Source organism: Capsicum annuum, chromosome 12 (assembly GCF_002878395.1).
Source record: "Capsicum annuum cultivar UCD-10X-F1 chromosome 12, UCD10Xv1.1, whole genome shotgun sequence".
In the NCBI taxonomy this organism is placed as follows: Eukaryota; Viridiplantae; Streptophyta; class Magnoliopsida; order Solanales; family Solanaceae; genus Capsicum; species Capsicum annuum.
The window spans coordinates 7,526,824-7,598,912 of NC_061122.1; the positions used below are offsets into that span (position 1 = coordinate 7,526,824).

Sequence of the window (72,089 nt, forward strand, 5' to 3'; positions counted from 1 at the left end):
ATTCAATGGACTTTGAATTATCGTGACAAAATTTTGAAACAGAAAGAAGCTTGTGTTTAATAGATGGGGCACAAAGAGTGTGAGTTAGCTTAAAAACATTGTTTGATGTATTTAATTGAGTAGAACCAGTGTGGGAGATGGGAACCAATGTGGTATGGTTGTAGGTTGTGTGGCTCTGTTATGATGTGATGGGTGGCTCCGGAGTCGAATATCCAGGGATAGGTGGTATCAATAAATCCAGCAACATAGTTGGCTTTGGCTTCTAAGTGATTATGAGACTTCGAAGGACAGACATTAGCGGTGTGGCCAATCCTATTACATAGTTGACATCGAGTGAAAGTTTTTTATTGGAGTTGGACTGCCACTGTGGTTAAGTGTTAGGACGTGAATTCTGGTGCCACTGTTGAGAATAATTATTCTGCCGGCGATTGGTAAAGTTATTGGTATTGGATTTGGTGGGAGTAGCGACCGCGACAGTTATAGGACTGGAAAGTTTCTTAACATCTTCATAATGAAGAGAGAGATCATAGTCAAGTAGCTTTTCAAACAATTCCTCATATGAGACAGTTTTATCACGTGCAATGAATGGCAGTAGAGATTTCACGAAATTAAGGACCTAGACCGCTAAGTATCTTGACGATGAGCTCGGGATTGGACATAGGAGAACCGAGAGTGGCTAACTAATCCAAAAGGGACCGAATAGTGTAAAGATATTCGGTGATGGAGCGAGATTCCTTAGTGATGCAAGCAAGTTGATCACATAGGTCGAAGACACTGGTTTGTCATCTGTTTGCATAAGTGGTGTGCACAACGTCCCAAGCCGATTTGGCAGAGTTGGCTGCAGCAATTGTGGGTTCAACAGATGCCATGAGGGCATTCTGGATGAGTTGGTCCTGACGGAACCAAGTTAAAAAATAGGATTGGGAGATACGTTATTGCCAATGGTGAGGGTGCAAGTAGAGCCAGGAGTGCTCCCGTCGAGATGGCTAAATAGATTGTAACCATACATAAGCATGGAGAATTAAGCTCTCTAGGTGGCCAAGTTGTGTCCACCACTGAGTTTGATGGGTAATTGGGATGCAGGGTTGGAATTGAATGATAATGTTAGCACCCGTTATGTTATCAGCTTTAACAACTCTGGGATTGTTACCATTATTATTGGTCATTATTGCTGATCTGCGTAACGAAGAGAGAAGGGAAAAAAATAGGACCGTTCTCATTAAAAAGTATAGAGCGCTGATACCATATAAACGTAGAGTAAATGCTGGACAAAATTATTATTGAAGAACACAGAAAGCATTTTAAATATAGTTACAGAGAGAATAAGAAGACTCCTACACAAACACTACTAACGTAATATAACTAAACACTGAGTTGAATGCAGTATCCTAAACAAAGTAGAATTGCTGAAATAATAATACTAACTAAACTAAACAATGAACTAAAAACTGAACTAACTAAACAGGGGTTAATCATTTTGTGCCAGTAAGTCGTTTATCGCCTTCGGTGAAAACATCAAATCCGAGCTTAGATTCTAACTATTCTTTGGAGTTAAGTATGAGCTTATGCTTCTTAGAAAACCTAGTGTCGTCTCGCTAGTCTCAACACCGACTATTTTCAGCAGAATTTATACTTTTTTCACAAAATTCTCATTTTTCACAAAAAAAACTAACTCACAAATTCACAGCTCCATGAGAAATTAAAAAAAACTAATGCACAAATTCACATTTCCAAAAAAAATCATAAAAAGTAACTCACAAATTCATATTTCCATGAGAAATTCAAAAAATCTAACTCACAAATTCACATTTCCACAAAAAAAATAAAAAAATCTAACTCACAATTTCACAAAAAAAAACCGACAATTCACATATTCACAAAAAATTCAAAAGAAAAACATACTCAAGTAAAATTTAAGGTGTGGAAGTAGTACAGAGGAAAAGAGTAAGAAGCCAGGCGAGTCGTTTATCACCTTCGGTGAAGACATCGAATCCGAACTTAGATTCGAGCTATTCTTCGGAGTTGAGTATGAGTTTCTGGTTGTTAGGAAACATAGTGTTGTCTCACCTGTCTCAAAACCAACTATTTTCATCGGAATTCACACTTTTTTGACAAAACTCACATTTATCACAAAAAATTAAAAATACCACACAAAATTTACATTTTCACAAACAAAAAAAGTAAAATTCACATCAAAAACACAATTTCACAACCAAAAAAAATCAAAATTCACATTTTCACAACAAAATAAAAAAGAAAAAGAAAATTTCAGAATTCACATTTCTCACAGAAAAAAAACATAACACACAAAATTCACATTTTTCACAAAAAAAAAAATTAACTCACAAATTCACATTTCCACAAAAAAAAAAAAAAAAAGAACTCAAAATTCACATTTTCACAAAAAAAAAAAATAACACATAAATTCACATTTCCACAGAAAAAAAAAGGAACTCAAAATTCACATTTTTACAAAAAAAAAAATGAGAAGGAGGAGGAGTACAGAGGAAAAGTAAGCAGCCAGCCGAGTCGTTTATCACCTTCGGTGAAGACATCAAATCCGAGCTTAGATTCGGACTATTCTTCGGAGTTAAGTATGAGCTTCTGCTTCTTAGAAAACCTAGTGCTGTCTCGCCAATCTCAACACCGACTATTTTTAACGGAATTTATATTTTTTTCACAAAATTCACATTTTTCACATAAAAACTAACTCACAAATTCACATTTCCACAAAAAAAATTTTAAAAAAAAAAAACTAACTCACAGATTCACATTTCCACAAGAAATTTAAAAAAAAAAATCACAATTCCACAAAAAAACTCGACAATTCACATATTCACAAAAAATTCAAAAAAAAAATATAGTGAAGTGAAATTTGAGGAGTAGAAGTAGTACAGAGGAAAGTGTAAGAAGCCAGTGAAGACATCAAATCCGAGATTAGATTCGAGTTGTTCTTCTGAGTTAAGTATGAGTTTCTGCTTCTTAGAAAGCCTAGTGTTGTCTCGCCGGTCCCAGCGCCAGCTATTTTCAGTGGTGTTCATACTTTTTCTCAATGATTACTCCGGCGAATTTAGATCGGAAATTTGGAGGTCTGAAAGAGAGAAACAAAATCTTTCGGCTTTTGAGGTTGTAGGGGTGTTTTAGGAGGTACTCTTTCCCGCACTTTTTTTTCTATTATTTTTTTTTTCCTTTCCCATATGAAGTCCAAAAACCAAATTGAATCCCAATAAATCCAAATTCTCGTCAAGTAGGGTCTCATTCGGGGATAACGCTCCTTACCAAGGATTTTTCCATCCCTAAGACTCGAACCCGAGAATTCTGGTTAAGGTAGAGCAGCTCCATCCACTACATTCTTTGGTGTGACTACTTTATTTTATTTTATTTTTTGATTTCCCATCAGATGTTCGAAAACCATATTGGAGCCCAACTAATCCAAATTCGCACCAAGTAGGTCCTTATTCAGGGGTAGCGCTCCTTACCAAGGAATTTTTCATACGCAAGGCTCAATCCAAGACCTTTGGTTAAGACAGGAGCACCTCCATCCAATGCACCACATTCTTTGGTGGTACTACTTTATTTTACTGTTATTATTCCGTCCGTTTAACAGAAATATATGTTTTTATTTGAAACGATATAAAATTTAGGAAAATTTAAAATTTTAAAATTAAAGTTATATTAAATGTATCAAATATGTCCTTTATTTTTGTGGTCTTGAATATGCCACATAAAAATTAAAACTAAAATGTTATCAAAAGAGAAAGGTTCAATCTTTTTGAAATAAAATAAAAAGCAGAGTAGGTCACTCATTTTTAAACGAAAAAAGTAGTAATTATTATTTACTTCGTCCAACAATATTTATATATTGGCCAAAACCATCGACACCACCTAAACTAGGCATAATCTCACTTTGGCACCTCAAGTGGATTCTAAAGTGTACTTTGCACTCTCTTTATTCTCTTATGGATAACTTTGATGAAAATATTGGTTTATTTATGTTTATTATTATTATGAGTTGCTAGATATACCTCTTGGGATTATGTTTGAATAGGGTACAAGTGTGTGGATTGTGATGGATTTGTGTAGATTTTAGTTTGTTGATGATAGTTTTATTATTGCTTGATTAAATAGGTTGGGATTTGTAGGTGAAAGCCCCAATCACCCCAAATGGGTTTGATGGGTGAAAACCCCAAGCTCTTGAGAGCTCAATGCCATCTTCGAAAGAAGGATTTTGGGTGAAGTTTAGGAATCCATATCATCCTCGAAATAAGGATGTGAAGACCAAAGCAATGGTAGACAATTATGTGTCTAGTTTGAGAATCTATCACTATCTTAGACATAAGGGTGGTTGTGAAGTTAACCATGACTTGGGTTTCATCCTAGAAATAAGGATTCCCAATTGAGGTATTGGGTGGTTTTGCTTGACACTTTTGTTAGGTGCTCGAAAGAGCCAATGAGTGAAATCTTTGTGGTTTTGTCGAAAAACTAGCCTCAAGGACGTTAGACCTAGCCTACCGTATCATCATAATTAGAATTTGCATCAAATTGTCATGTTCCCATGCACATCTTGCCCCTAGGAAAGCATAGTCCCAAGATCTGTTTTAATTGATTACACTCTAATTGCTCTTAGTCTCGAATTAGTCCCTTAGAAGCCTAAGAATTACATTCGCATTCGACACGATTAACCCCCCCCATTATCTTTTTGTATCATTTGTTTAAATGTAACTATAATTTTGAATTAGTTTAATCATCACTCACATTGTTCCTCGTGGATTCGACCCCGACTCCAAAATTAGGTAAATATATTGACAACGACCAGTGAGTTCCCATCCTTAGGTTCACTCGGTGCTGAATCCTACTTCCATCTGAATAGACATTGAACATGATTAACTGAATTTGACTAAACTGAATTCATGAAGTTCTGTTGACTGACGGATTACAACTGAGATTACTGAATCACTGAGTTTTCTTGAGTCACATGACTGACTGAGTTCTATGGATCATGGCTTGACTGAGGATATCGTGAAAACATGACACTAGCTCTAGGTACACAGCTATATTTTTCGGGTACAAGTACCCGAGGACTCGATAGAAGGAAACTGACAAGGCATGACTTTCTTGAATACATGACCAATCATCTACAATCCATAATACGATAATTTGGGGATTTCATGAAGTACATGGTTATCATAATCTTGTACATGGATAGCATACATATATCAACATATCATAAGTTCATGGCCAAAGGCATCGATAGGCACTCAAACTTGTTGCCAAAATTCACTTAGACCTCTCAACTATGGCTCTTACCTATCAGGACCCTAACCCCCCCCCCCTGAATTTTATTCCAATTAGGCCTTTTTTTCCTAATCAGCAACAGGCATAGAGTGTGTATGATACACTCGCCTGACGTGGCAAAAATGGCCAATACTAAAAAAACACATAGCAACGAAATTTTTTTTAAAATTTATAAGTTAAAAATCCAATTAAATAATGACATTTGTCATGTGGGTCCAAAAATTATGAAAAAGAAAATTATTTTAAAATTAAAATTAAAAACTCCCCAGCCCCCACCCCCAGAAGATTGTCTTCTTTATCGCCCAGTAAAAAAACTAGAAAAAAAAGTAAGGATCCCCAACCCCCTATGCCAGCCCCTGCCCCCACCCCCAGAAGACTATCGTCTTCTTCATCTCCACCCCAAGTAAAAAACTAGTTTCCCCACCCCGCCCCCCTCTTCCATTCTTTTCTTCATTTTTAATAGCAAAGCTATTAAATATTCAAGTTACAACCAAATTTGGAATTACAACCATCTCAAATTTGTAAATCAACAATCAAATTACAACTATCCAAAATTTGGAATTCAACAATCAAATTACAACCATGTCATCTTCTTAATTGGTATTGAATTCAACAATCAAATTACAACCAAATTTGGAATCACAACCATCTCAAATTTGTAATTCAATAATAAAATTACAACCATCTCAAACTCGTTTCGAAACTTGTACTAGTTAGAGAGTTATCTCGTGAAGAAGACATCACATAACTCCATTAACGAACATTCGAGCTTTGAGTTTGAATTTGCAGACTGTGAGGTTTCTAAATTATTTTGGTTGAGTGTTGTTTCAAAAGCATGGGTACACTTTAAGGAGCTTACAAATCAGATTTGAAGCTATTTGTTCGAGATTAGAAGTGGTTTTGGCATGATTTTAGTGGTAGATGAACAAATTTAAATTTAAAAAAAAATAAAGAAAATTGGGAGAAAGATGAGGCCAGGGGTAACGGATGGGGGGGGGGGTTGTGGGGAGGTTTTTTTTTAAAAAAATTTTGTTTTATTAATAAAAAAAAAAAATTGGGGCCCTCTAATGCTTTTTGTTTTATTAAAAATTTTTTGGGGCCTTTAGTGTTTTATAAAAAAAAATTATTATTAAAAAAATTTTGGGGTTCTCAGTACCACTTGGCATCTTTCTATTCGTGAATTAGTAAAAAAAAAAATACAACTCACGCGCCTCTCATAATTACACTGCACGCGCAGTGCCACATGGGCAAAAAATGCCCAATTGGATCAAAATTTGGGGGTTTAGGGGCTTGATAGGTACAGGCCTTAGTTGAGGGGCCTAAGTGAATTTTCAAAACAAGTTTGAGTGTCTATCGATGCCTTTGGCCTATTTCATCAATCTAGTTTCATAAGCACCCCATCAACAATCATAACACACAACAATATCATAGAAGTCATTGTGTTCGTAAGGTTACAGCATGCATTTGTCAATTAGGTCATAATTTAGCTATAATGCATGATTTCTAGTCTCTTAGGACTTTTATCAAACACCTTACATGCACAACTTAGGCATAGGTGTAATCATCAAATTATACATCATGAACAACTAAGTTTACATTTTTCCAACTCACGTGATATCATTGATTCATAAAAATACATAAAGATTCCAACTTGGGAATCATTCAACATCAACAACATGATCATCAACATCCAACAATATATACATCAAAATTTATAATTTAAAATTGGGTTCTTGAGCTTTAAGGACAAAAGGAATCCATAAATCAACACAATGCATACCTTAGTTCATGATTTCACGAAGTTTCACGGAGAGAATTTCTTGTAATTGGATCTTCAATGAAAACCTAGCTTGTGTTCTTGAGAGGGTTTTGAGAAAAAAAGTATATTTTGCTTTAATTGGGGTTAAATCCCATGTTAGAGAGTATACATATGGTGGGAAAATGACCAAATTAACCCTAAGATGCGGAGGTTGGATTCTGAAAAATTGGGCAGCATGCTATGGAGCGTGCGTCGTATGCTCCATTCCTCTGGACTGGAGCATGCGTCACATACTCTATCGCATGCTAGGACCAGTGGAATGGACCGTGAGACGCATGCTAATCGCATGATGTTACTAGATGAAATCCAAACATGCCCTAAACGGATTTCAAAAATTCTGAAACTCACTCGGAATGTACTATTGTCTTGCTCCATCATAACTCAACTTGAAAATCAAAAAACGAAGGTCGGTAAGGTTGTAAAATAAATCCCCAAAGTTCGAAGGCTAAAAATGATACTAAATGTTGAATACTTAGCTAAAATTTTCAAAGTGTTGGAGCTTTTGAAAAGCTTAAGGAGCTTAACGAGTTGATTTCGACTTGTGATTTCGCGGGGTCTTACAATATCTCCCCCTTGGGAACATTTGTCCTCGAATGGAACTGACTGAGAGGGGACAAAAGACCACTGAGCATGAACTAAACATGAATGGATGAAACATGATTTCATGACTGATAAGATGAATCTACACATTTATGATGCATGAATAACTGGTTCATGAAAACATGACTAAGTATTCTGATTAACTGAGTTTCTCACAATGAGAATGCATATCTGATGCATGACTATATGACTGAACTGACACAAGAATGCATGACTGAATATACAATGGTACTTGATACCAAGTTTATAATAGAATTCTGAACATAAAACTGAATGAGCTTAAGGAAGACTGCTACCTTGAGCTGAGTCTAAATTAATGAAGAAGAGGTGAGGATACTTGGTTCGCATATCTACTCTGCTTCCCAAGTATCTCCCTCAATGAACTGATTCCACCAAAGAATCAGTCTACAAGTCTGATAGTCAAGAATTTCGACCGAAATGTCTTCATAAGAGAGACTGTTCTGAAGATCTATGCTCTGAATAGGGACTATAACTGTTAGGTCACCTATCTGCTTCTTGATCAAAGAGACATGGAAGACTGGATGAACTGAGGCTAGATCTGAAGGCAACTCGAGCTCATAAGTTACTTTCCCAAAGCGACTAAGAATCTTGAAGGGGCCGACATATCGGGGATTAAGCTTTCCCTTCTTGCCAAATCTCTTCACTCACTTCATAGGAGAGATCTTTAGATAAACATAATCACTAATCTTGAACTCGATATCCTTTCTACATACATCTGCATACGACTTCTGACGGCTCTGAGCAGCCCGAAGTCTCTCCCTAATCAACTGAACCTTTTCTAAGGCATCGAATACTAAATAAGGCCCTATGACTGTGGCCTCACTAACTTCGAACCAACCAACTGGAGATCTGCATATCCTACCATAGAGAGCTTCGAATAGAGCTATCTTAATAATGGAATAATAGTTGTTGTTGTATGCAAACTCAATCAAAGGATGGTGGTCATCCCAACTTCCCTTGAAATCAATGGCACACACTTGCAACATATCTTCTAAAGTCTGAATGGTCCTTTCTGCTTGACCATATGTTTGAGGATGAAAGGTTGTAATGAGATGATAATGGGTACTAAGACCCTTTTGGAATGCTTTCCAGAAGTGAGAGGTGAACTGGGTACCTTTATCTGAGATAATTGATAAAGAAACACGGTGCAATTTGACCAACTCCCTGATATAGAGTTTGGCATAATCCTCAGTTTAATAAGAGGTATGGACTGGAAGGAAATAAGCTGATTTGGTCATTCTGTCTATAATGACCCAAACTGAATCATGCTAATGACGAGTTCGAGGCAAACCCATCATGAAGTCCATGTTCACTTCTTCCCACTTCCAAGTAGGAATAGAGAACTCCTTCATAGGACCACTAGGCTTCTGATGCTCTATCTTAACCTACTGATACGTAGAGCACTTAGCCACAAACTCTGTAGTATCTCTCTTCATCCCACTCCACCAATAGATCTCCCACAAGTTGCAGTACATCTTAGTAGCCTATAGATGGTGTATACCCGCCGGGCTATAATGGTTTTACCCACTGGGGTAGAGACTGAAAAGTGCTCTGCTAGAATTTTGGGACTGACTCCAAAATCGCCTGCTATAAAGGGAATAACAAAAGACAAGGAAGCACCTGGATCTAGCAAAGTGTAAAAATACACATGAAAGATCTGTAACGTACCAGTAACTATATCAAGAGAATTTTCCTGATCTTTCCTGGACTAAAGAGCATTGAAACGGTTTGGGCATTACCCACTAGTAGCACTGGAGGTGGCACCCTACTAATTTGGGCGACCAGACTGAGTTGTGGAAAAGTTCTACTGACCTTGCAGACCTGACTACGGACAGTCTCTAACTCTGTGGCCTGGCTTTCCACAATCAAAACAGACATCGCTACCAGATCTGCAAACACCCTTTTGGTTCTTACCACAAGTCTGACAAAGGGGATTAGTTCGGGCACTGCTAACACTGCCCTAAGACTGAGAGACTGGCGCCCTATCTCAGAACTTAGGAGCTAGAGCACTAGCTGAAGAAGGATCTGGAACTGATGACTTAGGATGAAACTAAGAACGGTTTTCTCCCTCTAATTTAGGCTGAGCAAAGTTGAAACTACCTATCCTTGCTCTCTTATTCTGCTTCTCCCTCATCTTAATTTTCTATTCCTCTATTTACTGAGCATGATTCATAATCCTGGCTAAAGTCATGTCACTATTTAGCATGGCGGATCTGCACTCATTAACCACGATATCATTCACCCCTGAAATGAACTTACTCATCTTGGCCCTGCTGTCTGCAACCGCATGAGGGGCATATCTGGCTAATTGAGTAAAATTAAGAGAATACTCTTTCACCGTCATATTACCTTGCCTGAGTTTAATGAATTCTAAAACCTTAGCTTCCCTAATATCTTGGGGAAAGAATCTATCTAAGAATGTCACGACAAAATTCTCTCACTGAACTGCCCCTGCATCATCTGACCTCTCTGCTAACCACTGCTTGAACCAAGTATGAGCAACATCCTGCAACTGGTATGCAGCTAGCTCAGCACTCTAACAAGAAGTAACCCCTATGATATCCGTGACCTTCTAAACTTGGTCAAGGAACTCCTGAGGATCCTCTTCTAACTTGGACCCAAAAAAGGTTAGAGGATTCATTCAGGTGAAGTCCCAAATCCTAGATGCAGCTGAATTAGCCACTGGGTTGGTTGGAACGACAGCTGGCCGTTCATTCTGAGCAGTAACTGACTGGATAAGAGTAGTGAATACAGCTTTGAACTCCGCATGAAAAACATGATCACCCAAAGGATCTTCGGGCTGAGGGGCTGACTGATTTCCAGTTCTCTTCTTAGGCGGCATATTCTATAAATGGAAGAGAAAAGGATTAGACTGAGAGATTAACTTGAGATTATGCTCACTAGCATGACATGAATATTGAAAGAAGGGAAACTGTTCCTAAAACATCTTATAGCCTCCTTCACATAAATGTGGTGTGCTACACACTCATGTACAAGACTACTAGATGTAGCTTTCAGACTTCCTAGGATACTGTAGAACCTTAGGCTCTGATACAATGTTTGTAACGCCTCAAATCTGATACACGGAATGTCACACGGTGCTAATAATCCCGAAGGACCACTAGCTAACTCATGAATGATATCTATACCTGAACACTGCATAATATAACATCATAATGAGGAATAAATGCTGAAAGGTCATAAGGTTCACACTGAATCATAAATGAAATAATAATGTCAGAATAATGTGGTATATTAATATCAAAACAAAACTGAATACAACTAAAGTATGAATCAAATCTAAAAATACTATGGTCGTCTGAAAGCCTCTAAACTGTCTGAATAAGGAGTTGAAGAAACATATCTCTAACTAACTCCGTCTAGTAAAACTGAACTGAAATAAATGATAACATAAAGTAATAATCATGTCCTCGAAGGATAAGGATTCACTGCTAACTCTGGCTGCAGAAATTGGAAAGCTACTGATGCTCTGGAGCTCGTGCTTCTGAACCTATGGTATAGAATAAAACACCATAGCGCAAATGCGTCAGTATGATTGAATGTACTGGTATGCATGTGAGATAGGCTAATGCATGGGTTTCATATGCATGAACAATACTGACTAATTAGCTAACATGAACGTGAGAATGCATGCATGAATACGACCGTGATAACATGATAACTGAATCTGAATACTGATAACATGAGTACTGATGACTGGTATAACATGGATGACTGTAACTGACAGTCCTGATTCTGATGGAACTAGCTGAGTTCCATACTATACTGAGTTGACTGTATCTAACAGTCCTAAATTCTGTAGAACTATTTGAGTTCTATTATTAAAATTGATACTGGGACTGTTGGAGGTAGTCATCTAACTGACATGCCCCAAATGAGCTATTAAAGAAGGGTTAGGGTCCAATCTATTCCCTGATTGGAAGAATGTCAATACCATGCCACTGGTAAGGACAAGCTGTGAGTACCCTGATCTGGCAGGTACTCTAATGAGAATGGTGGGACCCTAATATGATAGGTTAAGCCACCTTATCTACCCTCAATTAGTAGGGATGATGTCTCGACCTACGTTGTCTACGTAGTTTTGGAACGCCAGGATTACTTCTAAGAATCACACCCTAATCTAACAAGTGAGTTCTCATCCTTAGGTTCACTCGATGCTGAATCCTACTCCCATCTGAATAGACACTGAACATGATTAACTGAATTTGACTAAACTGAATTCATGAAGTTTCGTTGACTGACGGATTACTACTGAGATTACTGAATGACTGAGTTTTCCTGAATCACATAACTGACTGAGTTCTACGAATCATTGCTTGACTGAGGATATCGTGAAAACATGACACTGGCTCTAGGAACACAGCTATATTTTTTGGGAACAAGTACCCCCAGGACTCGATAGAAGGAAACTGACAAAGCATGACTTTCTTGAATATATGACCAATCATCAATAATCCAAAATGCAATAAGTTGAGGATTTCATGAAGTACATGGTTATCATTATCTTGTACATGGATAGTGATACGCCCAAATTACACCTCTTTTACAAGCATGTAAGAGGTCACTGTCAAATATAGAAACCAACTAGGTTGGGATCAAATCCCACAGAGAATAAGGTGTCAATACAAGTTATTTATGATGTAACTAAATAATCGTTAGTAATTTACTGTAAATGGGGGGTTTGGAGAATAGAAAAAATGGTATTGAATACTTTAAACTAAAACTTTCTATTATAAGGTTTTAGATATGATATGATGGGAAACCAGGGTTATCGTTACCAAGATGTTCAAACAGATTAGGTTTTAAATCAGTTTAGATTTCTAATGAACTTTTCAATTGCAAGACGATTAGAATCCTATTATTTACCCATTCGTATCCCGACCTCAGTAGGTAGTGCACCCGTTAATTCTCTCGAACTTAAAGGATGTGTTTTCTATTCAACTATGTTCTCATGTAGGCAAATCCGATTAAGACATTTGCTATTAAACTAAAGACTAATGTCTTTTGAGTCCATGTAACCCTTTCTTTTCTTAACATAAACTTTTCTCCCGAATAAGTGATGTTTGCGAGCTCTTCCTTCAATTGCAATCAAGGGAATCGTTATGGTTCTCGACAAGCACCTTGCTCTTGGACAAGTGATTGCTTCATTGAAGTAACCTAACACCACCTTCCTCCCGGACAAGTGATGTTCTAGTACTGACTCTTCTAGTTTGTAACCATGGGCTTACCTTTCAAGTTGCAACTAAGAGAAATTGTTACATTGCTCGACAAGCACTTTCCTTCCGGACAAGGGATTGCTTTATTGAAGTAACTTAACAACACCTTTCTCTCGGACAACTGATGTTCTAGTAATGACTCTACTAAGTTGACGCCAAGAAAGATCATTAAAGTACATAAAGGTTTATACAATATCAATTACTTATGGAATCTAAGTAGACTCACAACCCATACTAGTTATCTATATCAAGGCTCCCATAAACCCAGCTATGGGAGATTAGCCACACATCTCCATGGAAGAAGCAAAAGATATCATTATGTTGTTCATAAATAATTTAAGATCTACTTACAACAATGACAAGAATGTGTTCTTGAGTCTTCAATACAAATGAAATGATTAAATGCCAAAGCTAAAGCTTACTCCCCACAATATGCTAAGTTACAAAAGAAGTAGAAAAACAAGATACAAAAGAAGGGTAGAGAGCTAGATCTAGAAATGTAGATCACAGATCTAGCCCCCAAAAGAAAAGTTGTAGGCGGGAATGAAAGAAAAACACTAAGCTAAGAAGGAGGCTAAGAAAGTGTGGAAGATAATAATGAATAATGTAAGAATGTCTAAAATAAACCCTACCACATAGTATTTATAAGACTCTTGAAATCAGGGTTTCATATTTCAAAATTGAAATTCATTGCTTCAAGTGCAATGGTGCACATCGACGGTCTGTCGCATGTCCGACGGCCCATCGCACACGACCGTCGCTTGATTCCAGTGTTGATAGATTCTGCTCAGCCGCGACGGTGTCTTTCGATGGACCGTCGTAAGTCCGACGGTCCATTGCATGCCATCGTCACATGATTCCAGTGGCCTGGTCTTCAGCTCCTGTGCAATGGTGGGTCCCGACGGTCCGACGAGGTTACGACAATCCGTCGAACGCACCGTCGTATGTCATTTTCTTCTGGTTTTTCCCATTTTCTTAAGTAATTCATCCCACTTGGCTTTTGTCCTGAAAACACTTAAATACAATATCAAATACAACATTAGTTTCTCGAAAATATGCATTTTTCTTACGAAAAAAGCCTAAGATATTCCATCGGAAGCCGGAATATCAACACCCTCAACTTAAGACAATTTCGTCCTCAAGCAACTCACACCATTTTTGCACATACGAACAACAAATTGACAGGAACAGTCATGTCAACACAGCTATAGAATTATTCAACCGCCCATTGGGATAAATGCTTTGACACATAAAGATCTATAACTGGCATCAACTACTACTCAGCATATTTATGGCCATAGATACAATACCCAAAGAAATCAACAGTCTAAGGATAACTTGTGTGCTCTCATAGCCAAATAAATCCACCTCTCATTATATATAATTAATTTGTGGATAAACCTAAGACTCTCATTCTCAGAACAGAAGTTGCAAACATAATGCGCACCCATAAGCTTGCCCATATCATCTAATGTTTCTTTATAACTAACTCGCCAAGATCAAGTAGGACTTTTTAGGATTACAAATAAGGTTTTGGGCTTGGTGAAGATTGCTATTTGGGACGACATGGCTAGACTCACTCTCTTTTACCCTTCTAGGTAGCTACTCACCAACACTAAAGCTTTATTTATTTATGTCATTTCAACATCATCCCAGTAGCCCAACTAATTTATTTTTTAAATTATGCAAGTACCAGCATCAGCCACCCTCAACTTATACTGTTGCAGTCAGTTGAGTTGCACATTATCTACTTAGACATCTAACTAGACCAGGGTCGTATGCTTACTCACAATTTGACTTGGATCAAATGAGGTGAGTCCCCAGTGGCCTCACCGGTAACAACGTTGAACCCCATGGTGGTGGGAGTACTCACAATCTCATCCTCCGTGGTTGGAGGTCTATCAACTCGAACAAGGTGTGAAATAGGGTTTGAATTTGGCCCCCTAACTGGGGTCGCACTAGTAGACATTCCAGTGGATGCATCCCGGTGCCTTTTATCCTCTGGTTCAGTTGTCTTTTTTGACTTTTTAGTTGCCCAGTCCATTTGAAATTATTCCAGTTCCTGAGGTGTCATTTCCGCCATTCTGTGTTTTTGCTCCTCTCTCTTAGCAGATTTCCTGGTTGCCCTTTCAGTTTGCTCATCCATCTCCACTGCCTTCTTACCTTTGTCCTTGATTGGACACCCAAACAAATCAACCAAGCCTTTGTCATCATCGCTAAGAATCTGAACTGGATCAAGGGTGGACTGCTATGGCTGCTGCTGTATCCTATCAACATCTTCCCAGAGTCGCCAAACTTCCTCAATCAATTAGGCAAAATCCGGAATGGACATAGCATCAATGTTTTTGTTTATCCGCTCCTCCATATTGTCCTACCGAAGTTGGATATTTTGAAATGGGCGTAATACATCCGCAATAATTTTCTCCATAAAAGGATTGAAATCTTTGCCCCAAAGTACAATCTGTTTCTCCACCTTTCGGACAGTCTTTACAGTCTTTGAAAAGTTTTCAGGGTTCAGTCTGTAATCAATAGGTAGGGGTGGGACAGATGCAGAGTTGAGGATCCCACCCAAAGGCATGGAAGCTGAACCTGTAGAAGTGGTAGGAGGTGCATAAATAGTTATAGGCATGGGCATACCTTTAGAAAAATCGTATGGCTCGAGCATTGGAGTGGACTGAGTCTGCTAAAGTGGCTGCCTGTTTTTCCTCAAATTGAACCGCGAGTCGTCCTTTGTCTTTTCAATGTCCTGCTTGTGCAGTGCAGGAACTTCATTATCTACTCCACTAATCAAAGAAACATTTGCCCTCTTACACAGCTAGGTGATGAGGCATGGAAATGGTAAGGCAGTCATAGTCCTGTGCGTCCGGAAGAACATCTCATCAGAGATAATATGGCCAAAATCCACTATAAAACCCTCGATTAAAGCAGCAACGATCACAGCCCGAGTGAGCTCTAATCTATCATCACCTCTTGTAGGTGTCAACCTCAGTGACACGATCGCCCCCCAGAACTTTGCCCTGAAGCTTAAGCATTTCTTTGATATGTGTGTAGGGGGGTCATAAAACCATATAGGCTCGCCTTCGTCAGTCAGGATCCTGGCTAACCATGGATTTTGTGTGGTCTATGTAGAAAGCCGATACTCTAACTCAGGAACTAGCTCGGGAATCTAATATTTAGGCCCAAATAAGAACCTGTTCAGAGTTCGTGATAAAATATCGATATCGACTCCGCGCACGGGAACTGTTGTGAGCTTGCTTCTGTCAGCAGCTACTTTACCTTTCGGCAGATCCTTGTTTAGCATGCCAAATAATCGGCGAAGAATTCCTGAACAAAGTTAGGTTGGTACGAACCTAGTGGCCTACTCATCCATTGTAAGTGATACTCGTTGAACCTGCGCTCGATTTCAGGATATTCATAAAAGGTTGTAGTAATAATCTGGTGCTCCTCGAAAATCGCCCTTTTGATTTGTGACCTGTCTGTTGGTTCCAGCCCTTCGTTGAAAATCTTACTAGCACCCGACACTTGCCATCTGATTGCTTCCCTGAACTGCTGATCCTTTTGTCAAATGACATTGGGATCCTCTTTTTCATGAACCTCCATTTGAAAAAGGTTAGAAGTTTCAACCCCCACTTCAAGCGAAATAGAAATAGAGGTGTTGCTGCTACTACTCTGAACCACCTCTTCAGCAGAGGAGGATGAAGAAACTACCAGTTGACGATTCTACCTGGTGTTACGAGCCGGTGGATTAGAACTTTGTGCTTGCCCGACACATTGGCTTCAGCCTCTGCCTCTGGATGGTGGAACTCTAGGAGCCATAGTACCTACAAATGTTGCATTTATCAATGTACAAGTTTAAGATAGAAAAACAAAAAAATTTAGACTAGCGACGGTCCGTTAACCTAAACCGTTGGGTCATTCCAGTAAGATCATTTATGAGAAACCTGTGATGGTTGAGTGTGATGGTCCTTTGGGCATGCGATGTTCCGTCGACTCCGACCGTCAGGTTTATTCCAGTGAGTTAATTTCTGGGTCAAGTGCGACAGTGACAAGTGACGATTCATCGAGACACCGACGGTCCATCGCTAGTGCCGTCGCATGCAATATCATAGAAGTCATTGTGTTCACAAGGTTAAAGCATGCATTTGTCAATTAGGTCATAATTTAGCTATAATGCATGATTTCTAGTCTCTTAGGCATTTTATCAGACACCGTACATGCACAACTTAGGAATAGGTGTAATCATCAAATTATACATCAAGAACAACCAAGTTTACATGTTTCCAACTCACATGATATCATAGATTCATAAAAACACATAAAGATTTCAACTTGGGAATCATTCAACATCAACTACATGATCATCAACATCCAACAATATAGACATCAAAATTTATAATTTAAAATAGGGTTCTTGAGCTTTATGGACGAAAGGAATCCATAAATCAACACAACGCATATCTTAGTTCGTGATTTCACAAAGTTTCATACAGAGAATTTCTTGTAATTGGATCTTCTATGAAAAACCTAGCTTGTGTTCTTGAGAGGCTTTTGAGAAAAGGAGTATATTTTGCTTCAATTGGGGCTAACCTGTTATAGAGTATATATATGGTGGCAAAATGACCAAATTAACCCTCAAGACACAGAGTTGAATACTGAAAAACTGGGCAGCACGCTATGGAGCATGCGTCTCATGCTATGAAGCATGCATCGCATGCTCTATCGCATGCTAGGACCAATGGAATTGACCATACGACGCATTCTAATCGCATGATGCTGCTGGTTTAAAATCTAAACATGCCCTAAACGGATTCTGAAAATTTCAAAACTCACCCGAAATATACTATTGTCTTGCCCCATCATAACGCAACTTGAAAATTGAAAAATGGAGGTCGGGAAGGTCGTCAAATAAATCTCCGAAGTTTGAAGGCTAAAAATGAGACTAAGTGTTTAATACTTAGCTAAAATTTTTCAAGTGTTCGAGATTTTGAAAAGCTTAAGGAGCTTAAAGAGTTGATTTCAACTTGCAATTTTGTGGGGTCTTACAAAAGCCAAGTATATTTCATATATTGATCAACAAAAATACAATAATAAAATTCTTGTCAAGATATAAGAATGGTAATGGACCCCATAAATCACTAAAGATTATTTCAAGCGGGAGTTATAGGACTGGAAAGTTTCTTAACATCTTCATGATGAAGTAAGAGTTTATGGTCAAGTAGATTTTCAAACAATTCCTCATATGAGACAGTCGTATCACGTGCACGAATGGCAGCAGAGATTTCATGAAATTAAGGACCTAAACCACTAAGTATCTTGATTATGAGCTCAGGATTAGACACAGGAGAACTGACAGTGGCTAACTCATCCGAAAGGGACCGAATAGTGTGAAGATATTCATTGATGGAGCAAGATTCCTTAGTGACGCAAGCAAGTTGATCACATAGGCTGAAGACACGGGTTTGTGATCTGTTTGCATAAATGGTACGCACAGTGTCCCAAGCTGATTTGGTAAAGTTGGTTGCAGCAATTGTGGGTTCAACAGATGCCATGAGGGCATTCTGGATGAGTTGGTCCTGGCGGAACCAAGTTAAAAAAATAGGATTGGGAGATACGTTATTGTCAATGGTGAGTTGTGGCCACCGCTGAGTTTGATGGGTAATTGGGACGCATGGTTGAATTGAATGATAATGTTAGCACCCATTGTGTTATCAGCATTAACAACTCTGGGATTGTTGCCATTGTTGTTGGCCATTGCTGCTGATCTACATGAGGAAGAGAGAAGGAAAAATAGGATAATTCTCGTTAAAGAGTATAGAGCGCTGAAACCATATTAACGCAGAGTAAGTGTTGGACAAAATTATTTTTGAAGAACGCAGAAAGCATTTTAAATATAGTTACAGAGAAAATAAGAAGTCTCCTAGACAAACACTACTAATGTAATATAACTAAACACTCAGTTGAAGGCAGTATCCTAAACAAAGTAGAATTGTTGAAACAATAATACTAACTAAACTAAACTATGAACTAATAACTGAACTAACTAAACATGGGTTAATCATTTTGTGTCAATAAGTCCTTTATCACCGGCGGTGAAAACATCAAATCCGAGCTTAGATTCGAACTATTCTTTGGAGTTAAGTATGAGCTTATGCTTCTTAGAAAACCTAGTGTCGTCTCGCCAGTCTCAACACCGACTATTTTCAGCAAAATTTATACTTTTTTCACAAAATTCTCACTTTTCACAAAAAAAAAAACTAACTCACAAATTCACAGTTCCGTGAGAAATTCAAAAAAACTAACTCACCAATTCACATTTCCACAAAAAATCATAAAAAGTAACTCACAAATTCACATTTCCATGAGAAATTCAAAAAATCTAACTCATAAATTCACATTTCCACAAAAAATCAAAAAAACTAACTCACATATTCACATTTCCACAAAAACTTAAAAAAAATCACAATTTCACAAAAAAACCCCGACAATTCACATATTCACAAAAAATTCAAAAGAAAAATATACTGAATTAAAATTTGAGGAGTGGAAGTAGTATAGAGGAAAAGAGTAAGAAGCCAGTCGAGTCGTTTATCGCCTTCGGTGAAGACATTGAATCCGAGCTTAGATTCAAGTTGTTCTTCGGAGTTGAGTATGTGTTTATGGTTCTTAGAAAACCTAGTATTGTCTCACCAGTCTCAACACCGACTATTTTCATCGAAATTCACACTTTTTTTACAAAACTCACATTTCTCACAAAAAATCAAAAAATACCACACAAAATTCACATTTTCACAAACAAAAAAAATAAAATTCACATCAAAAACACAATTTCACAACCAAAAAAAATCAAAATTCACATTTTCACAACAAAAAAAAAAAGAATAAGAAAATCTCAGAATTCACATTTCTCACAAAAAAAAACATAACACACAAAATTCACATTCTAAAAAAAAAAAATTAACTCACAAATTCACATTTCCACAAAAAAAAAGAACTCAAAATTCACACTTTCACAAAAAAAAATGAGCAATAGTAGTAGTATAGAGGAAAGAGTAAGCAGCCAGCCGAGTCGTTTATCGCCTACAGTGAAGACATCAAATCCGAACTTAGATTCGAACTATTCTTCAGAGTTAAGTATGAGTTTCTTCTTCTTAGAAAACCTAGTGTTGTCTCGCTAGTCTCAACACCGACTATTTTCATCCGAATTTATACTTTTTTCACAAAATTCACATTTTTCACATAAAAACTAACTCACAAATTCACATTTCCATTAGAAATTTAAAAAAACTAACTCACAAATACACATTTTTAAAAGAAATTTAAAAAAAAATTCACATTTCCACAAAAAAACTCTACAATTCACATATTCACAAAAAATTCAAAAAAAAATATACTAAAGTAAAATTGGAGTAGAAGTAGTACAGAGGAAAGAGTAAGAAGTCAGCTGAGTCATTTATTCCCTTCAGTGAAGACATCAAATCCGAGCTTAGATTTGAGTTGTTCTTCTGAGTTAAGTATGAGTTTCTGCTTCTTCAAAAATCTAGTATTGTCTCGCCGGTCCCAGCGCCGGCTATTTTCAGCGGCGTTCATACTTTTTTCCGATGAGTACTCCGGCAAATTAAAATCGAAAATTTAGAGATCTGAAAGAGGGAAAAAAATATTTTGCCTTTTGAGGTTGTAGGGGTGTTTTAAGAGGTACTCTTTCCCGCATTTTCTTTTTTCTATTACTTTCTATAATTTTTTATTTTTTTTTGTTTACCATCCGATGTTCAAAAACCGAATTGAAGTTCGATATATCCAAATTCGCATCGAGTAGGGTCCCATTGGGGGGTAACGCTTCTTACCAAGGATTTTTTCATACCCAAGACATCCGGTTAAGGTAGAGCAACTCCATCCACTACACCACATTTTTTGGAATTACTACTTTATTTTATTTTATTTTTTGATTTCTCATCCGATGTTCGAGAACCGCATTGGAGTCCAACTAATCCAAATTCGCACCAATTTTGGCCTCATTTAGTGGTAGCGCTCCTTACCAAGGAATTTTTCATACGCAAGGCTCAATCTGAGACCTTTGGTTAAGATAGGAGCACCTCCATCTAATGCACCACATTCTTTGGTGATTACTACTTTATTTTATTGTTATTATTTCGTCCGTTTAAAAGAAATATATGTTTTTATTTGACACGATATGAAATTTTGGAAAATTTGAAATTTTAAAATTAAAGTTATATTAACTGTATCAAATATGTCATTTATTTTTGTGGTCTTGAATATTATGCCACCTAAAAATTAAAACTAAAATGTTATCAAAAGAGAAAGGTTCACTCTTTTTGAAATAAAATAAAAAACAAAGTAGGTCACTCATTTTTAAACAAAAAAAGTAGTAATTATTATTTACTTCGTCCAACAATATTTATCTATTGTCCAAACCCATTGACACCCCCCCTAAACTTGGCACGATCTTTCACTATGGCACCTCAAGTGAACGTTGTTCACTTTTGGCACCTCAAGTAGCCACAAAGTGTGTTATTTTGACACCTTTTGCTGATTCAGCAAAGACAGTGTATCACAGTTGATAAGTCATCAATATGACGACTTGTTAGCACCTTTTAAGCCTAAATTATCATGTTTTTCCATTTTTTTTATGGTGCCCTCGTACTTAATGCTCATTTATGTAGGTAAAATTAAAAATAGAAGATTGGAAAAATCATGCAAGTTATTCAAGTCATCAAGAGGTCAAATATGAAGGAAAATAATCATCCGCATCACATCCGTATCGCATCCGCTCAAGCAGATCAGGACCAGTGGTAGTTTTCTAATTTCCAGCAAATATAGAGGGGTTTAAAGGGGTCTTTAGCCTCATTCTCTAACCTAATTTATCTATCTTGGGAGCAGCCTCCCTTGTAGAAATTTTCAGCTTCTATCCTCCCTATTATCTTCTATCTTTAGTCTAGGATTTTTGTAATTTCTTGGAGCTTGGAGCAAGACTTATACTAATTTTGAGCTAAGAGGACATTAGAGTAACTTCAAAGTGTAGATTTGACTTCACCCATTGAAGATTCATTGGATTCTAAAGTGTGATTTGCACTCTCTTTATTCTCTTATGGATAACTTTGATGAAAATATTGATTTATTTTTGTTTATTATTATTATGAGTTGCTAGATCTACCTCTTGGGATTATGTTTGAATAGGGTGCAAGTGTGTGGGTTGTGATAGATTTGTGTAGATTTTAGTTTGTTGATAATAGTTTTGTTATTGCTTGATTAAATAGGTTGGAATTTGTAGGTGAAAGCCCCAATCACCCCAAATGGGTTTGATGGGTGAAAACCCCAAGCTCTTGAAAGCTCAATGTCATCTTCAAAAGAAGGGTTTTGGGTGAAGTTTAGGAATCCATATCATCCTCGAAAGAAGGATGTGAAGACCAAAGCAATCGTAGACAATTATGTGTGTAGTTTACGAATCTATCATTATCTTAGACGTAAGGGTGGTTGTGAAGTTAACTATGCCATGGGTTTCATACTAGAAATAGGGATTCCCAATTGGGGTATTGGGTTGTTTTGCTTGACACTTTTTTTAGGTGCTCGAAAGAGCCAATGAGTGAAATCTTTGTGGTTTTGTCGAAAGACTATCCTCAAGGACGGTAGACCTAGTCTACCGTATCATCATAATTAGAATTTACATCAAATTGTCATGTTCCCATGCACATCTTGCCCCTAGGAAAGCATAGTCCCAAGATTCATTTTAATTGATTACACTCTAATTGATCTTAGTCTCAAATTAGTCCCTTAGAAGCCCAACAATTGCATTCGCATTCGACATGATTAAACCCCCTCCCCACCCCCCCATTTTATCTTTTTGTATCATTTGTTTAAATTTAACTTATAACTATAATTTTGAATTAGTTTAATCGTCACTCACATTGTTCCTCGTGGATTCGACCCCGACTCCAAAGTTAGGTAAATATATTGATGACAACCGCCTTGCACTAAATTGACGTATAAGTTGAGCGTTATCAAAAATGGCGCCATTGCTGGGGAACAATTTGGCGTATCAAGTTAGATTGGAATTTTAGCTTACTTGCTTTAATTCAAACTTGTAAATATTTGTTTGTGATCTTCTTTGTTTCTTGTGTTAGGTAGATTTTCTTTATTTCTTACTACGGCATCAAGGAATGAATGTGAGTTTGGTGGTTGGAAATATTACCGTGATAGTCCATGTCCATATTGTGATGAGCCCAACTTTTGGTGAGATTGTAGATATGCTCCTCGGAAAGAGATGTGTGCACCGTCTGTCTCTTATAGGGAGTATGATTGTTCTTTATGTGGTGGTCGAGATGGACATTGGAGCGATTGTCCAAATGCCCCTGCCCCTCGGTATTCTAACTCAAATGCTAGTTCTTATGATTTTGATAGGTCTTATGGTCAAGAAAAGAAAGAACGAAGCACCGAAAAAAGTGGCATTGAAACTATGCTTCAGATAATCTTGGATCGTTTAGAATCAATGGGAGATAACATACATGATATACATCAGGACATGGAGTATGTAATGAGGAAAGAGAGATGATAGAAGAGATGGATGTGGAGGTCAATCATTCAAACACCACAACTATGCCCGCTCTTCTAAACGAGCTTGATGTTGAGGAATCCTCGGTGGATTCCCCACCAACCGAACCAACCATGAGGGATGATGCCAAGATTGAGTAAATGGTGCTAGAGTCAAAAGAAGAAACCAACCAAATCTCTTATGAAGACGCTAGCCCAATTTGGGGTGAAGATGTCGAGAAGGATGCAACCCCAAAATTAGGGAGAAGACCTCACTCCAACCACTTTTCAACATTATGCTTGGCAGATATGATGAAAGTCGAACCACCCAAGCAAATGATGAATTTTGAAGATGAGGAGGAAAATCCCTACATTTTGGAGTTTGTCATTCCAAAAGGGCAAAATAAAGCCCCTCACTTGAAGGCCAATTAATGCAAAATTCGGTGTGTAACAAGTGAATTTTTAATGCTCTCGCCAATACCCAACGAGCCTATTAGAAAGTTTGTTGTGAAGTTGGGTAAAAGGTTTAAAACTTCAAGGTGGTGAGATAGAAAATATTTCATTGTGTCCTTACCTTTGCCTAAAATGCCTCAAAGATGTATTGATCTAAAGTTGGGCAGCCGTTTCAAGTCTTCCAAATGGAGACACAAATTTGATAGGCAAAAGGATATCGTGCCGCGAAGTTAACTAAGGCGCTTCTTGGGAGGCAACCCAAGATTTATTTTTGATGTTTTTAATATTTTTGATACAAATTTTAGCTAAATTTTAGTTGTTGCAGGTGATTTTATGAAATTTGAGGTGTGAGAAGATTGATTCGGAGACTTGAAACTAAGCTCCGAACCAAATTTTTCTTAATGGGTTCTAAAGATTTTCATTCACATTTTAGTTTAGTGTTGTTTGATGCAGGTGATAGAATAAGATTTGGGCGCGAGAAACTTGACTCGGAGGCTCAAAACTAAGCTCCGAACCATGCACATGTGAAGGAAAGTTCAGTCTTAAAACTGGAACAACTTGCGCTGGGAATGCTTCAGCATTCCAGGCACAATTTCAAGGCACTTCAGACGCAGACAAGGCAATTGTTTCTGTGGTAATATGCACTGGAAATGCTAGCACATTCCAGGCGCATTTCAAGCACATTTTGGGTGCAAATTGGAGCCAAAAATCTGGTCAGTTTCTTCCTGGAAATGAGATGGAAATGCTGCAGCATTCCAGACGTATTTCTATCACAGAAGTTGAGAAAAAAACTGGTCAGTCTCTGATTTGAACTGTGCTGGAAATGCTGCAGGATTCCAGGCGCAGTTTTGGCACATTTCAGACACAATTTTAAGCCAAAATCCAGTAACTTTCTGCTCCAATATGATCTGGAAATGCTATAACATTCCAGGCGCAGTTCACCTTAAAAGCTACTGTGATGTTGTAAAAATGGATTGGTTAAGTGGGATGACCCGACCCAGTCAGCCCAAACTCAATTTAAACGCTTAAAGAAAGCCCAAAACAGTGAAATTTTCCATTCTTCCATTAAAGTTATTTTCCAACATTCCCTTTCTCTCACACTAAATTTTTCTCTCTTTCTTTGTCAACAATTAAACTAGCAAGAATTGTAATAACTACTATGGACTTGATCTTCATCTTTCTCCTATCTTAACTCAACAAAGGTATGTTCTTTCTCAGTTTCTCTTTTAAAGCTCTCTTAAAGAATGACCCAAAAGATTCATACCTATTAATAATTGATCATCTAAGGTTGGTTTTTATGAGATTATTGAGGTTATTGACACTTGTTGGAATAATTGGATTGTCATTGGTGCCTTGTTTCACTAGCTTAACTCATGATACTCTCTTGAAGGAAACTAGTGCACCATGTGTTTGACAAAATTTTCATTAAACAATTCTTGCTTATTTTGTGTAGTGAATGACTCAAGTATGATAATGTGAGCATCTTGAATGTGTTTGGAGATGGTTTGGTGAAGTGATCTTGTTCTCTTGTGCTTTTATTCTCCTTCCCCAAGTTCTTAGTTAGCATGCCTATCATGTGTTTGTTAAAATGTCAATAAGAGAGAATGTCTTATATGCTTATAATAGTCAATGTGATTTTCCTTAAGACATAATGTGGTCATTATCTGTGTATCATTTTGAGTTCAATTGAACCTAAAAATAAAATATTTGATAGTCATTGGTTGAAGGAGTTAGTTGAGAAATATGGCATCCATGGTTCTTGTTGGTCACTATACCTAACTGGGAGACATGAATGCTTGCCTTGCCCTATGATAGATTGGATGACATCATTCTTAAGGGTATTGGTCATTCTTGTTTCCATTGGAGGTTATGGATGTCCTATGAGCTCATTTTGAGAAATGTGAAGAATGTGAGACAATGTCAAGCTCAAATGACTAAGTGTTGTAATAAATGCATCTGATACGGATGTCACGGGCTCTAGACCATTTACTAGAAGTCAAGCTCGGAAACTACAAAAGCTTCAAGACGTGTTTATGAAAATGGACGCGGTTGAGCTTGTTCCAAACTCGCCCAAGGGAGTGTGCGTATTGATATGTGGAGGCTGACATTAGGGGCCCAAAATACACCCCAAAGACTGCCCCAAACACTCCACACCCTCCCCTTTCATTAAGGGCAAAGGGGTCGTTTTGCCATCTTTTTTGTAAAGACTATTTAAGGTGTTTCTTTAGTCTTGTTCTCCTAGTTAGCTTATTTTAAAATCACTTTGTAACATTGAAAACCACATTTCCTCTCAAGAAGAGAGTAGACCACTAAACATTTTAAGCTTCACAAGTGAAAGGTTCCACTTGTGTTGTGAGACGGCTAGAAATGAGAGTGCTTGAGTGAACCGAGTTCCTCTTGTGTTCCCATAAGAACTTGGTGCTTATTAATGTGATTTGTAGAGGTTTTAGAGTTTGATACACTCTTTAGTTGCTACATTTTATATTCTCTTTGTGTCAAGTTATCTATCTCCTTATTTTTCAAGTTCGTGTGTTTGTTATTTCCATTTGATGTCTTGTACGTGTGGACTATTTTTGTGAGTTGTGGACTGTTTTGAGATCTTGTAGATACCGTTTGGTATCATTTGGTATCAGATCGAAGGCTGGTCGTGTTCTTACACCACCAATCTTGGGCTCTTCTAGTTAAAAAGGGCAAAAAAAAAAAGTGTTATCTAGTGACTTGTGTTGGCCGAGAAGTGTCAAGATTTAGGTGTTATTTTTACTTGTCTTAGTAGTTTCGTGTGTTATCTTGTTGTCCCCCTAGCACACTTGAGTCTAAGGTCCAAGATTTAAAGCTTTGTTTAGTGTTGTTGAAAAGTTGGACAGTGTGAATGTTGTTGTTGTTCATAAGTGTTCTTATTGTTCTTCATAATGTTCTTGAGGTGAATGTTTAACAAAAAGGGTGTTTGATTTGAAAGAGGAAGAGAGAGGTTAAGTCTTGTGTTTGTCTTGGAAATAATTTCAAGAAAACACCAAAGAGGCAAATCAGCCAAAGACCCCCAAAAGCTCCCTTACCAAAAGAGTGTCAAAACTTTTTTCAAGAAGGACCAAAAGAGGAAAGGGACAAAGCCAAAACAAAAAGGTGCTTTGCCATTTCGGTGCAAGTTGGTGAAAAGTTTATTGACACCTTTTTGACCATTGGAAAAAGAGTCCAAGGCCTTGTCTTGGTACTCCAAAACTGAAAATCCTCATCAACACACAAGATTGAACCCCTTAAGTCTTGAAAAAAAAATCATACTCCACTTCAACAACAAATTCAAACGGCCAAAAAGAAAAAGAAGTGAGGGCCACATCAACAAAAAAACTCAAGTCGTAGGACCTTCCAAGTTTATTTTCTTGTCTCTACTAGTTTCCTTTCTAGTGACTCCTACACTAGTTGGAAACTAAGTAAGAACCTACTAAATTGTGAACTAGTTTTCGAGTACGTCTTCGTGTCAACGTTCTTTGTGGTGCTTTTCTTGTTTAAAATTCATAGTTGTTTTTGGTTCAAGTGCATACAAAATTTCTGTGAGTCTTCAAACCTAAATCCACTCCAACTCAAGAGTCGACTCATTCCCAAGTTCTCACAAGTTGATGGCCGGCTTACAACACTTGAAGAACCAAGTGAGGAAGCCGAGTGTGAAGATTGTATGAGCGTATTTTGAACTAACGTTTGTTTATTTTGTAGGTACATTAGCAAATGGAACCATTACACATGGAACCCGAAACTTCCAATGCACAAACCGTGGACCAAAATGTTTTGAATGCTCTTGTGGCTAATCTTAAATCTTTGTCTCGGGATGTAGCTAGAGTGAATGTGGGTCTTGATAAGTTAGGGGTAGAAGTGGCCTCTATTAGTGGTTGAATGGAAAGGGTAGAAAGCCAACGGAGTTCTCGACCCTCAACTCCTCAAAACACATCCCCAACAATTACCCCCGAAGCCACACACCCAAGAATGCACCCACCAAATGTCATACCTCAAGCCAACTATTATTCACAAGGCCTAGGCCTTGAAGGACCTAGCCATTCTCTACATCACCAAGTCCCACATGACGGACTTGGAACCCAAATGCCACCCTTAAATCAGACTCTTCCAAACTAAAATCAGCCAATCCAAAGACCTCGACCATTAAATGCCAATCCGCCATACCAAATTCCAAATGTCCAAAACCCGTCAATGCAAGAAGAGGGATTTGTGAGGGAGAACCAAAGGGAAGGGTATAGAATGTATGATGATCCTTATTTGATGGAAGATGGGATGAGGTAAAAGGGTATAACCTAGGGAGAACCGGGGGCTTGAAGGTAGGGGCGGCCAAGGTATTCGGGAAAGGGATGTTGGCCTCAACAATGTAAAAATGGGGCTTTCGATCTTTAAGGGAGAAAGTGATCCTGAAGAGTTTGTCGCATGGGAATCCGCATGTGAGAGAGTCTTTCAAGTGAATGATCTCACAGAGGAGAAGAAGAGCTGCTACGCCATTGCTCATTTTGAGGGATATGCTACCACGTGGCGGGAGTATGTCAAACGTTTTGGCAACATATTGATTGAGGGGCAACCCCCTCCTTGGTTTTGATTAAGGTATCTTATGAGGCAAAGGTACCTTCCCGAAAGCTATCAACATGAACTGCTTGCAAAATTATACAACTTGAAGCAAGGAAACAAAAGTGTGGAAGATTACTATGACGAGTTTCAATAACTCATCTTGAAACTTGATCATAGAGGAGAGCAAGTGAGCAATGACATCATCTGGTTCAAGGTTGGCCTAAATAAGGAAATCTCTATGCACATGACACTTCATAAGTTTGAAACTAATGAAGGGATCTTTCAAGCGGATTTAGAGACTGAATGAAAGAACAATAAAAGGTCGGCATACAAAACTAAATCCCACCAAGGGTCCTCGGGTTGGACCAAGGAGAAAGAAATTTTTTCATCGTCTTTGGGGTAGAACAAATTCAAGCAACAACCAGCCAAGACCCCACCCATGAGCAAGAGTGCTCAACCACTTCCTCCACGGTTTGAGGGCAAGTCGAATGTCTCTTCCAACATCAAGGGATTGCAATGCTTTAAATACCACGGATGGGAACAAAAGGCTAACGAGTGTCCTAATCGGAGAAATTTGATATTAAGGGAAGGAAAGTTGTATTTCTTGGGGGAAGAATTGGGGCTTGAAACGGTTGAAAATAAAGAAGTCGCTCAAGATGGAGAGAGAGAGAGAGGAGGCCGAGAGGCCTAGTAATGATGAGGAAAAGGAGGTTTGGCCTCAAGAAGGTGAACTTGAAGTACCTAATTATGTGGTACAGAGAGTTATGATTAGCAAAGCGTTGGATGATCCTAGCCAACGGGAAAACCTCTTTTATACTAAGTGCCTTATTAAGGAGAGTGTGTCTCCTTGATTATTGATAGCGGGAGTTGTGCTAATCTAGCTAGTGCCTCGATGGTAGATCACTTGAAATTTCTAACTACTCCACATGGGAGTCCGTATAGGCTCCAATGGTTGAATAATCGTGGAGTGTTGAAGGTGACTCGTCAAGTGATGATTCGGTTCAAAGTTAGAAATTATGAAGACGAGGTGTTTTGCGACATCATTCATATGTAAGCTTGTAATCTTTTGTTGGTTCGGCCATGGAAATATGATAGGTCAACCAAGCATGATGGCTGAACCAACTATTATTCCTTTGAGTTCAAGGGTCGTAAGTACAACCTCCGACAACTATCACCATCACAAGTGTGTGAGGCATATCGATAAATGAAGAGTTTGCAAGGAAAGGGAAATAAGGAGAAAGAACCCATGGGTAGGGGGAGGAACCTGAAAGTGGGAGGAGTGAGGGTGAAGAGGGAGTTTCAGCATTGAGGGGTAGGGATTCGATGGTAATGTTGGCTCGCAAGGGCGACGTTTTCAAAGAGTATGATGATACTACTCCAATGCTACTTTTGGCTCATGTTTTGAATGCTAACCCATCCACTTCTCCTATCCCGTATTTTATTTCTAATGTTTTGCAAGAATTTGATGATGTATTTCCAAGGGAGTTGTCGCAAGGACTTCCTCCACTTAGAGGAATTGAGCATCAAATCAACTTTATTCCGGGCTCGCAATTACTGAACAAGCCGGCTTATAGGAGCAACCCCACAGATATGAAGGAACTCCAACGGCAAGTTGAGGACCTCCTCAACAAAGAATACATCAATGAAAGCATGAGTCCATGTACGGTCCTGGTGTTGCTTGTGCCAAAGAAGGATGGGACGTGGAGAATGTGCGTGGACTGCGAGCCATATATACAATTATGGTAGAGTATCGTCATCCTATTCCTAGGCTAGATGATATGCTTGATGAACTAAATGGCTCTTGTGTGTTTTCTAAGGTTGATCTTAGGAGCGGATATCACCAAATTCGTATGCAACCGGGTGGTGAATGGAAGACCTCATTCAAGACCAAATTTGGTCTATATGAGTGGATGGTCATGCCATTTGGTCTTACCAACGATCCTAGTAACTTTATGCGGCTAATGAATCTGTAATGAAGCCGTTTATTGGAAAATTTGTGGTCGTGTACTTTGATGATGTTTTAGTTTACAGTAAGTCTCTGAATGAACATGTCTTACATCTAAGGAGTGTGTTTGATGCTCTTAGGAAAGAAAAGTTGTATGTTAATATTTAAAAATGCCCCTTTGGTGTGGATAAAGTTATATTTTTGGGATTTGTTGTGCGCTCCAGGGGAGTGGAGGTAGACAAATCCAAGATAACTGCCATTAAAGATTGGCCAACCCCAAAAACCGTGGGTGAAGTTCGGAGCTTCCACGGGTTGGAAAGCTTTTATAGGAGGTTTGTCAAAGGATTTAGTACCATTGCTGCCCCTTGACCGAAATCATCTGAAAGGACCAACCTTTCCAGTGGGGTGAAGAGCAATCTAAGGCCTTTAAGACCTTGAAAGATATGCTCATTTCGGCACTATTTTTGCAATTACCTAACTTTGATAAGATGTTCGAAGTTGAATGCAGTGCTAGTAAGGTAGGCATTGGGGCTGTTTTGATGCAAGATTTAAAGCCCATTGCTTATTTTAGTGAAAATCTCAAAGGAGCAACTCTAAACTACTCTACGTATGATTTGGAGTTGTATGCCTTGGTTAGAGCGTTAGGCAATTGGCAACACTATCTTTGGCCTAAGGAGTTCGTAATTCGAACGGATCATGAATCCTTGAAGCACCTTCGGGCACAAGATAAACTTAACAAATGGCATGCCAAATGGATTGAATTTCTTGAAACCTTTCCCTATGTGATTCAATACAAAAAGGGGAAGGATAATGTGGTAGCCAATGCATTGTCTAGGAAGCATGTTCTTGTGTCCACTTTGTCTTCCAAGTTAATGGGGTTTGACAGCCTCAAGTCTTTGTATCCCAAGGACCCTTACTTTACTCCTATCTTTAGGGAAGGTGAAACCATGGGTAGGGAAAGGAGGCCCTCGGATTCTAGTCCATATGCTGTGTTTGATGGCTTTTTGTTTTGGGGGAGACAATTGTGTGTACCTTCTAGCTCTTGGAGAGAGTTATTTGTGAGGGAGTCACACGACGGAGGTCTCATGGGTCACTTTGGAATTGATATTACCCTCGGTATATTGGAGGAGCAATTCTATTGGCCAAGGATGAGCAAAGATGTTGTCAAAATTTGCGGCCAATGCATGGATTGTAGGAGTGCTAAGTCGAGGCTCCTTCCTCATGGGTTATACACCCCGCTTCCCACTCCATCACACCTGTGGTTTGATATTTCTATGGATTTCATGTTGGAGCTGCCACAGACTCAATGGGGTCGGGATAGCATCTTTGTTATCATTGATCGTTTCTCCAAAATAGCACACTTTATTCCATGCAAAAATAGTGAAGATGCGGCTAGTGTAGCTTCTTTGTTTATTGAAAATGTTTTAAGTTACACGGCATCCCAAGGACCATTGTAAGTGATAGGGATTGTAAGTTCCTTAGTCACTTTTGGAAGTTAATGTGGGGTAGGCTCGGAACTAAATTATTATTTTCTACGTCTGGCCACCCACAAACCGATGGCCAAACGGAAGTAGTGAATCAAACCTTGGGTTCCATTCTACGTTCCATGGTTAAAGGTAAGTTGACATCTTGGGAAGATCACCTACCTCTCATAGAATTTTCTTACAATCGGGTGATCCATTCGAGTACGGGCATTACACCCTTTGAATGTGTCTACGGCTTCAATCCCCTAACCCCCTTGGATCTAACTCCTTTGTCAAGTGATTTTGTTATTAGCTTAGATGGAAACAAGAGGGCCGAAGCCATGAAAAGATTGCATGATAAGGTGAGGATGCGGCTTGAGAAGAAGAAGCAAGAGGTGGCCAAACAAATCAACAAAAGAAGAAGGCGTCTTATACTTGAGCCGGGATATTGGGTGTGGGTACACCTACGTAAGGACCGGTTCCCCAACCAATAAAAGGGTAAGTTGCTTCCAAGAGGTGACGGTCCATTCCAAGTTCTTGAAATAATCAACGATAATGCTTACAAGATCGACTTGCCACCGGAATACCAAGTGCATAACACATTCAACGTGTGTGAACTCTCACGGATTGATACCATTGAAGATGAATAACCCGTGAGTTTGAGATCAAACTCCTCTCAAGATGGAGAGGATGATACGGGTTTCACGGGCTCTATACCATTTACTAGAAGTCAAGCTCGGGAACTACAAAGGCTTCAAGGCGTGTTTATGAAAATGGACGCGGTTAAGCTTGTTGCAAACTCGCCCAAGGAAGTGTACATATTGACATGTGGGGGCTAACATTAGGGGACCAAAATACATCCCCAAGGCTTCCCCAAACACTCTACACCCTCCTCTTTCATTAAGGGAAAAGGGGTCCTTTTGCCATCCTTTTTGTAAAGACTATTTAAGGTGCTTCTTTAGTCTTGTTCTCCTAGTTAGCTTATTTTGAAATTACTTTGTAACATTGAAAACCACATTTCCTCTCAAGAAGAGAGTAGACCACTAAACATTTTAAGCTTCACAAGTGAAAGGTTCCACTTGTGTTGTGAGACGGCTAGAAATGAGAGTGCTTGAGTGAACCGAGTTCCTCTTGTGTTCCCATAAGAACTTGGTGCTTATTAATGTGATTTGTAGAGGTTTTAGAGTTTGATACACTCTTTAGTTGCTACATTTTATATTCTTTTTGTGTCACGTTATCTATCTCCTTATTTTTCAAGTTTATGTGTTTGTTGTTTCCATTTGATGTCTTGTACGTGTGGACTACTTTTGTGAGTTGTGGACTGTTTTTAGCTCTTGTAGATACCATTTGGTATCATGCATCCCATGGGATCTAATGTTGAAACTGCACTGCATCGATCAAACAAACATTTTATTTTTTTATCTTCAATATTCCTTCTTAACATATAAAATTCTAAAAACATGTTTTTACCTTTTCTCTTTTGTTTTGTTTCTTTTTCATAGATATGTCTTCACAAAAGAACTTGCCACGAGAGGCTCCTATTGAGACAGGAGACAAAAGAACTTACCACAGGGAGTCTCTACCCTCCTCTACTCTCTTTTATTTTTGCATTGGGGATAATGCTATGTCTTTAGTGAGGGTGGGACACTTCTATGTGATCGGTACTTACTGTCTCATTTTATGGCATGTGGTTTGATGGATTGTGGAGAGATATTCTATTCTATTACGTTGATGTTTGTGTACTTTAGTAGATGTTTTAGTACGTTTATAGCATTTAATTAATTATTCGCATTGCTCTTGTCGCCTTTGTATATACGTGTTCAATAAACTCCAACGATTTTCTTTGAAACTCGGTTCTTTCCTAAGGAGCAAAAATTTTTACTTTTTTCTTTTTCTTTTCTTTTGATCTTGTAATTTGATTTTTAGTATAGTTTGTTTGTCGAACCGAGTGATAATTCACCCATGATGGATGACAAGGTGACATCTTTAGGTGAAATATCTTGTCATTGTGATTAACTAGGAAGAAGCAAAAATTGAGAAACTTTCCAAAAGTCATTGGCAAAGAATAAATTGTTTTTGGAGAAAAATCAAAAATATAGTTTTAAGATCAAGGATGTTTTGAGAATTCTTTTGAGTGAGACCATTAAACTCAATTTCTGGATCTCTCTTTACAAGGATGAGTCATTGACTCGGAGTAACTTACGAAGCTCAAATTGCTCAAATTGATTGGGAAATTAACTTTTTACTCTATGAGTACGATGCCATGAGTGGTGAGATTTTTTTCATCATTCGTGTGCATATGTGTAGTCTAGAACTTTCCCCAAGTGTATCCAAAGCGAAATCCTAGACAAGCTTGGTTTGGAGGATGACTTGAGGCCCTTTTTGACCTGTCACATAGCCAAATGCCCTCCTTAACATTGTTCCCTAGCTAACCCATTTGAACATTTTTGCCCGTATTTCTTTCTTATTGTAATGATAACCATGCTAAAACACCTAAGCCCTTTTCAAAATTGCTCGTTTGGCACCTAACCTCGTTTGATGCATTGCATGATTCAAAATAGTGAATTATAGGCAAAAGACTAAGTTTGGAGGGTTGTGTATTCAGAAGAAGAAAATCAAAGGAAAGATAAAAAAAAAAAAAGGTGTATGTAAGGTTGTCACCACATGTGCTTAAAATACAAGGGATGTATTTGTTGATAAAGTTGAATAGAATGGTGGTTTTGAGTTGTTTGGTAAATTTTAAAGAAAAAGTAGGAAAATAAGGGAAATGATTCTGAAAAAGAATAAAATGGGTAGTTTGAAAATTTTGGGGTAGAAAGGGTTGAGAAATTGCATCAAAAGAGGTATTTTAGTCACTTAATCTATAGATATTCCTTCCCGCACCTTAAACCTACATCTTGACCCGCAAAACCTTGGTGATTCGAACTAAGCAAGTCTACATTAATGGCGAAAAACACTAAGGGCAAGCCTATGGTTCTACTCATTGTACTTGGATTTCTTTGTGAGAGTGAGTGTGAATTCTTTCTTCATCTGAGCTCATGTAAGAATTGAAATATCTTTTGTGTGGAGCAAACTCTTGCAGGTAAGCGGCATCGGTACTTTTGGGTAGAGTGTGAAGTTTTACTATCGGTTTGGGTAAATGAGTGAAGTAAGTTGCATTGTGAAGATTGAGACAATCTTTGATGATTTTGTGTCTTATCTTAAGATGTTTGACGATTTGGAAAGTCCATTTGCTACAAACTTGCATCCTTGATTCATAAATATATGCTTATTGAAAATTTTTGGTTTACTTGATGCCATGACATGTGTGGAAAGTGTTGTAGAGTTTTATTAGCTTATTCCTTTAGTATAACTTTCCTCTAAGTGGATGTGAGTTAAATGCCTGATCTCATTGAATTCTTCTTGGTTGCTTGAGGACAAGCAATAGTTTAAGTTTGGGGAGTTGATAAGTCATCAATTTGATGACTTGTTAGCACCTTTTAAGCCTAAATTATCATGTTTTTCCATTTATTTTGATGGTGCTCTCGTACTTAATGTTCATTTATGTAGGTAAAATTAAAAATAGAAGATTGGAAAAATCATGCAAGTTATTCAAGTTATCAAGAGGTCAAATATAAAGGAAAATAATCATCTACGTCACATCCGCATTGCATCCGCTCAAGCAGATCAGGAACAGTGGTAGTTTTGTAATTTCTAGCAAATATAGAGGGGTTTAAAAAGGCATTTTAGCCTTATTTTCTATCCTAATTTATATATCTTGGGAGCAGCCTCCCTTGTAGGAATTTTCAGCTTCTCTCCTCCCTATTATTTTCTATCTTTGTCTAGGATTTTTGTAATTTCTTGGAGCTTGGAGTAAGACTTGTACGAATTTTGAGCTAAGAAGACATTAGAGTAACTTCGAAGTGTAGATCTGACTTTACCCATTGAAGATTCATTGGATTCTAAAGTATGGTTTGCACTCTCTTCATTCTCTTATAGATAACTTTGATAAAAATATTGGTTTATTTTTGTTTATTATTATTATGAGTTGCTAGATCTAGCGCTTGGGATTATGTTTGAATAGGGCGCAAGTGTGTGGGTTATGATGGATTTGTGTAGATTTTAGTATGTAGATGATAGTTTTATTATTGCTTGATTAAATAGGTTGGGATTTGTGGGTGAAAGCCCCAATCACCCCAAATGGGTTTGATGGGTGAAAATCCCAAGCTTTTGAAAGCTTAATGCCATCTTCGAAAGAAGGGTTTTGGGTGAAGTTTAGGAATCCATATCATCCTCGAAAGAAGGATGTGAAGACCAAAGCAATCGTAGACAATTATGTGTGTGGTTTGTGAATCTATCACTATCTTAGACGTAAGGGTGGTTGTGAAGTTAACTATTCCATGGGTTTCATCCTAGAAATAAGGATTCCTAATTGAGGTATTAGGTGGTTTTTCTTGACACTTTTGTTAGGTGCTCGAAAGATCCAATGAGTGAAATCTTTGTGGTTTTGTCGAAAGACTAGCCTCAAGGATGTTAGACCTAGCCTACCGTATCATCATAATTAGAATTTGCATCAAATTATCATGTTCCCATGCACATCTTGACCCTAGGAAAGCATAGTCCCCGGATTCGTTCTAATTGACTACACTCTTTTTGCTCTTAGTATCGAATTAGTCCCTTAGAAGCCCAAGAATTGCATTCGTATTCGACACTATTAAAAACCCCCCCATTTTATCTTTTTGTATCATTTGTTTAAATTTTACTTGTAACTATAATTTTGAATTAACTTAATAGCCACTCACATTGCTCCTCGTGGATTCGACCCCGACTCCAAAGTTGGGTAAATATATTGATGATGACTGCCTTACACTAAATTGACATGTAAGTTGAGCATTATCAACAGTCGATCTTGTGTTGTGACTTTTTCCAGGCGTGAGAATTTGGTAGACTTGCTTATGTTAGATATGGTCGATTTTTGATGTCATTTTGGGTATGGATTGATTGGATCTTTCTCATCCCATCCTAAATTGTTATACCAAGACCGTGACTTTAGCTTCGCGGGGTTTGCCAAGGATAGCTTGGAAGGGTGCACTTCATTCGGATCCTAAAAGGGTCATATCTTATGTTCAGGATCGTAAATTGATTTAGTGGGGAAGTTTATCTTACTTGGCCCATATTCACGATACCGGTGCTGTTTTTCTTTCTTTCTTAGATGTTGTCCGTGTTGTCCGAGAGTTTATGGATATATTTCTTATGGATTTGCTTAGTATGACTCTGGATCAAGATATTGATTTTAGTATTGATGTTGAGCCGGGCACCAAGACCATTTCTATTCTTTCTTATAAGATAGCCCCAACTGAATTGAAGAAACTGAAGGACCAGTTGTAGGAATTATTGGATAAGGGATTTATCTGACCTAGTGTTTCACCTTAGGGTGCGCTGTCATGTTTGTGAAGAAAAAAGATGGGTCATGTATTGATTTTCAGCAATTGAATAAGGTGACGGTTAAGAATAAGTGTCCTCTTTTTTGAATTGATGATTTGTTTGATCAGTTTCAGGGTGCTACAGTGTTTTTGAAGATTGATTTGAGGTTTGGTTATCACCAATTGAGGATTAGAGCTTCAAATATTCTGAAGATATTTCAGACTCGATATGGTCATGTCTTTTTGGTCGACCAATGCTCCTGCCACATTCATGGAGTTGATAAACTAGGTGTTTTGACCCTATCTCTACTCCTTTGTTATTGTATTTATAGATGGTATCTTGGTTTATTCCAAGAGTAAGGTTGAGAATGATGAGCATTTGTATGAGAAGTTAGATGCTAAGTTCTCTAAGTGTGAATTTTGTTTGGAGTCTGTTTCTGTCTTGGTCCATATAGTGACTAAGGAAGGTATTATAGTTGATCCATCCAAGGTTGCAGCGATTCGTGATTAGGCTAGACTTACTTCACCCACCGAGATCATCATATGAGGTGGCGCCATTGGCTTAAGTTGCTTAAGGATTATGAATTAATGATTCTCTACCATTCGGGCAAGGCTAATGTGGTTGCAGATACCTTAAGCCTAGGGCTGCATATCGGGCGGTTTGGTTTGATTTTGAAAATTATCGGTTTTACTTATTCATTATCGGTTTGTATATATACTAAACCGTTAAAGAACCGTTAAGATATTGGTTAATCGGTTGTCGTTTATCGATTTTTAATTGTTATCGGTTCGGTTATCGGGTTAACCGTTAACATCAAATATATATAATTTAAAGTCCAAAACTAGTAAGGTATTCAAACTGCCTACTGCGGACTGCCTAGTGCTTTTTTATGCACAAAGCCACAAATATAAATTAGAATCTAAAACATTCAAACTAAAGTCATAAATTAAAAACAGTCTACTGGTCTAGCACAGACAGTCTACTTGAATACCTCTTCTTTGTGTGAATACTGGGACTTGAGAGTGAGAGACGACTGAGTAGTCAGTACTGACGAGGATTCAGAATTATGAAGTAGGCAAATAGGCAACTGGATTCTTTTGAACTTATTGCAGGAGGATCCTTGTTGTGAACCAGATGAGGATTCAATGTCAAACCAACAGCTCTAGTTGATGGATCAATAAATAGTATCCGAGCATTAACCTACACCACGAAAATAAAGTGCCCATTGGAATTAAAGAGATGACTTTTAACTAGAACAAAGTAGAAGCAAAATATAACTCAATATAAACCCTAAATTTTTTAAATATACAACCCAGGATAGACAGATTTGGCAACTCATTCATTTACCTATTACCAAAAAAACCTTTACTTAAAAAGAGGAAGAGTAAAATGAGGATGGACGTCTATCAATCTCACCCTCTCGAAACCCCATTACTTAGGGTATGTTGTTGTTTAACATCGAGCTTTACAACCTCACTAAAGATCAATAAAGAGTATATCATGAAAGTCTAATTGAATTACACCATATGGAGGACAAGAAAACACTTTATCCTATATAGTGTTCTAAATCTGACCAAAGACACCCTAGTGCACATTAAGGCAGTAAGCATCTCAATGATCTTGCCATTTTTGCTGAGACCAAACAGGAAAAGTGAACAATGAAAACACACCAATTGTAGTCAAGAGCAACTATGGGCTGCAACTGAACGGTTGGGTTGCTAAACTCGGAGCTAACACCGTTGTTTAAGTTCATGAAATTAATCTTGGGTATATGCTTCCTCCTTTCCTCTTGTTCACTATAAGAGGCAAGTAGGCAACTGGAGTGTTTCTGTGTGTGTGAATTCACAATTGTGAAGAAACCCTAAGACCTAAGTGGCTAATTGCTTAATTTACTTATTATTTCACTGATAGAAGGAAAGAAATGGGCCTTTAGGCCAGATGGATTACTAATGGGAATAAATGGGCTGAGGTGCTTAGTAGTGTAATCGTGTATACTGTATTGTTACTCTATCGGGTTATCGGGCCACCCAGTAAGAAGGGTTAATAAATCGAGGCTCGAACCGATAACTCGATTTCGAAAAAATTTATCCCGAAAACCGATCCGACAGATGAAAAAACAAACTGTTAACCCGATAAACGTATTATCGATTTGGATTAATGATTTGAACCAAAATTTTCACAGCCCTACTTGAGCCGAAAGTCGACTAGCATGGGTAGCTTGGCATATCTTTTGACCCAGGAGAAGCCTTTGGCCTTAGAGGTTCAGTCTTTAGCTACCCAGATGGTTAGACTTGATATTTCAACACCTGGGCGTGTTTTGGAATTTGTAGAGTCTAGATCTTCTTTGATGGAGTAGATTCGAGCTCATCAGTTTGACGATGTTGGATTACGGTTGATTCGAGATAAGATGTTGAGTGGGGAGGCTAAGGAAGCCTCACTTGATTCAGATGGAGTTTTGACGATTGAGGGAACGGATCATCATAGACGTTGTGACTGGTTTACCTCGTACATGTTATGGTTCTGACAGTGTTTGGGTCATCGTAGATCGGTTAACCAAGTCAACTTATTTTATTTTGGTTCAGGTCTCATTCAGTGCTGAAAGGTTGGCTCGTACCTACATTCGTGAGATTGTGCGTCTGCATGGTGTGTTGGTGTCCATTATTTCATATTGAGGTTCTATGTTCACATCTCACTTTTGGAAGAATTTTCAGGATGAGTTGGGTACTCGGGTTGATCTTAGCACAACGTTTCACCCCAGACTGATGGCCAGTCATAGCGGACTATCCAGGTTTTAGAGGATATGCTCCATGCTTGTGTGATGGATTTTGGTGGACAGTTAGAGCAACATTTGTCCTTAGCAGAGTTTGCATATAACAATAGCTACCATTCCAGTATTGATGTGACTCCTTTTGAGGCGTTGTATGATAGGCGTTGTCGCTCCCAGTGGGTTGATTTGATGCTTCAGAGGTGATACGTTGAGGTACAGACTTTCTTTGTGATTCTTTGGATAGAGTTTGGGTTATTCACTACAGACGTAGAGCGGCTCAAAGTAGGCAGAAATGTTATGCCGATCGTAGACTTCGTGCCTTGAGAATTGATGTTGGTGCTCATGTTTTCCTTCGAGTTTCACTCATGAAGGGTATGATAAGGTCTAGGAAGAGGGGCAAGCTTAGCCCTAGGTATATTGGTCCATTTAAGATTCTTCGGACTGTTGGTGATATGGCTTATGAGTTGGTTTTGCCCTAGCTATTCATTCAGTTTTTCATGTTTCTATTCTGTCGCTATATTTCAGATGAGTCTCATATTATTCGTTGGGAGTCAGTTCAGCTGGATGAGCAGTTGTCGTTTGTTGATGAGCTGATCTCCATTTTGGCTAGGGATGTTAGGTGGTTGCGCTCTAGAGTGATCACTGTGGTTAAGGTCCAATATCGACATCGACCTGTAGATGAAGCTATTAGGGATGTCGAGTCTGATATGCGTAGTTCTTATCCCCATCTCTTTGTTGATTCAGGTATTTCTTTTGCCTTAGTTCGAGGATGAACTAGATTTTTAGTGGTGAATGATGTAACGACCTAAAAATTTGGTGAAATATATAAAATTTGTGATTTTGTGATATTTGATTGTTTTACCCCTCTCCATAGTTGCATTATGGTATTTCTGGGGTGTGGGGGTGATTGACATGGTTTTTTATGCATTTTGGTACCATTTATGCGATATTATTATTTTTGATGGCTTCGAGAGCCTTATTTTGGACTTATGGGGATATCTTTTGATCCGTATGATGAATGGTCGAAAAGACTGCGCTAGCAGCTCCGTAATATCTATTTTAGGCTAGGTAAACCTTTGGTTTGAGTCTCGATGCACCCGAGCTCATTTCGACCTATTGGTTGAAAAGTTGAAAAATTGGAAATATGGGTGTGGGACCCACATTTGATCGAAACAATCTCGAATGGAAAATACGACTTCGTCAGCAGATCCAGAATGCCTATTTTAGGGTGTTAGCATGTTTCGTATGATTTTACGACTTTTATATCTCATTTCGACCCTCGGTTTGGAAAATTATGATTTCGAATTTCTGGGGACAACTTTGGGAAAATGATATTTTTTCAAAAATATGACTTCGCCAACGCGTTCAGAATGTCGAATTTAGTATGGTTGCGTAGTTCATTTGCACATATCGGACTCCAAATGAATCCCGGACACCCCATCAAAGTCCGGATTGGACTTAAAGTAGAAAAACCAGCAGCTTTTCCCTTTTCAGTGCAGATTTTTTGCACTATTAAAATAACTTTGGGGTCCATTTTGTTCATTTTTCATCTTGACTCTTGAGAGTTAAACCCTAAAATAGTAGGGGAGCTTAAATTTGAAGTTTGTGAGAACTTGGAAGCTAAATTAACACCCATTTTTTTGGTTTTATTACAGATTTAAGGTAAGAATTCACCCTTTTCTTAGTAATTTCTTAATTAATTTCTCAAAATCCAAAAAATCTTAGAGCTTGATTTTAAACTCATTTTCACTTGAATAATGTTTTTCTCTTATAATTACTAGTGTTTCATCAATTTAACTTTAACCCGGATTTCAAAGATTTTACCCGATAAAGCTTAAAAATGGTTTTTCGTAGATTTGAACCTCATCTTTTACTCGATTTAACTTTGGTTCTTAGCTGTAGGTTCCTAAAAATATGAGGAACATATTTTTGAAGTAAAGTTCTGATTTTTCCCCTCTTTTTTGGAAACTCATTTTGGGGGTCCGTTTTGACCCCTAACCAAAAGTAGTCAATATGGGTCTCATTGGTTTTGTTTTGACGCGTAGATTTTATATTTGATATTTTTAGTGGAGTTCAAAATTTTTTGTGAAAATTAAGGTCGCGGGTTCAAGTGTAGCGGACTGATTTCGACTTTTGAGATAGGTTATGACTTAACTCTTTCAGACTGGTTGGGTAGTAAATATGATACAAAATGCATGTTAAGGGTGGAAACTAATCATGAAAATGGCTATTTATGTGTTGTGCCCGTGTGCGGGCCTATATGTGATGTAATTGTCGAAATTGAGTTATTATGTAATATGTGTGACCGTGTAGGGTCTTATGTGATATTAATAGCCTTGAATACATGTGAATAATTATATTGTGTTGTTAAGATGCTTAATATGGTACCATTGGTGTATTATGATTATATTCATACTTTATTTGATATATAAGACATGTGAAAATTCATGGATATTGGCTCATATGGTTGTGGAAATATCATTGTGGTTGGTTATGAAAATACTCATTGTGATTGGTTGTGAGCATTACATCCTGATATAATACTCATTCATGCAACATTGGTACCACCGTGGCAATATCTGATAAACACTGGCAACACCTTTTTAAAACCCTCTTCGAGAGATGTGCCGGGGAGGAGATATTGTAACACCTTATAAAATCCTTTCCGAAGGATGTGCCATAAAGGAGATATGAGGTATGTGGATTGTATATGGGTTGACGAACCCCTCATGGGTCCTACGTCGGGAAGCTTTAGCTCCGTAGGTGTATACAGGGATTGTACGATGATCCCGGAGGTTGTGCGACGACCTCGTGTATCATCATCATCAGTAGCATCATCATCATATACATTGCACTTACTTTATTGTGTTATGTTGTATTGTATTGGCATACTAACTTGTCATCTATGTATTTATCGTATCTTTTTTAATTGTATTTGATGATTTTGTATATGCAAGTTCCCCTTTGTTCTTATATGTGATATAATACGTATTGTTGTTCCATTTTGGTGTGATGTTGCATTATATATGAGATATATTAGAACTGTTATTGCAAGCGGTGTAGCTACCATTGTGGGACATTTTCTGATTGTAAGTGACGTGCCCTTAGTGTATATTTTGTATGTTTTATTTACTACTTTGCTTGGTCGGCCTATGATACCTACTGAGTACAAGTGGAGTGTACTCATGCCTACTGCGCCCTTTCGGTGCAGGTCCTAGCTCGAGTGCCCCTCAGCTTGCTTGACTCGGACGATTGTTGGAGCTTCCAAAATAACGATTGGATATTCATGCGTCTGAAGTTCACCTCTATCTTTCTATAGTAGTTATGTCTTTATTATACTCGGAGACGTATATTATTCCTTTGTGGTTATTTTTCTGATGTGTTTGACTCCTGAATTGTATTAGTAGTTCTTACACTATTGACACCTGGTTTTGGGTATGATTGATATTTTGGATAAGTTCTTTACGCATTGTTATTGTTACTTATATGGTTCGACTTCATTCTAGAAGTCTTACATTGGGATATTTCTGTCTTTTATATTTTGTATCAGTTTGGGTGATAGGCTTACTTGTCAAGATACGCCGCGACAAGTGCCATCATGACCCTCGTTTTTGGATCGTGACACATAAATACAAATAAAATGAAACCATAAAACATAAATACAATGTCCAGTCAATTATAAAATTTAAATACAAAACAATTCTTTAAAATACAAGTGTGAATTGTATAAAATATAAATGATGATGCGAACTAGCAAACACAAATACAAATGCGAATTATAAAATAAAATACAAATGTGAACTATAACATACAAATCCAAGTGCGAATTATAAAATACAAATATAAATGTAAAGTATAATATACAAATACAAGTGCAAACTATAGAATACAAATATAAATGCAAACTATAATATATATAAATATACAAAAATAAGCGTGAACTATAAAATGCAAATACAAATATAATTGTATCAACGAATACAAAAATATAAATGATGATGTGAATACAAATACCATAAGCAATTATAGCATTTTTATTATTATTCGTAACTTTTACTCGAGTAGCCATATTTTTTGAAAATACAAAAAAATATAAGATAGATAAAAAAAAAAAGGTACAACATAAAAAAAACAGAAAGAAAAAAAAAAGATAGAGATAGAAAAAAAGAACGAAAAGAAAGAAAAAAAAACAAAAGAAAAAAATAAAAATATAAAAGAAAAGAAGAAAAAAAGATAAAAGTACAAAAAATGAAAGAAAGAATCGAAAAAGAAAGAAGAAAAGAAATAAAAAAGTAAAAAGAGAAAAAGAGAAAAGAATAAAATAAAAAAAATGATGGTAAATAGGCATACAATGCACGATTATGACGTTTCCGTCATCTTTCATGTCTTGTATTCGATGTAGTCATATTTTTTAAAAATAAAAAAATATAAAATGTGATTAATGTATTTAATGTTTATATAAATACAGACTATTGAGTAAAACTGAATACAATGCACGTAAATTAAATACAACGACCATAAATGATAATATTGTAAAGTGTGGGTATGAATGGTGAGTTTTGCAGCAAAGTCTCACTATTTCTTAAAGATTTCTAATTTTTTTATCCAAACTTAGTTTTTGGACTCTTTTCTTATTTTTTGACGTAAAAATCACAGGAAAATATCTTCCTTCCAAATTTATTAGGTATTAGGACTTTTTTAAAAAAATAGAAAAAGAAAAAGAAAAAGAAAAAAAGAAATATCTTTTTTAATCTATCTATAATGTATATCTATAATTTATAATCTATATATATCTATAATTGTAATATATTAAGGGGTCGTCCAGCTTGAATACAAGTTATGCTAGACTTAATTATGATGGGATAAAGTATGCTAGGATAAGTTATACTGAGATTAGTTATGCTTGGATTAGTTTTTATTAAGTTTTTGGTTGGTTGTATTCAAAATAATATGCATGATATAATTTCTAAGAATAAATTATTGATTACAAAAATATCCTCCACTGTATTTAGCATTTTTTAATTTAATTTCTTTTCAAGCTTTAAATATTCATTCTAAAAAAATAAAACTTCCATTCTATTTAGGTTAATTTTTTATGTGTGTGCATTTTCATAATTATGTCGTGTATTTAAAAATGAATCTTTCACCTTATTTAGCTTAAATTTTTTTTTGTGTGTCCCCTTCCATAATTATGCCGTGTGTATTTAAAAATAAATCTTACATCTTATTTAATTTGAAATAAAACTTTCAACTTAAGTTTGTTAAAGTAAAAGAGGATTTGTTGTTTATGTCGCTTCATTTAAACACATATCACTCATTTACTATAAAATATTAAAATTCATTTTAATTGATGGATACAATATCAATTTTCAAGTGGTTAAAAAACTATTCAATTTAAAATATATAATATGGAGTCAACATTTTTATTAGTCAAAATATATAATAATTAGTCAAATAAATTTAACGTATAATATATTCATAAATAAAAAATATAAATATAATTTTTAATTAAAATATGGAGATTTATCATAAAATTACGAGTAGTGGAGGTTGTGAATGTTATTATAAATGGCATTAAAAATATTGTGAATATGTATGGATGTGAAAAGTGATTATAAAAAAGAGTTGAGGGGGGGTACTTTTGTCATTTTAATTACTTTACTCAAGGATAACTTATCCTAGTATTACTATACCTTCAAGAGGGAGGGATAACTTATCCGGTACTAATTAATAATCTCGGATAAATTATTCCAAGTTGCACAACCAAACAAGCAATTATGAGGTATTAAAATTTTATCCCAGCATTACGTACTCTTATCCCTCACACCAAACGACCCCTAAAAGTGGAAACCTTCTAATTCTCGCTAAGTTTAATTAGGATTAGTGGTTCTTCTTTTCTTTTTATACCCCTGACGTTCTGACATCACTTTTAATTGTGAGAATTTAATGGTCGGATGACAATTTCAGACGTAGATTCCTTGGTTGTATGCATTACGGTGTATGTAGTTATATTGGTTATCGATTTTTAGTCCCTAACGATTTAATTTTCGATTCAATCGATAAGAAAATACTCATAAAATAGAAAAAATAGTAACTAACATGAAAAGAAACTGAATCTTAGTAGCAACCAAAATCCTACTTTTATATATATATATATATATATATATATATATATATGGGGTGTAAAACAATAATTTAGTATAATCTTATTGGGTTATCTGTTTATTCAATAACCCAATAAAAAAAGTCAAATCGAATCAATAACCCAATAATTTTTTTTTTACAAAATCATTAAAAAACTGTTAACCCATTAACCATAAATCAATAACATTTTTATCGGTTCGATTTTTTTACACCCCTAACTTAAATTGTGATTTCTTACTCCATTAATTATAATAAGAAATGTATTTGTACATGTGAGTCTCCTCAAAATTCTAATCGAAACACTAATAGGAAACTATTATGAAACACGAACCGAAAAACAAATGATTTTATATTTTTAAACACAAAAAAAATATAATTTTTTTTTTTTAAGATAATAGCTTAGTTGATCGACGAAAATTAACTTTTTAGTATTTGAGGAAAATTGAAAAAAACTTTCTACCCCTGACGTTCTGACATCACTTTTAATTCAACAACCCACTTTTAAAGACCTCTTTTATTGGTCACAGAGAAGAGGTATCATCCTTTTGGGTTTTACTATAGGAAGAAGTGGATGTCTCAACAAAGAATACATTATGCGTTACTGATATCTTGCTTATCCTTTTACTCTTTAAATTAAATCTCTTTGTTGCAGGCACATTATACTGTTGAGGGTTACAAAATCAAATCTCTCTAAAAGGTGCTCAAGATTTGGTAAAAGATAATTACGTAAAGTAATAGTCATATTTTTTCGTAATTATTTTATTTGTCTATTATTGAGCCTTGAATATCATGTTATGTTTGTCTCCTTCATATGTTTCTATAATTTTCTAAGCATTTTTAATGACTTATTTTCGTGTTTAGATAACCCTGCAATTTCAAGTATCCGAAACCATTGTAGTTGCAATTTAAATGTTGTTAAATGTTGTCAAGCATCGTACCATATATATATATATATATATATATATATATATATATATATATATATATCATAAGAATGTAAAGATTTTTGTAAAAATCATAAGAATGTAAAGATTTTTTGTAAAAATCATAAGAATGTAATCAAGAATATATATATATATATATATATATGACCGTACCACAAATATGATTCAAATTAATGCATTTCTCTTACCCTCAGGCAGCAACGGAGAGAGAGAGAAAGTGTGTGTATATATCGTACAACAAATATGATTCAAATTGATGCATCTCTCTTATTGGCCGCAAGGGAAAGAGATACTGCATGACAAATACAAAATGATGATCCATCAACCACTTGAAACTTCTGGTGCTAAAATGTATATGTGCTTACACTAAAATACATATTTATGTTCTCATTATTATATTAAAGTGTGACGAATCTTTGAAAAGTGATTTAGATTTTTAAACTTCATTAAAAATCTCCGTAGGAAATAAAATCATTTAATTTTAAATAATCAACCGATTAGACTGGTTACATAAAATAATGAAAATACTACTCCTAACTTTTGAGCTTTAGTTTGCTTCTATTAATTGTTTTTTCCTCTTGCCAATATTGCACCACCCTTCCCCCGCCCCCGACATTCTGATATCACTCATTGGATAGAGACTATTTAGTATAATCATTCAATACTTACATCTCACGCTTGTGTGGAGATTGATTATTTCAAGAATGAGACGACATGGATGTTTAACACGGATAAGGGGCTCAACAAGTGTGGGTACACACCTTAGAGGCCTATGGATGGAGGTAATTGCTGCCATGCATGGACATATTACTTTAGGTATGTACTATTTCCTCCGTTTCAAAAAGAATGAGCTACTTTAACTTGACGCAAAGTTTAAGAAAATAAAGAAGATTTTTTAATCTTATGGCCTTGAATTAAAGTTGTGTCAAATGTACCAAAATGTCATTTAATCTTGTGGTCCTAAACATGCCATGTGGAAAATTGAAATTAAAGTATTATCAAAAAAGGAAAGAGATCATTCTTTTTTAAACGGACCAAAAAGAAAAGTAGTCCATTCGTTTTTAAATGAAGGGAGTAGTGTTTTATAGTTACCAACATGATGGACCTATGCCAAGGTTTCAAACAAAAGGTAAAATATGAGACACCACAAAGATTAAATGAAAGAAACTAGAAGTGATAGTATGAGACAAAAGATTGAAATTGAAGTGCAAAGAGAACCAAAGGAATGATGATGACGTGGAAAATACTTTTTTTAAAAAATTTTAATTGGAGATTTAGGATAGAGTCCTAGGTATAGAATTAGGTTTATTAAGCAGCATTTTATTATCAATATATAATTATCCGAGACGATTCTAAAGGTAATTAATGCAGATATCGAACACTATAAAATAAAAGTGCAAAGTTGTTGATTCAAATTTGAAGTTATATACATATATATATATATATGCAGAGTTGCGTTCTGAAAAATATGTTTGGCCATAAAAGTTTGAATTTTTTTTAGGTGAATTTGAATTTGAGGTTTAAAAAAAGTTGGAGACGTGATTATAATTATTAATTCAATAAAACTTGAAAGCTTTGACCCAAATATAATTAGTCTAGCCTAAAATAAGTACCTATAACTTGACGAAAAACAAACAGAATATACATTTTGCAAAAGAGGAGAAGAGACCAAACCTGGATTTTAATGGTTAAAATCGTTTATACCCCCAAATTTTGCTGTAAAAATCAAACACCCTCCTCAACTTTGAAATATAATCATTCTTCCTCCTTTTTCCTAATTGATTTGTTAAAATACCTATTTTACCCTTATATTTATATCAAAAAAACACCTTTAAACTCCGTACACTTAATTATTTTCAACCTACCAAATCACCAAGCATAAGCACATTAAAAAAAAAAAATTTTGAAAATCCCTATACTTAATCATTTTCAACCTACCAAGTCACCAAACATAACCACATTCAAAACAAAAAAACACCTTTAAAGTCCCTACACTTAAATCATTTTCAACCTACCAAGTCACCAAGTATAACCACATTCAACCTACCAAGTTACCACATTCAAAACAAAAAAATACCTTTAAAGTTCCTACACTTAAATCATTTTCAACCTAACAAATCACCAAACATAACCGCATTCAACCTACCAAGTCACCACATTCAAAACAAAAAATGACCTTTAAAGTCCCTACACTTAATCATTTTCAACCTACCAAGTCACCAAGCATAACCATATTCAAAACAAAAAAACACCTTTAAAGTCTCTACACTTAATCATTTTCAACCTACCAAGTCACCAAACATAACCACATTTAAAATAAAAAAACATCTTTAAAGTCTCTACACTTAATCATTTTCAACCTACCAAATCACCAACCATAACCACATTCTAAACAGAAAATCACCTTTAAAGTCCGTACACTTAATCATTTTCAACCTATCAAGTCACCAAGCATAACCAAATTCAAAACACAAAAACGCCTTTAAAGTCTCTACACTTAATAATTTTCAACCTAACAAGTCACCAAGTATAATCACTTCCAACCTACCAAGTCACCTTTAAAGTCACAACACTTAATCACTTTAAACCTACCAAGTCACCAAGCATAACTACGTTCAACCTACCAAGTCACCACATTCAAAACAAATAAACACCTTTAAAGTCCCTACACTTAATCATTTTCAACCTATCAAGTCACCAAGCATAACCACATCAAAACAAAAAATTGATGCCTTCACTGAAGATGTTCATTTTACTATAAATTTATGCCTTCAGTAAAGGCATAAATTTTTTTTCATACAGTGTCCAACGATACCAGCGGTAAGCAACATAGTGACACGGATAACCAAGGTCCAACCCTTATAAAATCCCATCCGAGCTCTCTCACACCCTCTGGTATCGAGGGTCGGAGCTAGCCCTTTGGCAGGTGTTCGTTCGAACCTCCTTCTATGAAAAAAAATTATCATTTATACATGATTAAATTTACTTTTTATGTATCTATAGTAGGTGTTGAATACCTTCATCCATAATTTTAGGTGTGTCCAAATTAAAATTGATAAATTCGGAGGGAATGAGAGAAAGTTAAGAACAATAATCGAGAGGGAATATTGGATAAGCAGTCTATTTTAGTTGATATAATATATTTATTAGATTAATCATGGTTAGGGATTTAGTTAGGAATAAATTAAATCTTTTTCATTCAATTTTAATTAGGCCATGTGTCATTAATCAGAATGACAACTTGAAAAAAATGGAGAGAGTGGAAACGAAGAGGAGCCAGATCCATATGACACCATAGTCTTTCATTACCCACAAATGAAAAGTTTTATCTCATTATGATGAACATAAAGCATTCCTCCTAACACTGATACACCACGGATGAACCTAATGAAACTATCGCAGGTAATGGTATCTCTCCACACATCTCATTAGAAATATTAAACGAAACCAAAATGTACCTTGATTTCCATCCTATCCAATGAAGTGTTCTATGTACAAATGCCAGACCCTTCATTTTGTATATGAGTCATATGAACTATATGATGTTTTATCAATCTTCTTCCAGGCACCACTTTTCAATACGAGAATATCATCGCATGTATCAGAAAACCCATCAACCCTAACGACTTTGTAGTCATTACTAGTCGTGTCATATCCTAATCCATAAAGAGAAAATTCTATTGGCTCCAATTCTGAACGAGAAAGTACTATTGATTCTCTTGTGGCGGGGTTCCCTAGCAATAATATCGAAGGATATTTCTCCTCAGAGTTGCTCCAAATCTGGATGAGAAACAAGCCATCGCAACAACAACAAAACCCTAGTATGAATAGCTTTAATACATTTTAAAGGCCAATCAAGTCGTTGTCTATCCTTAGCAAGTTGAACCGAGGATAAAGAAGATGTGTAAAAGGTAAAAGGATGATAATAAGCCTCATCATCATAACCACCAAAATCACCTATTTGCCTAATAAGCACTTTTGGGGAATCGTGATTCTTTGCATGATTGAGATGCTTCTTCTTAAAGTAAGGTTCGGAAATAAATGTCTTTCAAGATTTCAAAACACACTTGAATCGAAGAAGAGACTTCCCGGATAGTCTGCTAAGTATTTCCTCTTGGACATAAACTTCCATTGCTTTAACGAAGAATTAACAATAATTAAAGTTTTCAAAATAGGGTTATGTTAATTAATGTATTGATTCTATTTATAACAACCTTTTTTGTCAAAGAAGAATTATTATATTAAGAATATAAATTCCTTGTACAAGTAAAACTTGATTATGTAGGGACCCCTTTTTGCCATGGGCTTTATATATTTGATGTGTGAATCTCACTTGACCCCTAATAACATTTAAGGTTTGGGAAATAATACCCTTTCACATATTGAAAAGAAAGATAATTTCTTATTTAATATTTTCTGGTGAGAAAAGAAAATTGAAGTGTTTTTTCGAAATAGGATTTATCATTAATGTAGTGATTTTATTTGTAAATATAATAAAAACTTTTTTGTCAAAGAAGAATTACAATTTGATTCCTAAAGGAAAGGATTACAAAAAAGTAGGTCTCGGTAATATGTTCAAGTACTTAAACTTGTAAGGATTTAACAGATCGTATGACATAAACAATCTAATACATAATCCTAATTATTTAGGAACGTGGAACTACATGATTTTCACATTAATCTAATTACAGTAATTTATGGAAGAATACATACCTGAATTCTCCATTGTTTTGTGAAAGCACCACAGTTTTTTTTTTCTCTCTCTTAACCTTATGTTTCAAAATAAAATATGATGGAGCTTATTCTACTTTTGACAGAGAGAGGACCCCTTTTATAATACAAGGAATAGTCAGTTATATTTTTATGTTTCATCAACATGATTAGTGGATATAATAATTATCCACTAACAGTCAGTAATTATCCTACTAGGAATCAGTAATTATCCTTCTAACAGATTAGTCAGTAGTTTAATCCTACTAGGTAACTTCCCCATACAGATTTAGGATTTAACTTATTCAATTATTATTAAACCAGTAAATAAATTAATTATGCAAGCCATAGAAATTTACATTCTCCCACTTGGCACACACAATGTTAATTTAATTGTTTAATATGTACGTCAATCATGTGCACTATTAGAATTAAATCCAACATCATTTGTCATCGTTAAATAAATCAACTAAAATGAGTCATGACGGTTATACATCACTTTATTGACATAGTTCCTTCCATGTACTATAGTATTTGTCTATTGCCTAACATAACCTTTCAAATACATAATGGGTCCAACGATAATACTTAGAATACTTTATCTAAGTTAAAACCTGTCATCATTATTCACAATAGTATGTATACAAAAGAAAACAGGTAACAACAGAAACATATATAATTTGAGCTCAAAGTGTCAATTACATAAACATAATAAAGTTTTTTACATAAAATTATTTATTGCTATCAATAAGACCCATCCTTTCAACATGTTCAACAAATATTTTGGGCAGTAATCCTTTCGTCAAAGGATCAACAATCATAAGTTTGGTTCTAATATGTTTAATTGGCACTTTATGTTTCTGGACTTCTTCTTTAACCAAAAAGTATTTCAATTCCATATGTTTTTTACCTTTTGAATAATTATCGTTTTTAGAGAAGAAAACTACGGTGGTATTATCACAATAAATTTTCAGTGGCCTGGCTATGTTGTCGACTAGTCCAAGTCCTGAAATAAAATTCTGCAGCCAATTAGCCTGGATTGTCGCCTCAAAGCATGCCACAAACTCAGCTTCCATAGTGGATACAGCTATAACAGACTGCTTCGCACTCTTCCATGATATTGCTCCTCCAGCTAACAGAAGCAAATATCCAAATGTGGATTTTTTTGTATCCACACAACCAGCATAATCTGAATCTGAATATCCAACCACATTTAGTTGATCGGATCTTCTATAAGTAAGCATATGATCTTTTGTTCCTTGTAAGTATCGCAACACTTTCTTTGCAGCCTTCCAGTGATCCATTCCAGGATTACTTTGATATCGGCCCAGCATCCCAACAGCAAAACTGATGTCTGGTCTTGTACATGTTTAGGCATACATAAGACTCCCAACTATTGATACATAAGGAATATCTTTCATTTGCTTTCGTTCCAAGTCATTCTTTGTACATTGGTTGAGACTAAAATTATCTCCTTTTTTAATTGAAACGGGACTTGATGAGCATTTTTTTCATTCTAAATCTCTCTAATACTTTATTAATATAGGTTTTCTGAGACAATCCCAACAATCCTTGTGATCTATCTCGAAATATTTCTATCCCAATCACATAAGATGCCTCATTCATATCTTTCATTTCAAAGTTATTAGAGAGATATTTCTTGGTATCATGCAACAAACCAAGATCATTAGTAGCAAGCAAGATGTCATCAACATACAAGACTAATATAATAAACTTACTCCCACTGATCTTCAGATATATACACCGATCAACAGTGTTTTCTTTAATTCTAAAGGTGACAATCATTTCATTAAACTTAAGATACCATTGTCGGGAGGCTTGCTTAAGTCTGTATATTGACTTCTTAAGTTTACACATCATGTGTTCCTTTTCTTTAATAGAAAACCCTTCAAGTTGATTCATATAAACTTCTTCCTCTAAATTTTCATTCAGAAAAGTTGTTTCCACATCCATTTGATATAGCTCTAAGTCATAATGAGCTACCAAGGCCATTATAATTCTGAGTGAATCTTTTCTAGAGACAGGTGAAAATGCCTCTTAATAATCAATGCCATCCTTTTGAGTGAAACCTTTGGCAACAAGTCTGGCCTTGTTACATTCGATGTTGCCAGTTGAGTTGCGTTTGGTCTTAAAGACCCATTTATACGCAACTCTTTTGCAACCTTCGGGTAGTTCAACAAAGTCACAAACTTCATTATGTTCCATAGATTTTAACTCATCTTTCATAGCATTTATCCATTTATCAGAATTATTGCTTTCAATGGCTTATGAAAATGAAACTGGATCATCATCAATTCCCAAGTCAGTTTCTGACTCGTGTAGATATACCAAATAATCATCAGAAATAGCAGATCTTCTTTGTCTTTGAAATCTTCTTGATGCTACTTCTTGTAGTTCATCTACTACAGGCTCATCAATTATGGCTTCATTATGATTAGTAGGAACATTAATTTGTTGTTCTTGTTGATTACTTTGTACAACAGCTTCAAGAACAACAAATTTAAAAGAAGTACAGGATAGAGGAATTTGCACCCTAACTTCTTTAATTTTCACATTACGTGGTTCTTCACTCCCACTAACTTCACCATTCTCAATGAATCTAGCATTTCCAGTTTCAACTATTCTCGCACTATGATTAGGACAGTAAAATCTATACCCTTTTGATTATTCTGTATAACCAATGAAGAAATCACTAATTGTTCTTGAATCCAGTTTCTTTTCTTATGGATTGTATACTCTAACTTCTGTTGGGCAACCCCAAACATGCAGGTGCCTCAAACTAGGTTTCCTACTAGTCCACAGTTCAAAAGATGTCTTTGAAACTGCTTTACTAGGAACCTTATTTAACAAGTAAACAACAGTCCTTAAAGCATACATCCATAATGAAGGAGGTAAAGATGAATTACTTAACATACTCCTAACCATACTCATTAATGTACGATTACACCTTTCTGCCACACCATTTTGTTGTGGTGTGCCAGGCATTGTGTATTGAGCACATATGCCACGTTTTTTGAGGAATTTAGCAAATGGACCTGGGTGTTGTCCACTTTCATCATATCTTCCATAATATTCACCACCCTTATCAGACCTGATTATTTTCACCTTTCTATCTAATTGTCTTTCAACTTCAGTAATAAATACCTCTAAGGCATTAATCGTTTGAGATTTTTCATGCAACAAATAGATATATCCATAACGTGTAAAGTCATCAATAAAAGTGATAAAATATTTTTCTTTATTGAAAGATGTGATATCAAAAGGACCACATATACCAGTATGTATAATTTCAAGGAGATGTGTGCTTCTTGTGGCTCCTTTCTTTGTGTGTTTTGTTTGTTTTCCTTTAATACAATCTACACCAATATTAAGGTCAGTAAAATCTAAAGCTGGAAGAATTTCATTCTTAACTAATCCTTCCAGCCTTTCTTTAGATATGTGACCTAAATTTTTATGTCACAAGTAAGAGGATTGTTCATTCACCAAACTTCGTTTGATTCCAACATTATGATGCAGAGTTAAGAGTGTTTCGACAAATAAATTATCAAAATTCAGTTTGTATAAATTATCACAAAGAGTACCAGTACCAATGAGATAATTATGCTTAAACAAACTAAAACATCCATTACCAAAATTAAAAGAACATCCAGTCTTATCCAACTTAGACAAAGAAACTAAATTTCTCGAAAGAGAAGGAACATAAAAAGTTTTAACTAAATCTAAATGATGCCCAGATCGAGAATCAGATGATAAGTCCCGACAGCTTCAACTAGAGCCTTCACTCTATTCCCCACGTAAACAAATCTTTCATTTTTGTTTATAGTTTGGATTGTAAGGAATTCCTGCATAGTATTAGAAACATGAACAGTACAACTAGAGTCAATCCACCAAGTATTATAAGGAACTTCATTTAAATTTGATTCGAGATATGTAAAAGCACAAGGCTTACTTTTCTTCTCAAACCATGCCTTACATTTCAGGCAATCTTTCTAAAAGTGTCCAGACTTTTCACAGAAATGACACTTTCCATTCTTGTTTCCTTTCTTACGTACTTGAGATGAGGACTCATTAACATTAAGTTGCTTCTGTTGTCCCTTACCATGCTTCTTTCCTTTCTTTTCAGCTCCTTGATGATTTATACCATTAATGGAGTGGGTTCCTTTATTCTTCAGCCTCGTTTCCTCTTGAACTAGCATACCATGCAATTCATGCACGTTCCATTTGTCTTTTATGGTATTGTAGTTCATTTGAAAAGGACCATACTCAGACGGTAATGAGTTGATGATAAACTGCACAAGGAAATTCTGTTCCACTTCCATTCCCAAAGACTTAAGTTTTGCTGCTATGTTTATCATTTCAATGACATACTCATGCATAGTACGTGAACCATCAAACTTCATGGTGGTCAAAGTACCCATTAGTGTCCCAGCAAGAGACTTATCAGAAGTTTGGGAAGACTCTTCCACAAGTTTCAGAAGTTCTTTTGCATTTTTAATTTTGGGAAGCGTAGTCTTAATGTTGCCCGCAATATTCATTCGCATAAACATTAAGCCTAATCTGTTAGACCGATCCCAATGCTTATAATAGGACTTTTCTTCATCACTGCTAGCTTCAGTAATAGCAGTAGGCTTCTCAGAATAAAGTGCAACGTCAAGATCTAAGACCCCAAGATGGAATCTGATTTGTTCGCACCAATCTGAAAAGTTAAGGCCATTAAAAGTCGTAACAGAGGCAGAATGCGAATAAAAAGCAAATGCTGCAAATAGAACATGCTCATTTGTTAATGCTTTAAGTTATGAGATTAAACACATTATCAAATTCAGAAATGGCTTATTTTCTTAAATGTATATTGATGTTCTCCTTTGGGTGAAACATCAACATACAACTTTAAACATAATGATGCTTAGAAGTATATTTAACACAAATTGATATTATTTAATGCATCAATTAATAATATTTATTATCTTTGGATAAATAAATAAAATTAACGATACATCAAAATTATCTCTTTAATAATTATTGATTATAAAAACAAATAATCGACCTTTGGGTGATTCATAAATGTCTTATAATCAAAAACTTCAATTTACCCATAAATGTCATTTTAATTATAAGCATAAAAAATAATGAGTAATTAAATTTTAGTTTAATTGTAAGTTTGAAATTAACTATTCATCAAGGTTCAACCACTTTGGTGATTAACGAATCTCATCTAAATCAATTCAATTATACAATTATTTCTTACATTAATTAATTAGGAAAGGCCAACGACTGCCTGCTGCTTTGATTTAGACAAAAATATGAAACTTGTTCACGGAAAGCAAAAAAAATATGTATTGAGCACAAATCTGGTGATTACATCTATACATATCACTATCATAATCTCTTAATAAATAAATAGTTATTTTGACTTTGTAAAAGATTCCTTCAGTAAGAAGATTTCATTCCATATTTAATGCTCGGGAAAATGCATCATTTCCACCTTAAATTATACTCGAAAAGTCAAAGACACACCTAAACTATTAGAGTGACCTAATACATATTTAAACTATAAAAAAGTGAAACTATTTACCCCTTGAAATGTCATAACCAGATTTTATTTTGAATGTGTATACACGTGTTGACACGTGTCAAACACATATTTTTCACCTTTTTTTTTATTTTTCTCTAAATTAATCACCAACACGCACACACCCTTTCCATCTCCACCACCTCTATCCATCAGCATATATATATATATATATATACACACACACACACTCCAAAATATCATCTCCTTCAATCCTTCTTCTTTTAGTTAAAATCTGAGCAAAGCCCATTTACTGATAAACAAACGAATTCGATCAGATCAAAGCAATCCAAATCCGACAAATAAAATCACTTCAATCCTTTCACTGTTTCACAATCTTCGCCATTTTTTGTGAAATTCTAGAAACCCACAACCCAATTCGATAAAATTTGAGCAAATCATAACCCAGACCGTAAAATGCAAACACAGATCTCAATTCTTGAAAATTCAAGAAACCCACAACTCAGTTCAATAAAACTCAACTAATTTACAATTCAATTCGTAAATGCAAGAAACCCATAACTCAACTTCATAAAATTTGATAAATTTAGAATTCAATTTGCAAAATTCTAGAAACCCACAACACAATTCAGTAAAATGCAAGAAACACAGAATCCAACTCGTGAAATTCAAGATTCCCACATTTCAATTTTGTAAAATTCAAACAACCCACTATCCAATTCGTGAAATTCAAGATACCCATGATCCAATTTTGTAAAATTCAAAAAACCCACAATCTAATTTAAATTAAAATTGAGTAAATTTCGTCTAAATAATACCCAGATTCACAGAGAAATGTCAATTATAAATTGGACAGAACACATCAATATCAAATTAGATTCGTACTGTTTTTTTCTAACAAAATCAAAAGGACATAGCAATAATAACAAATTTCTTCCTACTTGTAATAATAAAGGGAAAAAAATAAAAGGCTACGTGAATTTGTGAATTCATTGATGAATTGAGAGAGGTTGAGAGGAGGTAAGGAATAAGAAATGGAGTTAAGGAAGAAATGAGAAAACAAGAAAGAAGACAGAGATGAAGAGTAAAAAAGGAAAAGGAAAAATAAATTAAAAGACAAAGAAAGAAAATAAAAATTATATAAATATAAATTAAAAACTAATTAAATATAATTGATTGATAAAATGTAATTGAATAATGACACATGTACGTTTTAATAAACTTTTAATTTCCTTTTTCTGCTTTTCATTCTCCTGTAGGAATGTGATATCATATTCTTTGCCAGATCAATTTAGAGGGGTAAATAGTTCACTTTTTTATAGTTTAGGTGTATATTAGGTCACTCCAATAGTTTAGGTGTGTTTTCGACTTGTCGAGTATAGTTTAAGGTAAAAATGAGGCATTTTCCCTTTAATGCTTTATATGCCACTGAAACAAAATTCCACCAGAACCGATTCTCCATAAAAGAACAAAACAACATATTCCTTACACCAATTATGGAATCATTATAAAAGAAAAATTAATGGCATAACAAATTAAAATTAACAGCATTACTGCAACTAGAACGTCTGAGAAATATACAAATTATGAAATCTCTAGTGCATAATAACTTAAACTATACATTGAACATTGTATCACATATTATTAGGGTTCATAAAATTGAAACTACGTATTAATTCAGCGGAAAATTATTAGTCCCATAAACCTTTCTCTGATACTACATGTAAGGATTTAACAGATCGTATGACAAAAATAATCTAATACATAATCCTATCAATTATTTAGGAACGTACAACTACATGACTTTCACATCAATCTAATTACAGTAATTTATGGTCCTATCAATTATTTAGGAACGTAGAACTACATGACTTTCACATCAATCTAATTACAGTAATTTATGGAAGAATACATGCCTGAATTCTCCATTGTTTTGCGGAAGCACAAAAGTTTTTTTTCTCTCTCTCTTAACCTTACGTTTCAGAATAAAATATGATGGAGCTTATTCTAATTTTGGCAGAGAGAGGACCCTTTTATAATACAGGGAATGGTCAGTTATGTTTTCACATCCATCAACGTGATTAGTGGATATAATAATTATCCACTAACAGTCAGTAATTATCCTACTAGAAGTCAGTAATTGTACTACTAACAGATTATTCAGTAGTTTAAGGTAACTTTTTCATACAGATTTAGGATTTAACTTATTCAATTATTATTAAACCAGTAAATAAATTAATTATAAGGGCCATAGAAATTTACAAAACTTACAATTATTTAATTATCAAAACTGTAAACATATAGAAGTTTAATATAAACACGAGGAATAAAATTGGAAGACTGTGAAATCATTCACCATGCAATCTTTCGGATTATGCAAGTTTTAATAAGTGAAGCAAAACAAATAAAATTTTAAGGAATGAGACTATCCCTTTTGGTAATATGCAGTGACTGACTGAGAATTTAGAAGTCGTGGATACATAAAATTAAAGATTCGAACATACATATTGGCGTTCTTGCAATGTGTTTGACCGCTTTGAATGTCAAACGACGATTTTGACAAAGATAATATTTGATGTCTCAATCTCTTTACGATAAAAATAATATGTTATACATATTTTAAATGATACACTTTAGGATTTAGAATATAATAACCTCTAAAAAAACCTAAAGGATTGAACTTGTCTGAAATCATCTGCATTCAAATAAGCGATATACACATATTTTAAAGAATTGCATCTAAATAAGTAATATACATAAATTAATTTAATATAAATATCGGATGCGAGTAATATTAATTTTAGAGGTGAGTGGGACACAAGTGCCAGTAAAAGGAAAACGTGTTAGATCATCCAAGGAAAATGAAACAACGTTCTAGTTGGAGAAAAAATATATTAATATTTGATTTATAGTAATCAATACACTCTCAGTATGTTTGTTAATGTTTTGGATTATTCAAGAATCAAAATCACTACTAATTTTTAGTACTAGTATTTTTGTTTGTTTATCCAATAATAATAGTGTAAAGAATTGTTCGTATTATCAATTTGTGAATTAAGTTATAGACATATATTGATAAAATGTCCCAACTTTTTGACACGAGGAGCATAGTCTTAACGTGTTTAATTATATTAAGTTAGTTATCATTTTCAACAAGTAGTCTAAATAATATGTATTGTTTATCATAATCTTTTTGTTGTAATTATTTTATAAGTGATATATTTTTCTAACTTATTTGATCTGTTGTTAAGAAAATTTATTATATCACCCTTATTATTAATAAGTCATCTAAATATGGGGGAACAAATACTAAAATTTAATCCCTTGGATAAAACAGACAAATAATAATAAATTATTTTTTGATTTTTCAAATTGAACAAGTAAAATTGAACATATTTAGACCAAATTATCTGGGAATCAATTATAATTTTGAAATTATAATTCCTGGATTAACTTATCCCATATATATATATATATATATATATATATATATATATATAAGAGGTGGTATAAAATAATCTCATATTAAATGGGATAAAATGGGATATACCATGATTAAGTTTGGCACAGAGGAGTACTAGATTTATACCATGTTCGTTGATGGCATAAATTTGTCCCCAACCAAACATGCATGTTTCTGTAAATTTAGTACCAAACTTAATCATGACATATTTCACCTTATCTCGTATACCAAACAACCCCTCAATATACTAGACAAATAAAGATGATCGTGTATATTTCACCTTATCCAGCATATCAAACAACCCCTCAATATACCAAAGAAATAAAGATGATGAACGCATATTTCACCTTATCTGTATACCAAACAACCCCTCAATATACTAATTAAACAAATAAAGATGAACGCATATTTCACCTTGTCCTGTATACCAAACAATCCCTCCATATACTAGACAATTAAAGATGAACGTGTATTTCACCTTATCCCGTATACCAAACAATCCCTCCATATACTAGACAATTAAAGATGAACGCGTATTTCACCTTATCCCGCATACAATCCCTCAATATACTAGACAAATAAAGATGAACACGTATTTCACCTTATCCCGCATATGAAATAACCCCTCAACATATTAGACAAATAAAGATGAACACGCGTTTCACGGTGAAATTTTCACCTTAATTAGACGGCATACCAAACAATCCCTCTATATACTGGATAATTAAAGATGAACGTGTATTTCACCTTATCCCACATACTAAACAACCCCTCAATATACTAGACAAATAAAGATGATGAACGCTCATTTCACCTTATCCCTCATATCAAACAACCCCTCAAAATACTAGATATATAAAGATGAACGTGTATTTTACCTTATCCCGCATATCAAACAACCCCTCAATATATTAAACAAATAAAGATGAACGCGGATTTCACCTTATCCCACATAGCAAACAACCCCTCAATATACTAGACAAATAAAGATTCGACATATCAAACAACCCGTCCATATACTAGACAAATAAAGTTGAACGTATATTTCGCCTTATTCCGTATACCAAACAACCCCTCAACATTCCAGACAAATAAAGATGAATGTGTATTTCATTTTATCCCGCATATCAAACAACCCCTCAATATACTAGACAAATAAAAATGAACGCTCATTTCACCTTATCCAGCATACCAAACAACCCCTCTAGAAAAATAAAGACGAACACGCATTTCACCTTATCCCTCGTACCAAACAATCCCTCAATATACTAAACAAATAAAGATGAATGTGTATTTCACCTTATCCCGCATATCAAACAACCCCTTAATATACTAGATAAATAAAGATGAACGCACATTTCACCTTATCCCGCATACCAAACAATCCTTCAATATATACTGGACAAATAAAGATGAACACGAGTACATATTTATTATAAGGGACCATTTTGAATGTAACGTAAAAGATGATAGATGATATTTGTCATTTTTGTGAATATAGGTAGTTGGAAACCGAACAATGTGTTCCACAACGTGCCCCCACTTCCCGTCATGTTCATAATTGACTTAGTTTCCCCTACACATTTTCCCATCTATATATTCTCTCTCTAACAATATTACCCTTTTTCTTCTTCTAACAATTTTTTGTTTAGACAAAAAAAAAAAAAAAAAAAAAAAACAAGAAAGGAAAAAGTGAGAAATCTTTTTTTTCTTGTCAAATATATATATATATATAAAGAAGGTTGAATCTTGAAGAATAACCTTTTTTCATTTGGCTTCTAAAATGCTTTCTTTATTACTTTAAAAAAAGTTGACATGATGAAGCCATTTGCAAGTTAATTATTCTTATTTATTTGAATGAACATGAAGCCATTTGTAAGTTTTTTTTTCCCTTCTTTTTTATATATTTCAATGTATTTGCATGTAAGGGGTCTAGCGAAAACAGTTTATTTAATTTACGTTCACGGGGTAAGGATAAGAATCCATACCTGTGGGATTATATTGATAGTTTATGTTGTTGTTGTATTTGCATGTGCTTAGCATTGATCAATAGTTAAGGTCATGCAATGTTGTTTGCATATAGGATTTAGATTTGAAAGGTTTAATATTCTTATGATCAAAATATTTGTACTACTGAAATTATAGGTTCTGAAATTTAATGTTTGTAAACAAACTTAGCATTTTTCATATATAATATATTACATTTTTATGTCGAAAATGCTAGATTCAGTTGAAACCGCTTGGCAGTGGTGAAGCCATGATTTTGACTAAGAGGGGGTAAACATACGAAGAAGCCAAAGAATTCAAAGCTATTTATATTTTATACATTAAAAAAAAAAAAGCTTCCCGCCCATGTCAGATCCTTCAAAAATACACTACTTTTGGAGGATCCAACATGCACCTGACAACATTTTTGAAGAGTCTAAGCAACATAACGCGATCCAAGACTTTTGTAATGGACAATTAGTTGTGGGGAGGCCAGTTCTTGTGTCCTGTTCTTTCCTTAAAACTTCCATTTTGTAGTGTTATAGGAGGTGATTAGGCATGATGTGGAGTAGTTAGGTTATGGAGGACATGACCCTTGATAGAAAGGTGTGGAGGATGCGGATTAGGGTAAAGGGTTAGGGGTAGGTGTGCGTCGGTAACAGTAGGGAAGAGTATTGTGTTTGTGTCTGGAGTCTCTTGTTCGTGGTGGATGAGTGATGTCTATGATTTCGAATAGATAATTTATCGTATTATCTTGTGGCTGTATTGTTTCTCGTATTAGCTAGCAGTGTTAGTTTATTTTGCATATTGTATTAGCTTATATGCATTTATGTTTTGTGTTTGTTATACTGTTATCGGTCCTGAGCCGGGGGTCTATCGGAAACAGCCTCTCTACTTCACCCGAGGCAGTGGTATGGTCTACATACACTCTACCCTTTCCAGACCCACTATGTGGGAATACACTGGGTATGTTATTGTTGTTGTTGTTGTATTATATTGTCTTATGAAGAAGGAGATCCTTTGTTCTGAGAACTTTAAGTAAAAAAGTAGCTTGTTGTTTGCAATGTTCAGTTCAATGTGTAAAATGAGACTCTTTGTTGGTGTTTTTAGGTGTCACTACTCAAAGATCAAAAAATCAGGAGGTCATGTATCTGCGCGGTCTTTCCTGCAGTTTCGTTTTTGTGTCTGATTCTCTTGTTAGGGAGTGGCTTTACAGAAAATCATAAAGAGGTACATGTCATATTCTCTTGATCTCTTGGACATGCATATTTGGTTGAAGTTGAAGTTGAAAAAGAGTACTCTTTTGTTTGTGTTTAGACATGAATCGCTTGGAAAAAGGTGAAGTTTTGCGAGTAAAAACTATGATTTTACTTGAAAAAGTTGAAATAGTGAACAAAATGGTAGAACAAACATCAATTGCATATAAAATGTATGTCCATAACGCTTCTAAGCGATAACAATCTGTTCTAACTTTATAGTGTCTGACTTACTTACAAAACAAACTTGGTGTACTTTTCGAGTTTTGGTAAATTGTTGCACAAAATGATGCACAATGGGAATCGATAATCATATGAACTCTACTGTGCAGAAAAGTTTGCTGTGGAAAGTGCGAAGATCATGTCAGGTTTGTTCTTCTTAGCATTGAAATGTTATCAACTAGTCCCTATTAATTCATGAGTTTTGCACTATTCGTTGGTTTCTGAGTAACTTGATATATTCATCGCATAAATAATTTGTGTCATCCGTTTTAGAATCAATGCAGGCCTGATGGAAGTGAGACATTACCTGAAGGTATTATCGCGAAGACTTCTAACTTGGAAAGACGGCCTTTATGGGGTTATCCAAAGGTTAATTTCATGTCCATCTTTCGATGTTCCTCATGAATTCTACGATGCAGAGTTGAATTTTATGTAGCTCGAGAATATAACACTGACATTGTCCTGATATCGATTTTTCAGCAGCGCGAACAGCCACTAACATGTTTTTACTTTTTAATTGTGATTTAGCAGAAAAGAAAGCCTTCAAAATACCTGTTTGCTGCAGCTGTTGGGATAAAGCAAAAGGAAACAGTAAACGAGATGGTACAAAAGGTGAGCGTTTAAATGACTTGCATACTTTATGACATACAGTTACCATAAGTTCACTCATTGAATTAGTTCGCAGTTTCTATCAAGTGATTTTGTGGTGATGCTTTTTCACTACGATGGTAATGTCGATGGATGGAGGAGTTTTAACTGGAGTAACAGTGTAATACACATCTCAGCTTTGAACCAAACGAAATGGTACAGTTTCTATGCTTGCTTTAGTAGCGTAGAACATCTTATGCTTGCACGAAACTCTCTTTGACATCTTCGACTGTCATGAAAATAACAGGTGGTTCGCAAAAAGATTCTTACATCCAGATATCGTTGCTGAGTACAGTTATATCTTCCTCTGGGATGAAGATATCGGAGTAGAAAATTTCAACCCAGAACGGTATGTGGAATTTGGTATATACTCAAGAATATAGGAGATGGTAGAGTACTATCTGAACTATTTTGCTGGAGCCATTTACGGTATTTACTTAACCTGACCTGCATTATCCTTGTAGATACATATCTATTGTGAAAGACGAAGGTCTGGAGATTTCACAACCAGCACTAGATGTTGGAAAATCGGAGGTGCATCATCAGATTACTGCTCGCGGGAGGAGATCACGAGTGCATAGGTTTTCATTGACAATTTTCTGTCTTAATATGCTCTTTCATATGTTTCTTATTTCATTTTGAGTGTACAAGAGTTGTTAGATATTGCGATGTTGGAATGAATTGATTTTTAACGCGTTACATTGCAGAAGGACTTATAAGGCTGGCGATACTAACACTCGGTGTGACTATACCAGTACGGCTCCTCCTTGTACAGGGTAAATTTTGTTTTATGCCGCTCGCGTATCTCTTCATGGGAAATAAGTAGGAACATAAATTGGAATTGTTACAGCAACAACCTCCCATCTCTGCATGAAAAAGGTAGAAACTCAGTTACTTTACGGAAGTCATAAGGACTCTCGGATATTGCAGGTGGATAGAAGTAATGGCTCCTGTGTTTTCCCACACTGCCTGGCGCTGCGTCTGGTATATGATCCAGGTTTTTCCTTTTAGAAATGCTGTATTGTTGCTAGTAGTTACATATGCCGCGCTATATCTGCATTACATATATTTGAAAGTTAAAGTTAGTCTTTGATAAAGAGATATATAGTCTTCCCTGATTTATCTTATCAAGGTAGATAATATCAAGTGCTGAAATCATTCAATGTATCAAGGTAGATATTATCAAGTGCTGAAATCATTCAATCATTCAGTCATTCAGTCATTTTCACTGGGCATAACACGTAAATAAACACTCAAACTTGGCCTCAATTGTCAAGTTAATGCTCAAACTTCGTGTATACACATCTAGACACCTAAGCGCATCTCCATTGTATCAATTGAACACTCCAACTTACAAAATGATCATCTAGATACCTCCAAAATCTATGTGTCACGTCAGCGTTAAGTGAATACGAGACACAATAGGGATGAGTTGGGAGTCTAGATGTGCACTTTCAAAGTTGAAGTTCTTATTTGTCAATTGATGCCAAGTTTGAGTGTTTGTTAATGTATTAGGCCTTTTCACTGGCTGACGACTTCACCTTAATCGTTGTTCTAATCTGCTGTTTAGTTCAGTTCATCAGGCATAACTGCATATTCATCTGTAATAAGATAATCAATCCTTACTCTTATTCCTTCTTGTTTCACAGAATGACTTGATCCATGCTTGGGGTTTGGACATTCAGCTTGGTTACTGCGCACAGGTAGTTCTTGATTTGGGACACGACATTAAATTTTCTTTTGTTAAAGCGATAGCTCGCTTATGTTACAGTCATGAGGTGCTGATGCTCCTTGGTTCATTTTTGTGATAGGGAGACCGAACTCAAAATATTGGAGTTGTCGATGCTGAATACATTGTTCATTATGGTCTTCCAACACTAGGAGAACCTGAAAAGAAGGTAAACTACGAACACTAACAAAACAAGCACATAAAAATGCTTAAAATGAACTTTGAAAACTGCAACAGACACACTAAAAAATTATTTGCAAACCAATAATGAAGCAGTCGCATTAACTTGATGTTCACACCTGATCGACACTCTGTACTAACACAATCGCTCCATTAAGTCGACTGTTAACACAATGCTTTTTCCTTCAACATGATATTTCCTTTTGTAGTTTCCTGTAAAAAAAAATTTAGCAATAGGCAACAGCAAAGTTTCCTTTCTATGTGTAACCTGTTATGCTTGTGGTCCGCACTTATCGCATTCTTTTGAGTCATGTTACGGATTTTTAAATTGTCGCTTCTTATTTGTAAAGAAGGCAGCCCAGTGCACTACAACTCCTGCTATGTATGTGGTCCAGGAAAGGGACGGACCACAAGGTCTATTGTACACAGCCTTACCTTGCATTTCTGCAAGAGGCTGTTTCCACGGCTTGAACCTGTGATCTCCTAATCACATGACAGCAACTTTACTAGCTACTCCAGGGCTCCCCTTCAGTCATTTCTTATTTGTCAAACAACTAATTTTCCTGGGATTTATGCATTTAGTGAACTTGCTGCTCCTCTTCAATTTCTACCTTATTCATGTTGATGTCAATCATGCAGAAGAATTTGACAGTGGGTGAAGAGAACATCACAACCCTTGGAAAAGAAGTATGTGTTAGTAAACTTATCCAGTGATGATATGTATATTAGAAATATTCGATAGCTTACCTATCGCGTCCACCATATTAGATGTGTTTACTTATGAGCTTTCACGCGTTTTTTCTATAAATTATTTTCACGGATGCAGGTACCATCACAAACCAGCACTCTCAATTTCAGAGTGGAGGTATGCTTCTAGTTGGCCTTAGAGTAGCATACGCTTGACTCTTTCTATGTTCATTCAGAATCGCGAACCAGTTTTGTATGTGAGTTTCTTCAGGTGAGAAGACAATCCTACAACGAATACAAGGTCTTCAAAAGACGATGGAAGAGGGCAGTCGAGGAGGACACATGTTGGGCGGATCCCTATGCAAAGCCGGAGAAGTAAAGCATTGCTCTACATGGACTTCCAGTGGATCAGGTTCGCGTAGAGGTGGCAAATTCAACTCATTTCTTAGTAACTCAACCTTGTTTTGACCCGCTCAAACTTGACCCAACCGGACCATTTTCCACGTATAGATTCTTGAAAAGAATGAAATGAGCGCGTATGCTGCAGATTCAAGAAACTGAGATAGGCAAAGTTTTCGCCTTAACGGAAGGAAGGGCCTCAGATTTGAGAGTATACAGTTTACAGAATCAAATATATATCATATGATCATAAAAAATGTAAAGTGAAAGAATTTAAATTATAGAATATCAAAATTGTACAGTTCCTATAAAGTTGCAATATTGATAGATAAATATACTACTCAAAAACTTGAAGTTGGAAGTGATAAAAATTGTGAAGTATACATGTGTATAACCAAGTAGTGGATGTTACACATTTTTTTGAGCAATATACTTGATCGAACCAAGCCTCTGCAATTTCAGAATCTCCCTGTTGAATGGCCTGTTCTCCCCGGCCGGAATTTGGGTAAGTTTTACCCTTTTAATGATGTCTAGCATGTTTTTCTTTTTGTTTGAAAAGTTATACGGTTATTACGAAAATATTATATAGCAAAAAGGAACAGAAGTATTCGTTTGCTATACGAAGTATCTTAATTTTAACCAAAATTTGTACTTCTAGTTCCTTTGTGAAGAAAATATGTTATTTGCGGATAATGTAGAGTGGTATATAATACAAGCCTGATATAATACGTAAAAAAAAATAAGTGGTGAACCGATTCATAACTGTTATAAATTTGTGAATATTCACTAGCAAAGGAATCAAAAAATGGATTTTAATTAATTAAAATTAAATGTTTTTATTGAGATTTTATAGAAATTAAAAAATTTCAATGATTGAGGGAATCAATATTCTTGTTGGCCCTTATATAAAAGGTAAAGAGTACAAAAATTTCAAACAGAAAAGCACATGTTTCTTTTGACTTACATTTCTATTTAATCCAAAATAATACACATATGGTCCTTTTTTTGAAAAAAAAAAAATATTTTTCCCACTTGTTTGCTCTAATTTGGTAACATATTTTCCTTTTAACCCTAGACTCATAGTAGTATTTTAGCATTGTACATTTTTCTCCAACCTATTAGTCCTATTAAGCTTTTTGAAAATATTCAATTAATGTCATTTAATGCCCTCTTTTCCAATGTAATGACCCTCAAAAAAATCTTTATAATTTCTTACTCCTCACCCAAAAAAAGAAAAGGAAAGAAGACAAAAACACCATAGGTTAGTCTAGGGGTGTGCATGATTGATTCAATTTGATTTTATGTATTATTGGTTCGGTTTATTGATTTAATTTTTAAATATGTTAAATCAATAATTAAATTAATAAAATATCTTTTATCGATTTTCGATTTATCCGTTTTTAGCCCTTTACAGTTCAATTTTCGATTTTAACCGGTAAGAAAATAATCATCAAATAAAAAAAGTAGTAACTAACATGAAAAGAAACCAATCTTAACTGCTAATCAAAATCTTACCTAATTTATTTTAATTTACAAGAATCTTTATATATATATATATATATATATATATATGTATGTATAGGTGTAAAATTTTGATATATTCTTATTGAATTATCGATTTATCTAATAACCCAATAAGAAAAAAGTAAAATCGAACCAATAACCCAATAAAAAAAAATTATAAAATCATTAAAAACACATTATCCAATAACAAAAAATCAATAGTATCTTGATCAATTCGATTTATTAATCGATTTAATTTTTACACACCCTCATTACTAGTATACATTTAAGTCCATTATCTTCTCTTTGATGGGAAGACAATCACTTATTCAAATCAATTTTCTTTTTACCATTTATTTAATTCATTTGATATCTAAAACTAATTCAAATTTGCACACATAGAGGAAAGACTTTTTTATCAAGAATTTCTTCATTTTTAAGGGTTGAACTTTGAACCTCGAACCTCTGGCTAAGGATAAAAGAATTTTATTCATATCGTGTAAGGTCTACTAAAAAGAAAAACACTTCCGATTAAGAATTTCTCCGTTCTCAAGATTCGAACTTGAACTTGTGATTAAAAATTTAAAAAATATTAATTCATCCCACCACATTTATTGTTGATTAAAAATACACTTCAATTATGCAAATGGAGAAAATACAAATCTTCTTACTTTGTCCCAAGGAAGGACATGTCACATGGGTTTCCAAAAAATAATTGTCTTAAATTCAAGGTCAATTAGATTCCATACACACAGTAGATTCAGATTTGGATGGTCAATACAAGTCCCCTACCCATTCACATTCTTTTTCACTCACAAGCATAGTTAGCGTAATCAAAAATATCATGTCGGATCCTTAAAAAATAGTGTGTTTCAGAGAATCTGGTATGAGTGCAGCAACATCTTGAAGAGTCTGAGTAACATAACTAATAGTAGGAGGAAGCACATATCCTGAAGGACAATCAGAGGCGAGGTCAAGATTCCAACTAAGGGGATTCAAAGTTTGAAGAAAAACTAGCTGAAGGGGTTCAACATCTAATATATATATGAACATAAAAAATAATGTCATGCACAAATAGTAGTATAAATTTTCGCCGAAGGGTTCATCCGAACCACCTTGTCAAAAGCTGACTCCGCCCCTGAGAACAATCAAGATGCACACAAACTGACTCGACTCGAAGATGACACCATTGTTCTTTTTGAAAAAAGGACTGTTAAATGTGCACACCACATGCTTATTTACCATCTATTATGTGTTAGTCCTATAATATATACACTACTTCCTTTTCTTCTTGAGGAAAGGTGAATTTGACACAAGTCATAATTCACAACTCTAAATAGGTGATCACAAGAGTCAAAACTTAAGTTGTGCGGACTCTTATTTTTTATGCCGCACCCATGTCAAATTCTTCAAAAATACACTAATTTTGGCGAATCCGACATGCATCCAAAGACATTTTTGAGGAGTTTGAGCAACAAAGGTCAAAACAGTTGTGCATTTGGGTAACAAATACAACTAAGTTGATATCGGCTGCATGAATCCTCACTGATCATGTCGCTCATTAACTCACCAAATACTAGAAGTTTTCTGTATTTTCTACTGGCATATAATCTCCAATAGGACTAAAAGACTCCTAGAAAATACATGACAAACTTATAAATGCAATGGACATAAAATCTACTACTCAACAATTGAACAATAGTGTATTATTATGGTAGCTCAATTTAACTACCCGACCCAACTTCCACCCACCATAATTGTTAAAGTTTGCTTACATTGACAACAACCCCATTCATTCTCTTTTCCATAAGCAATAAAAGCCCACATCTAATTTCTTTATTGCTTAAGGGTAAGTGAAAGCTCCTCTCCCAAACTTTCCCCTTCTTTCCCTTAATACATAATAGGGACTTGTGGGGGCTGCTTCATTTGTCAAAGAGTGAACCAATATCACATGAAGACCCTCTCAACATCAACAATAAACAACAATTGTCCTACTCTTAAATAATAAATTCAGTACACCTCCATTGACTAGCTGTTATGACAGCGGCCGGTCCGGTGCACTAAGCTCCCGCTATTCATCTAACCTTGCATTTCTGCAAGAGACTGTTTCCACATCTCGAATCCCGTAACCTCCTAATCACATGACAACAAGGCTCTCCTACCAACTAGCTGTTATGACAACAAGAGGAAAATTCAATCTTAGGTTGAGTGTTGAAACTATCATTTTCTCATTATAATAAGGTTATCCATACAGTACACAATTAATTAATGACCAAAAACATTGAGACAATAAACATAAGTTTAGTGACAGTAATGAATACCTCAGTAGACATCCTCACTAAGCAAACAATATTTTTATAATGACACACACTATCAACATCAATAAAATATATACTAACAAGATCACTCAATAAACAACTTCAGTAAACTTCATTAAGATAAAGAGACAGAGAGAGAGAAACACTTAATGGATAAATGTATTATACTTCAATCTGAAAGTAGTACTTCATCCAAGTTTTTTGCTACTTAGAAAAAGAATCACATTTTCTTCAATACTGAAAGAGT

General features: G+C 35.5%; 2 protein-coding genes and 2 long non-coding RNA genes across 6 annotated transcripts in view; 2 read left to right on the plus strand and 2 right to left on the minus strand.

Moving 5' to 3' along the window:
* Positions 1-13,359: 13,359 nt before the first annotated feature.
* LOC107851470 lies at positions 13,360-20,718 on the minus strand. The gene is made up of 2 exons (XR_001669026.2): positions 20,392-20,718; positions 13,360-16,793 (listed from the first exon to the last, which is right to left on the minus strand). It is a non-coding gene; the product is annotated as an uncharacterized LOC107851470 (long non-coding RNA).
* A 984-nt stretch (positions 20,719-21,702) lies between these two features.
* LOC107851771 lies at positions 21,703-34,592 on the plus strand. Of its 2 annotated transcripts, XR_001669159.2 has the most exons (3): positions 21,703-22,047; positions 24,421-25,169; positions 33,435-34,592. It is a non-coding gene; the product is annotated as an uncharacterized LOC107851771 (long non-coding RNA). The 2 variants fall into 2 exon arrangements; XR_007048129.1 differs by lacking the exon at positions 21,703-22,047 and having other exon boundaries at positions 22,125-25,169.
* A 27,958-nt stretch (positions 34,593-62,550) lies between these two features.
* On the plus strand, positions 62,551-68,467 carry LOC107851890. Of its 2 annotated transcripts, XM_016696981.2 has the most exons (15): positions 62,551-62,789; positions 64,011-64,130; positions 64,489-64,524; positions 64,652-64,747; positions 64,910-64,990; positions 65,064-65,182; positions 65,274-65,375; positions 65,491-65,607; positions 65,734-65,802; positions 65,957-66,023; positions 66,676-66,729; positions 66,838-66,924; positions 67,575-67,622; positions 67,762-67,800; positions 67,894-68,467. In XM_016696981.2, the coding sequence occupies exons 1-15, from the start codon at positions 62,772-62,774 to the stop codon at positions 67,999-68,001; spliced, it is 1,161 nt and encodes a 386-aa protein (XP_016552467.1). In that variant the 5' UTR covers positions 62,551-62,771; the 3' UTR covers positions 68,002-68,467. The 2 variants fall into 2 exon arrangements, with proteins under 2 accessions (XP_016552467.1, XP_047256636.1); XM_047400680.1 differs by lacking the exon at positions 67,575-67,622 and having other exon boundaries at positions 62,561-62,789.
* A 3,516-nt stretch (positions 68,468-71,983) lies between these two features.
* Positions 71,984-72,089, minus strand: part of LOC107851665 — a 1,673-nt gene continuing 1,567 nt past the window's right edge. Inside the window, exon 2 of the mRNA XM_016696743.2 lies at positions 71,984-72,089. This exon is cut by the window's right edge and continues 497 nt beyond it. The gene's annotated coding sequence lies outside the window, so the exon portion shown is untranslated.

Coding starts and splice junctions, on each gene's coding strand:
- LOC107851890 (XM_016696981.2), top strand. Junction 64,525..64,651: donor AAGTGCGAAGATCATGTCAG/GTTTGTTCTTCT, acceptor CATCCGTTTTAG/AATCAATGCAGGCCTGATGG. Junction 66,730..66,837: donor AGCTTGGTTACTGCGCACAG/GTAGTTCTTGAT, acceptor TTTTTGTGATAG/GGAGACCGAACTCAAAATAT.